Below are 65236 nucleotides of genomic sequence, written 5' to 3'. Positions count from 1 at the left end.
TGTTTAATTCTGACCAACCTGCCCCAGAGAAAGATATTTCTGCAAACACAATGCATAAATGTCTTTGACAAAAGGTCCACTCACTATTCACTATAATTCCTCCTGATCAGCAGGGAGACACAAGAAACACCTGTTTATACCGTTTTGCTCTCTCTTGCAGCACTGTGGGGGAATTTAATTATATTTAAACCACAAGGGGTTGTGACTAGTCATGCTCCGAAAAGGTTGAAGAACACTGTGACATGTTGGAGGTCAGTGACTTTGACAGTTGGATGGGGCGTCTATAATGACTAACAAATATTTCCTTATGTGACTGCTTTTTCTCTGTGCCTGCTATGGTTACACAGATGTTGTTGACACAAGGATGGACTGGGACTGAAGAACAGCCCAGGACTCTGACCCAGCCCACAACATTTGGTGCCATGCCATGCAGGAGTGAAGTGTTTTTGGTATACCAGAGTGAACCTATGATGCTCCCAAACATGCGCTGGCTTGTTTTGGATGACATGTAATTAACACTCACAAGCAGGAACTGACACAGCAGGAGGGTCAGTAAAGCATTCTGCATTGTTAAATGACTGAGTGGGGGTGATTCTCACAGTATCTGCGGCCAACACCTGCTTTATAGTAAAAGCTCCTTCAAATGAAATCCCCGCCTCAAGGGAGAAAGAATGATAAACATACAGCCCCTTTTTAATGATGGAGACGTCCGTTCACCAGGTTGTATCATAGCCTCTTTCGGACTTAAAAAAGTTACTCTTCACTCTAAGTTCACTAACTCTTTACTTGCGAGTATGAACCAACATTTTTTATTAGCCCTGTTGCCTCTGTGTCCAACCTAAATGTTGATGTTGAATTAAAGGAATAGAAAATATATAAATTAATGTGTGCCAACTACTGGCTGATCTGTGGTTCTCCAGACACACAGGTGGCAAGTCTGCCCCTGACTGAACATAATCTGGGACTTTGTAGAATCCAGTGCATTTCACACCTAGGCGTTCAGCAGTGTCCTACACTATAAATCCACCTCTTAATACCCTTATTATGACATCACCTATAGAAACCATTCACATTATATAGAAACGTGGCATAACAGGGTGTTGCATCACAGACAGGTATCCAATGTAGCGAGAATGAATGCCATTAATAAAGCAAGAAACCCAAATAACACAATTCAACAGGTCTCCTTTCACTGCAGCCACAGCTACACCACACACACCATCTTTAGCAGAAGTATCAATATGTCCTTCATAAAATGACAAGAAAATATCAAAACATTTCAATAAAATTCATTATAGCCTTCACTCACAAATGACTTTGATTATTTGTACATAAAAATCTCCTCCTTTCTTTCCTCAAGAAGAGTTCAGTAACTCTTAATTATGAGTTTTCAGTTCAAATTATATGCCCTGTTCTTTCGCCACGGAGGCGAATGCTGGAAGTCCAGTCTGTCCAGTTGAATTTCTGTTAAATACCATTGAGGAGCTCCAGTTCCCTGCACACCTGTTTGTTAAGCTGTAGATTCACTCGGTTCCCCAAAACGTTGTCAAAAGCACCATTACTTGTAAGTGTCCAGCAGTGCTTTGGTGTCTCGCCACCCTCTATGGCTTCAAACATCAAGTCGTTCAGTTGGGAATATCAGGCATTCCCAGCGCTACATTAAGCAGTGCTCCTCCACTGTCAGCCATTTTGGGTTCTGAAAAAAGCTTTAAAATCTAAACGCAATATTTTATCTTGTCCAGGTAGCTAAGGCCGCTACAGATACCTTTTGCCAGCAGGTAACTAACGCTAGCTACCGGTACACATGCTATTGTTTGCTAGTGCTGACAATCCAATCAAAGGACATGAAAATGCCGACGTCATCCTACGCCTGCTAGATTGCCCCAGTGCCAACTAGAAATCTGATTGGTCAATTCAACAGTTTCATTGGCACTTATTTTAATCTACAAGTGCCCGCACTGTTGATTCTGAAGGCCTCAGGCAGCACAACCGAGCGCAGAACTGAGAAAAGCTGTAAATGGAAGAGAATAGACTATAAGAAGTACACTGCCTGGACAAAAAAAGGGGTCACATACGCTAATATTCGTTGGGCCGCCTTTAGCTTTGATTACGGCCCGCATTCGCTGTGGCATCGTTTCCACAAGTTTATGCAATGTCACAACATTTATTTCTGTCCAGAGTTGCATACATTTTTCGTCAAGATCTTGTATTGATGACGGGAGGTTCACACCACTGCGCAAATTCTTCTCCAGCACATCCCAAAGATTCTCTATCGGTTCAGGTCTGGACTCTGTGGGGGCCAATCCATGTTGTCTCATGCTCCCTGAACCACTCTTTCACAATTTGAGCCCGATGGATCCTAGCATTGTCATCTTGGAACATGCCCGTGCCATCAGGGAAGAAGAAATCCATTGATGGAATAACCTGTCATTCAGCATATTCAGGTAGTCAGCTGACCTCATTCTTTGGGCACGTTGCTGAACCTAGATCAGACCAACTGCAGCAACCCCAGATCATAGCCCCGCCCCCCACAGGCTTGTACAGTAGGCACTATGCATGATAGGTGCATCATTTCAGCCGCCTCTCTTCTTACCCTGATGCGCCCACCACTCTGGAACAGGGTAAATCTGGACTCATCAGAACACATGACCTTCTTCCATTGCTCCAGAGTCCAATCTTTACGCTCCCTAGCAAATTGAAGCCGTTTTTTGTGATTAGCCTCACTGACAAGTGGTTTTCTTACGGCTACACAGCTGTTTAGTCCCAATCCCTTGAGTTCCCTTCCCATTGTGCATGTGGAAATGCTCTTACTTTCACTATTAAACATAGCCGTGAGTTCTACTGTTGTTTTTCTACCATTATATTTCACCAAACGTTTAAGTGATCGCCGTTCACGAGCATTCAAGACTTTTTTCTAACCACATTCCTTCCTGGAAGATGATGTTTCCCCCCTGTCCTTCCAGTTTTTAATAATGCGTTGGACAGTTCTTAACCTGATGTTAGTAGTTTCAGCAATTTCCTTAGATGTTTCTCTGCTTGATGCATGCCAATAATTTGACCCTTCTGAAACAGATTAACATCTTTTCCACGACCACAGGATATGTCTTTCCACATGACTGTTCAACAAATGAGAAACTACTCACTGCATCAGTTAGGGTTCAATAACTTGTTGCCAGCTGAAACATAATCACCCATGCAGTAATTATCCAATGGGAGGCTCTTATCTATTTCCTATATAGTTAAATCCAGGTGGTGACCTTTTTTTTGGCCAGGTAGTGTAATCTAATAAATCTTAAAGGTCCCCTATGTCTTTTATACATAAACATGTGTCTCCGGTGTGTAAGTAGACTCACAAAGTGTCAGAAAATACAACCCTTTCTCTTTTCCTCCTTACCCACATCTCTATAAACGGGGGTACAACTGAGCTGATCAGATTTGCTGTCTTTATGACGTAATGAGGGAAATGTGGGCTAGCTTTAACTCCCCAATATATAGTCGGCGAGGTGAATCCCCTCCGCACCTCTGTTTGTCTGTGTATTCAGCAGGATGTCTGCAGGAGGGACTTCGAGTTGTTGTTTATATAATACATATACTGTCTCTGTTCTAGTGGTAAACACTGAGAAGTGTTCAGAAATAATGCTGGATGTGGTTTGGAACATGATATGACGTTTAATCACGGCAGCGTTTAGAAAACTCTCTTCAGAGGAGAGATCATGACACTCCAAAGGGGCGTGGCCAGCAGCAGCTCCAAAGGGGCGTGGCCAGCAGCAGCTAGTTCATTTAAAACTACAGTCACAGAATCAGCACTTCAGGAACAGGGCTGAAATAGTGTCATGATAATGTGTAACTGACTGAATAACGTAAATGGAATTGAAGTTAATAGGATACATTCGCTGTTGGTTTGGTTCCGCACAATGGATTTGCTGACAAAAAGTGTGTCAGCAACATTTGTCCTTAGACGGAACAATACAGCTTGATATACTGGTAGCTGATCAATCCCTTACTGGTAATTCTGCTCATAAATTGACAGGTTTATTGTATTGCCTGTTTTTTGAAATTAAGTTTTATTCCTCTTCCTCTATCCTGCACAGTAAGCCAATGTGTCTGCGCTGTGCCGCTCTCATGTTGACGTGAGTGTGAATGAAAGAAAAGAGCCTTTGTGCTCCGATAGCCTTGCCAAAGTATGTGAAGAGTAATATACACAAAAGAAAATGGTTTGCCGTGCTTCTCTGGAGGCTCATCTGAGCAAACTCTTTCCTGGGTAAATAAAAGTGAAAATGAAATTTGAAGCGAGTGGGCTCGGCCCCATGGGTAATCCTTCACACAAGAGTGTTGGGGGTTTAAAGGGAACAAGCATACACAAACTGAGGGGTAAGGAAATCGAAGGGGGAATGATGGAGGAGTGCAAAGATAAAGAGAGCAGGGAGGTAAGGTACATTAGAAGAAAGGAAAGAGCAAGAGGGGGTGGAAGGAGGACGAGACTAACACAAGTTTAGGTGTAAAGAGGAAGGGAGAGGATAGAAGGCTGGAACAGATTGGATTGAGCGGCCTGAGCTTTATTGTTCCACAAGACTCGCTCTGATAGAAATAACGTTTCTTACATTTACTGAGTTGTTTGGCAATTATGTTGTGTAGTGGAATGCAATGGGTGCCTGGTTTAACTTTAGAGTCAATGTTTTTTTGGTAAATGTAAAATAACATTCACTCATCCTTTCAGATTCATCACGTGGTCTGGGGGGAGGGTACAGAGGGCCGGACACTGAAGAGAGGATAAAACATCCTGAGTACGGTCGGTGACTTTTACTGTATTAAACCAAGCCCCTATTTACCCTAACCTCAATCCAGTGATGTCAATAAAAAGATGAGTTCTTTAGTCACTCCAAGAGTACATACTGTTGCAACATCAGTTTTGTAGAAATGTATCATAAGTCTCATTTATATATATATATATATATATATATATATATATATATATATATGTATATATATATATATATATATATATGTATATATATATATATATACATATATATATATATATATATGTCATGGTAACTTCCTTCCCTGGTTTGATTTTCCTACAGTTTGAATTCACATCTAGCTACTTAAATATTCACTTCCTTAGAGAGACAAAAGGCTGCCTCTCTTTGACCTTTGTTAAAAGTCATGTTTAATTTCTAATGACTATTTACCCAAGTTTCTCCCGTCTGGCCAACATTACACCACCCTAATGTAAATTCGCTAGTTGTATGAAGTTTCGCCCGCCTGGCCAACATTTTCTATATCCTGTAATGTAAATTCCTTAGCTGAGACCTTACCCTTTTCCTTTGTTTAAAGTGTATAAAATGCTTTTACTTTCTGCTGTAACGTTATCAGATCTTGTACGAACTAGTTGGTGCAAGACTGTCAGCTGAAATAGATTAACTCTGTTAAATGCTGTGACTTTTTTTGACTTTATTAAATAACAAAACTTTGATTTAAACTCCTTTTATCTGTTCTTTTCCTACCAAAGAGGTTGATTAGAAAACAAATTTGGCCCGCGGGCCAAATGTGGCCCGCCACGACATTTTATGTGGCCCGCGAGAGCTTAAAAGGTCTGATTGTCTAAAAATAAATAAAATGCGTGCAGTGACCAAAAACTACATTCGCCACCAATGCATGCCGATTATGTTACCCGCGAAGTGACGGCATCCCGCCACTAAACTGCAGTGTTTCCACATCGATGCCATTTTCCCAACAAGTGGAATTGAGAAATACAAATAATGATCCCAAAATGTCCAGGAAGAGAAACATTGATGCAGGTGGAAGGGTGTTTGAAGAAAGATGGGAAGGCGAATACATGTTTGTGCTTCAAGGAGAAAAACCGGTATGTCTTTTGTGTTATGAGGCGGTGGCGGTTGTCAAAGCGTACAATCTACGTCGGCATTTTGAGACCAAACACGGAGCTAAGTATGCCAAAATTAGCCATCAAGAAAAACAACAAATTGCCCAATAATTAAAAGCCAAACTGCGATCGCAGCAGAATCTGTTCAAAAAAGCTGCAACCCACAACAATGCGGCAGTGAAAGCTAGCTTTGTTGTGGCAGAAGAAATCGAGCGCCTCAAAGTCTTTTTCAGAGGGAGCAGTGCATGCTGAAGGTCTGTGAGCAGGTGTGTCCCGATCAGATACAGACTTTTAAAAATGTCAGTTTATCAAGAAACACTATCGCGGACCGAGTTAAGGATGTAGCAGGAAACCTGGCAACACAGCTGGCCGAAGAGACACGCAGCAACATAGCTTTTTCATTAGCTGTTTATGAAAGCACAGAAAACAAGGATACAGCGCAGCTATCTATTTTTATTAGAGGCGTGAAGTCGGACCTCTCTGTCGCTAAGGAGCTGTTGGATGTGGCTGCCATGCATGGGACCACAACGGGACGGGACATTTTTGATGCGTTGGAGAAGTCCGTCAGTAAAAATGCATTGCCCTGGGAAAACTTGGTGGGATTAACTACAGATGGTGCACCTGCAATGTGTGGAGGAAAAGTGGGCTTGGTTGGACTAATGAAGGAGGAAATGCAAGAAAGTAACTGTCACACGCCTCTGATAACGTATCATTGCATTATCCATCAAGAAGCTTTGTGCGGGAAGGTGCTGGTGTTGGATGATATAGTGACCACGGTCATGAAGACAGTGAACTTCATTCGGGCGCGTGGCCTGGATCATCGTCAGTTCCAGCTGTTCTTGCAGGAGATGGGCTCGGAGCACGGAGACGTGCCGTACCATACAGAAGTAAGGTGGCTGAGTAGGAGCAAAGTCATTTTAGCTTAGGGAAGACATTGCTCTTTCCATGCAGAGTAAAGGAAAACCTTCAGATCCAAACTGACTGTGTGACTTTGCTATGTTGTGTGACATAACCGAGCATCTCGCCCAACTGAATCAGAAGCTGCAGGGACGCAAACAAGTCATCACGCAGATGTCCGACACAATCAAGGCTTTCCAGTGTAAACTTGACCTATGGATGTGCCAAGTGAAACAGGACAATCTTGCCCACTTTCCTGTTTGTCAGAGCATCTCAGCCTCATGTTCGGGTACTTTCTCATGTGCTCAGTTGGCTACCAAACTGAGCCTGTTGATGAATGAGTTTGATCGGCGCTTCTCTGACTTCAGAGCACAGCACTCTGGCTTTGCCATCTTTGCCAGTCCTTTCACCACCGACGTGTGCACCCCAACACCTTCAGATGGAGTTAATAGAGCTTCAAAGCGATAGTGGCCTGAGAGCAAAGTTCCAGGATGCTACAATCCAGGACTTTTACCATCTACTGCCCCCTGCTTTCATGCCACAGCTTCGACTTCATGCTGCCCGTGTTCTGTCTGTGTTTGGGAACACCGATATGTGTGAACAGATGTTTTCAATAATGAATCCAAACAAAAACAAGCACAGATCACGCATCACTGACGACAACCTCCACGCTGTTCTACGGATTGCTACAGCACAGGACCTAAAACCACACATTTACACACTGGCCACAGAAAAACGGTGTCAGACATCTGGTCAGAAAACACATTGGTAAGCATTTTTAAAATATAGTAAAATGTAATTCAACCAAGAAGAAGAATAGTTAAACTATGTGCAATTTAATGATTGTGCTTGCATTTTGTTTTGTGTTTGTTATTTTCAGAACATGATCAATGGATGAGGATGGTGGAGAGGGGATCCACATGGTGTGTTCAAGAACAGGCAGCATCTCCTCATCAAAAACTAACCTAAAAACTTGACCAATACAGTTGTGGACTGAGACAACCCTTATTTTGAGTTTATTACATATACTACTTTATATGTGTAGCAATGTATTTAGTGTTTGCAGGTGTTATGTGTTTATGCAGACAAATGTTTGCTGTAATCAAACCATCTCATTAGTTGGATTCGTCCCCCCTTCAAGGCTGTGTGCAGCCATTGGGTTTTGTAAAATCTACATCTGTCACACATGTTCGTAGCAGCTCACACTTGTTGGTTTTACGGTTATTTGTTATTTCAAATTTTGAACAAAGTTAATGTCATAGCTTGTGTTTGATGTTATTTTTCTTTATTCACTTGGATAGTTTGATCGTTGATTGATGGAGTAATTTGGGTTTCATAACCTGACAAATTAAAAGGATTTATGTTATAATAACAGAGCAACAAGCAAACATAATTTGTTACATCTATGCAAATATATATGTAATATTTGTAACTTGAATAAGTAATACATTCAGAGTTATTTAACATTAAGGAGTAGTTACATTTATTTTGCATTGCATTTAGTTACATTGCATGTAGTTACATTTATGAGCTACATCTGGCCCTTTGAGGGCAACGTTTATGCTGATGTGGCCCTTGGTGAAAATGAGTTTGACACCCCTGCTTTAATGTAAAGTATCAGCAGGAAATCTACCTGAATTTAATTTCTACTAGATTAAAATTGAAGTGGCAGAGTAAGGACTAGAACTAAATACGATGTGTTTTACAGATAAATGTGTTCTGCTTATTATGCTAAATTAATCATTAGCATTTATAATACATTATTAAAACAGTGTTTTATAAGGAATTTGCCCCAAATTAAGGTGGACAGGAGGGAGCTATGCCAGAAGGCTACGTGTTAGATATTTAGTGGAACAAGATTCCAACCCTCACTTAGGTAATCAGCTCTAGGTAGTGGCCAAAGGAATGAGATAAAAATGACCAAACTGAGTTTCCTATGCAGCTTGCCGGGGTTCACCCTTAGGACATTGTGAAGTGCTCAGATATATTGACAGCTCAGAGCCATGAAACAAACGGTAGATCAAGGGGCAGAGCCGGAACCCACCAGAGGGACTTTATTATCCATCTGGCTGGGGAATGTCTTGAGATCCCCCAAGAGGTGCTGGAGGACAAGGATATGGAAAAAAATGTAAGGGCTGCCTCGCCTTCAGACACGACAACACGGACTCAGAAAAGTCTAAAAGAACCTTGTTAAATGATGGCCTCTGGTTTCCATAAACTGTACTTCTTTAACTTACTCTGATCGATGACCTTTTTCTTCTTAACAATGGATGTGTTTGGAAAAGTTTTGTGTCGTTGTTCACTGACATTTTACATCCTTTTCTGGTGTTCATTGTACATGTTTGTAGGCTGACTTGAAAGTTAGCATCGCCACGAGTCCCTCGACAAAAAGCAATGGGTGCATCCATGGAATTTTTTGAATATTGCAAAAAATAAGATCTGTGAAATAAAAGTTTAGCTCAGCAGGATAATCTCCACATTCTAACGCTTGTTTAATATTTTTTAAATGTAAATGCAATCTCCAGAAGTAAAAAGCTGTAGTGCCGAGAGACGGGAGTCAGAGATGGTGTGTCAAAAGACAAAGCTAGATGTTTGATGAACCTTGAACAGAATGAATGAACTCTATTGCAACGGAAACTGACTGACTAAGGAAGTCCCGTGCACTAAAATGTCCGTGCGGAACAATACCCCACCCAAAGTTCCGTGGGTGAATTACGTCAATCCACCACCAAGCTATAAGCTTTTATAGCTAATAAGCTATAAACAAACTACGTCACAATCTCATGACTTAGGCTAAGCTAGAGGCTGCTATTGTTCATTGTATTTACTCACTTGTTAGCAACCACCTTATTTAAGACATGTAAAAGCTTCAGGGATTCACCAGTGAGCTATTTACTGGATATGTTATGGTGTAGAACAACACCATGGTTTTTAGTCCCTGTAAACCACAGAACTTATTTCAGGCATTAAACAATAACACGCTCAAAAACACTGTGACTCTGGACGGGGAAACGTGGAAGTTCTTACATGCCAATCACTTCTATCTGTACTCAGGCCTGCAGCACTCTTTTGTCCAGCGTCATTGCTGTTTTAGGCGTATCTCCTCAAAGCCCCCACACTCCATTTTAAGTCATTTTAGTGCTGATAATGATCAACGGTAAAATTGATTTATGTAGTGAAGGTTATTATTGAATTTTTATTGCTCACTCATAAAGACATGTTTATGTATAAATGCTACCAAAGAGGGTTTTAAAGTATGAAGAGTGAGCTTCGTGACAGAGTTAATGGTGGGCTAAACACATAAGAAAGGAACTGCATTCACAGTGAATGTAATTGCACATTCCTTTGTGAGAGAAGGCAGAGAGGCCAGAGAGAGGGAAAGTAGGAGATAGTGAAGAGAGGCCCCTGGGTACTTCACAAATGACAGGACAGTTATGATTGAGTAGAGAAGGATTAGATGATAGGCTACAGAACCGGAACTCGTGGATCCAAAAGGCGAGGACTCTGACTCTGCTCCAGCCAGAAACCAACACACACCACATTCAAAACTACACATTTAACTTGTCAAAAGGGGACTGCCCCTTTTCTCCAAAGAGTATAAATATGGTGTGATGTCATATGTCGGGGCTCTGGGTGGAAATAAAAAACAGTCCAGGACATGGTTAATCATACACTCCAGATCTATTACTGTTTAGTGAAACCTGCATTTACAGACAAAGAAGTCTCATTCAACCCTGCATATGAACATAAACAGCTCTGGAAAAAATAGGGTTAGGGTTTTTTTAAGAGACCACTTTAAATTAAGAGACCACTGCAGCATTATCAGTTTCTCTGGTTTTATTATTTATAGATATGTCTTTGAGTTAAATTATTATTATTATTATTATTTTTCATGTTATAAACTACTGACAACATTTCTCTGTGTTGGAATTTAACAGACACTGGATTTGTAGTGGTCTTTTATGTTTTTCCGGAGCTGTATGTTCATACCATACTCTTATTCCATCTAATATTGTGTCCCCTATAGCAGAAATGAACATATAAACTCCTGCCAGGAATAAAATATGTGTTTTCTGTGTGCTTCAGATTGCTTCCTGACAGCGAGAACACAAACCTCCTCCTCGGCTGTCGCCTCTCCCACTGCTCCTCTGTGCGTCGCATCTCTTCCTGCGCAGCAGATTGACAGCCGTATGTTGCTCTCTGATGGCCACCCACCAGCACTCGCTCCATTGGTAATACTGACTCATTATTTACTTTACTTTAAACCCAATTGTAGCAAAACATATTGCTGCAGCAAAACCACAGATCTGAAAAACCCTACATGAACAAAAGAGTGGCTCCTTCTTCGCTGCCATGTTTGGCAGTTATGCTGCCAGAGGAACAGGGGGCTTTGTTATAGCTAATGTAGTAAAATGCAGTGTAGACAATCAAAATGGCCCTTTAAGAATAGCTAATAGATTTATTAGAATTTAAGGAAGAATTTATGATCAAATGTTTGCCTACCGTTAATAGTTAAACAGCCTGATGGGAGGATTTTCAATAGTCTGGATGATTGGATGTGGCAAAACATTGTATTAAGTGCAAAAAGAGATTTCATGTTCTAAAAAATCCTATGCGACCCAAAACAAGGTTATTCACACTACAAACAACCCCGGCTACTTATAAATATATTCACATGTGCTCTTCATTTAGCTTGAAATGTAAAAATAGCAGAAGGACATGTTATGTGGTCGTGCCATAAATTGTAACGTCGGTTTGATCAAGATTAAGAACGTTTTTGGTATAGATATATCTCTCTAAATCCACTTTATTTGGTCCTTGGATTAGACTCGAATTATAAACGCAGACAGACATTATATACATCACATTATTATGAAGATATTTTAGCATGTGTCAAAAAACTGCATTGGAGAGTTTATCACATATTTTAAGAGTAAGTTTGCCAGGGATCAGTCTCAAACAGCATGACACATGAAGCAGAAATGGTTAAGTGTTTTACTATGGGGGTAACACATTTAACAGAATACATTCTCATGTTCGGCGAACTCAAAGTTGTGAATACTGCAGATTTTTTTCTCACTGTGTTGGTGTTTGTTTTTCTTTAGTGCCTTTTGAAATAAGTGAGGTAATGTATTTTATCATCGTAGGAAAATGGAAATACAAATGTTGAACAGAGGCCTTTAATCTTATTTTTGTCTGTTTCTTTGATAATCGTATTTTTGGGCAAGGTAATTGATGATATTTCAGAAGGCACCAGCATCATGCAAATCAAACAGATAGGAAACACTCTGGTCAACCAAAGTTTGAAGGTGAAACAAAGGGGATAATGGGATTACTTTTACATTTTGTTTTTCAACTTTGGATATGTGTACTTACAATAGTTGTGTGCCAAACACTGTTACTGTACAATAATGGATTGATGAATTAATCACATTTCAGGTGTGTTCACTGCTAGTTGGACCTCCAAACAGATAGTTAGCTATATGTAGTGAAAACATCATACCTGACTTATTTTTTGAAGTCTCTCTGATCGCCTGCTCCTGTTCCGTTGCCTTAGGTGCCTATACTTCATTCAGATTCAGTGATGCCGTGTTCTCAGTTATTCCTTTAATGACTACTCTGTTTTCATAAGATATACAGGTTAGCTACATCTATGAAAACAAGTTTCACTAAATCCTCCTATAAGTTATGGTAGATGCTTAAACACAGCGGGGGTGAGTGGTACAATCGTCATTTTACTCAGGAAACTAGGTTAAGCAACTAAATGTGTCCTATGATTGTTAATGTGTGTTTCCACAAAGCTATCTTTATAAAAAGGATGAGGTGAAAGTGGTCTTGTTAATACACAAAAAGCTAACAGTACAGGGGTCATTTCGGGGGGCGACGACAAACAATGTATTTTGTCATTTCTTTCTGAAAAGTTGTTTTGAAAAAAGGGGGGGGGGGGGCTCTAGCTCTGACATCAGGCTCATTTTGTCCCTGTTGACTATTCTTTTCACTCTTTCTCTTTTCTTTCCTCCTAGCCTGCAGCTCTGCATTGTGAGCCTGCAGCTCTGCATTGTGATCCTGCAGCTCTGCATTGTGATCCTGCAGGTCTGCATTGTGATCCTGCAGCTCTGCATTGTGATCCTGCAGCTCTGCATTGTGATATTCTTTCTGCAGCCCTCTTAACCAATAGTAAACAGGCTTACTGAGTTACTATTCTACCCGCACAATTATTTCTCTGGTGTCGGAATGTTTAGCGATGTTTGTGACCGTTTCCTCTTAATCCTTATCTGAAAATGAGTAAAAATATTACTTTGTAGTGAATGTAATATACAGAATTCACCTCCTTCTTAAGTGTGGTTCTACACACTGTTGTTTCATGCCTGTAAGTATGACCGTTGGTTTATGCTTGAAAGTACGACTGTAAAAAGGGATCGTGGTCCCTTTAATTAATCTGTGTTTACACTGTAAAAAAAAAAATGTTGAGAAAACTCAAATTATCAAGGCAACATGATGCAAACAGATTTTTAAGTTTTCTCAACTTTTGACTACTGTTGTTGACTTTACTAAGGTTTTTAAGTTTATACAAGAGTTCTGCCAACTTAGATGTTCTTGTTCACCTAACAATGAAATTCTTGTTTCAATGCCAGGTATTTATACCTTCAACAAACACAGATATTCTTGTTGAATAAACATATAATTATTGATTCAGTGAGATTACATTTTTCCTTTATAAATCAATGAAAATGTATGTTGCTGTAATTGTATTTCGAGTTCTGCCAACTTGGACCTTCTTGTTCACCTAAATATGATATTCTTGTGAGGCTAACAATGAAATTCTTGTTTCAATGCCAGGTATTTCTACTTTCAACAAACACAGATATTCTTGTTGAATAAACATATAATTATTGAATCAGTGAGATATAACTTTGCCTTTCTAAATCAAGGAAAATGTATGTTGCTGTAATTGTATTTAAGGAATGGTCAATAAATAAATGAATAGATAAAATAAAGGGCACACAGCTGAAAGTTATCTGAAATCTTATTTATTCTTCTTGTAAAGCATAGGTTCTGAACAGTTCTACAAACATTTTTTTATGCGCCTGTGAACTGGCACTGTATATTTTTTAAAGAATAAAACAAAACAAAAAATTAAAATCCAGTGCCTCTTGTCAACTGGCAACTCACAATTCAACATATTTGCAAATGGCAAATGGGACTTGCATGCTTAAAATGACTGCATGTGCAAACATGTACATACATTGAAGTTTTACCTGATCACAGCAATGAACTTGAACAGTTGAAACACTGGATATGCCCCTCTTGTGAACTGGCAACTTCCACTACCACAAATTCTGTGATTCTCTATTTCAGAACAGAAGGTGACTTATATGCTTAAAATGAAATGAATGTTGTGAAGTTTTACATGAGCACTAACCACAATGCACTGGAACAGGCGAAACATAGGTTAAAGTCATGTCTGGCTTCCCCATTAATTCACAGCAAAAGCTTTGTTTTCAGAGACCTTATGCGCTGCGAGCATCGAGAGCCAAGCTCGTAAAAGATAGTCTGAATTGCTTCAAAAGTATACCTCATCTCCTTTGGATAATCAATGTTCATGGCATACAGTAAGCCAAAGAGGTATGCAAAGGCAGTAGAGAGGTCTGGTAGGTCATGCAGTACAATGGTCCCTTCCAACACAACAGCCACGTCTCGCACATTTGGTGATATGGCGGCATTATCATCTTCAATGACGGTGAGGATGCCCACAGACACACCTCTGACCACTCTTTCTTCCTGGTCAGTGTCCTGAGGAAAAGTAAAATATGCATGGATGAGTGCTATGGAAAATAAAAGACAAAATACATTTCTACTGATTCTAAATGTAGCTTTAGTACCATGCTACTGATTCTTACCATTCAGCTTGTGGAAGTTAAAATTGCAACTCAACTGCACGGCTGCCATCACCCACCAACCTTGTTGTGCCAAGTTCTATAAAGAAGTATTTTCTGCCAAAGAACACCAGCCAACAATGGCCAGCTGTATCGGGTTGGCTTTTGCCCTATCAGCGGGCATATTTATTTTTTATTTTGGGTGAACTCATCCCACTTGGGTTCATGAGGTGAAAACATCTCTGGGCTCAAAATTAAATCTTCCATAAAGTGTATTATGCATAAAATGATTAGCATCAGTTATGAAATCATAAAATGTTTAAGCTACATTAAGCAATATTGATTGTACTGTGTAAGTTTATTTCCTACAGTTAGTATTACTTACCAAACACTCCAGAAGAAACTTGGTTGTGTCTTCCCGGACAAAAATGGGCAGGCCTCTCAGTGCTGCTGTCTTTCGGTGAGACACAATGTCCGATGTCTAAGGAGTATCCAGTGGAAAACACACAAACATATCAATTAGTTTAGTGCCGTAGTGAATTTATACAAAATCTGACTTTCTGTATAGTAATGAGGAGGATAATGCACAGGTCAGATCCCAGTAACATGCTTCAGTAAAAGACTAGCAAACAAAAACAAAAAGAAACTACAATCTTGCAGACAATTTTACTTTCTACTTTTACAAATTAACAATACTGTTATAGTTATCAAATTCCACCAACTAACACCAACTGAGTAGAATCATCATGGTGTTGTGGGTAATCCGGGACATGATTGACCTCTCCACGTTTGGGCTTTTTCAGGGTGAACGGACTGTCATCTTCATCTCCCCCTTTTCTTTTCTTGTTTACATCTACCTCATTGCAGCCCGCCTGACGAAGCTTTGACCTGTAGTTTCCAAGCTTGTATTTAATACTTGTTTTCCATCCATCGTATCCTGTGATGCTACCTGGCTCCTTCAGGCATGGATACATGGATGCAAGTTTGTCCAAAATTTCCATTTTAATGTCTCTTGTCACGTCAAGGCCCTTCTTTGTCTTTTCATATGTGCCATTGCCCTTACGCAATTTCAGTTCAACATCATATGAGAACTTAGGGATAGAGAATGGAGAGGGCCACTCTGCAACATGCCTTAAATTGCTCGGGATAGAATCGGTATAGCTAGACCTGAAATCTTCAGAGTTAACACTGGCTGTATCCAGAGAGGAGACTGAACCAATTGAACGGTCACTGGATTGGTTAAGTGGAGATGAATCAAAGTCCCACATAATATGCAGGACTGCACGTTCAGCTGGTAATTCAGACATTGCTGTCAAGTTACATAGTGCATCTCCAAACTCTGGATCCTCAAACTGTAGTGAGAAATCACCTTCAAGTTGAAGTTTCTCTTTAAGTTCATCAATCAGTTGGGCCACAGATCCTGGTACTTCAGGAAGCTGGATTCGCCGGGCATGTTTGGAGGAGACAACTACCCTAAGTAACAAAGTCTGAAAAGAGGAGAAAAAAAGAGGGGGAAAATAGTTAAACCTGGTTAGAAAACATTTGACACCTGTAACATAGGGCTGCGAGTGGTATTTTCACTTGATAAATCAATAATACAATCAATGATCAAATAATGAATCAATTTGTTCTCAATCAAATAATCCATTAATTGTTTCAGCACCACTATAATGTAATACTTTCAATTTCGCACAAGACAACATACCATTTTGTGTTTCTTTAATGGAGAATGAATGTTCTTGTGGTCACCATCACCTTTCCACCAACTGAGTATGCTTCTAGTGGGTGGTAATCCGTCAGCACATCTGGATCCAGGACGACAATTTCTGCACAGTTGCCTTCAACAAGCTCATAAGACCTGAAATGTTCAATGTACCAGGAAGAGAGTCTTTTACAAATGAATGTCACTTCCTCTGCATTGACAAGAATAGTCACAATGGTATGGAATTCTGGGAGGCCACTGCACATGCACATGCTCTTTCTACTTACTTTTAAGTATATTTGCATCTGCCTGAAAACTAATTCTAACAGCCACAATGGGGTATAACCCTAAATAAAACACATACAAGGAATCAATAAATATGGGAGCTGAATACATCAACAACACAAAAACAAGATAAAAAGTATGTTGGAAATCTGTTTATAGTATCATTTTTATTAACACTCTCCCACTATCAGGCCTGTAATTGGTAAAATTCATAAAAAGGTTTCATCTAATCTATATGCATAATTACATATGACAAGTAACATAAATGCAAACATGAATTGAAATTTGTCTTTGTTTAGATATTATAAAAAAACAATATGAAACCAGTACATTTGCTTTTTAATCCAACTGTTTATCATTTTTGCAAATTCCTAAAATGAAACTTTACCTTATTTCTAATCGATATTAACCTATATTACAATACTCTAGTCAAGTTGAGCAGCAAAAGACTCAAACAATATTTGAAACATAAAATGATCGACTTATGTTACCTAATTATTAGTCTATACCCCTTAAATGTACTTATGTTTTACTTTTCCTATGTATTATTTTGTTTTTATTGAATGTAAAAAGCTTCTTGCACAATCCCCTTTCCCAGATGTTTTTGTCAAATTATTTTTTTAATGTCAGAACTGAATTCCCTGGCACTTTGTTTCCTACTTTTGTTATTCAAACTTATTTGTGTTGCTGTTGGAATTTGACCGTTATCAATAAAGTTGAAAAAAAAGCCCGCCGAGCATGACGTCAGCTCATATGCGCTAGCCTCACAGTCACAAGCCCTTTTAGACTGATATTCTGCAATACTGCGGTTAAGAAGATGCACGTCGGCTTTGTGTTTTTACCCTTAACCACAACGTGACGTGTAACACACCGGCGGCCGGCTCCCCATTACACGTAACATTACCTCCTCAACCAGCTTAACAGCGGAACAATAATGCCCCCCCCCCCCCCATTCCGTGTTCGTACGTCTTATACAGAGCATACACACATACATACATACATATCCGCCATGAACATGCTGTATAACAGGGACTACATGCGCTTGTACGTCAAGGTCGCCGCCAGTTTTTCGACGGGGAAACAGTATTCACAACACCAGACAAGACTGGCTGTAAAAATACAAGTCAAGGCTAAGTTCCAACACAGCGGCAACGTTGGCATATCCCAATCCCAATGCTGTGTGTAATGTTATATGTCTGGCTGAGGTTACTTGTATAACACCTGTCAACCTCACCATCAAAATGCATTATAAACGCCTTCGGGTGCTTGAACAAAATTGCATGTTTGTGGACAAATTATTTTGGGGGGTAACAGTCAGCCTAACTGTGTGTAGTAGAACGACATTTGTAGCTAAGCTAGCAAAGCTAACTGTGGTGGTTAGTTGAACTCATTGAATCTATATTTTGGTTGAAATAGTACAGTGCACTTTACTGTTAATATTCCTTGTTAAGTAAAAACACACTTACCTGTTTAGGCAAACACGGTAGACAAATATCCCAAGAATCCCCAACTTAGCATCCAAATTCGGCCACACGTCGATGACTTCTGTCCACAAAATGTCCGACAAATTCGCTCAGCGCCGCTCAGAGTGAGGGCTCGGATGAGGAAACCCCGCAGAAGACAGCAATGCGCAGGCGCGTAGTCGTCTACGGAGTTTCCGTCGAGGAAAATATGCGTGTACTCAAAAATCCTTGTTATACTGTGTTTTAAATACTTGTTAGGGCAACTATAGAGAGAAGTTTGCTGGACCGACACGTTTTTGTTAGTTACATATGGCAAACCTTTATTTCTGAGTCAGATTAATTTAAAAACTCTAATGAGATCAACAATTTCAAGTTCTTTTTTTTACAGTGTACGATGACGTGGAGCCCCATGCTTGTTGGTTTACAGGACAGCGCCATCTTGTTTTGTTTTAACTTTGACTGTGTGATTAAATGAGACACACATTCGTGTGCTCAACTGTAATGAACGTCTCCTGCGTTTCAATACGATCTCCACACTGGTGACCCCGACGTTTGTTTGCTGAACGTATCCAGAGACACAACACGACACGACACGAAAATGACGGTGAACGCTGTTACCCTCAAACTCCCCGAATTCTGGGAATCATCTGCGTCAGCATGGTTTGCCCAGACTGAAGCGCAGTTCGCGTTGCGTGAAATCACCGTTGATACTACACGTTACTACTACGTTGTATCAGCTCTTGGAAATTCAACAGCATCCAGAGTGGTGAGCCTCCTTAAAAATCCTCCCGCAGCTGAAAAGTATGCAACACTTAAAGCCCACCTGTTGAAAACTTTTGAACTGTCAGATGCTGAGAGAGCCAGCAGGCTTTTCTCCCTTCAGGGACTGGGTGACAGCAAACCGTCTGAGCTCATGGACCGTATGCTGGATCTCCTAGGTGAGCACAGAGCCGATTTTCTTTCCATGCAACTCTTTCTGCGTCAGCTGCCTTCCCAAGTCAGAGCTGCATTAGCAAACACCACAATCACTGATTGTCGGAGACTGGCTGAAGAGGCTGATCAATTTTTCCTGGCGAGTCAAGGGCACTGTGTCATGGCGGCGCTCCTTCCCGCGCACGTCGTTCCTGTGCCACAGGACGATTCCGCACTCATTGCTGCAACATCTTCTCGTTGGCGGGTCGGGAAACGCCAGGGCCGGCGCTCAGTAGTGGCCATGAGCGTTGGCCGCGTAGGCAGGCTGCTTTTCATCCGTGACAGCATCTCCGGACGACGTTTCCTGTGCGACACGGGAGCACAGAGGAGCGTCCTGCCTGCATCCCGTTTGGACATTGCGACCGACAGCCATGGCCCCCCTATGGAAGCTGCTAATGGGACCCCCATCCGCACATATGGAAAGAGGTATGTTGAGTTGTGTTTTGGAGGGCATTGGTTTGGCTGGGATTTTGTTACAGCCAACATTGCTTTTCCCCTCCTTGGTGCCGATTTTTTGTGTGCACACGGACTGTTAGTGGATGTCAAGAACCGCCGTTTGATTGACGCTGTCACGTTTTGTTCATATACGTGCACGCTCAGCGGGGCTGACTCCATACAACTGTCTAGCATGCTCTCATCCTCAGATGACTTCCAACTTCTACTGGCTGGTTTCCCGGCCCTCACTCAGCCCACTTTCTCGGCGTCTGCCGTGAAGCATGGTGTGGAGCACCATCTCGCCACTACTGGTCCACCCGTTTACGCCCGTGCCCGGCGCCTCGACCCGACCAAGCTTGCCGTTGCAAAGGCTGAGTTTGCTAACATGGAGCGCCTGGGCATAGTCCGCCGATCCGACAGCCCGTGGGCGTCACCCCTCCACATCGTCCCCAAAACCCGGTGGCGGCTGGCGCCCATGTGGCGACTACCGGCGGCATAAAGAGGCAACGACACCTGACCGATACCCAGTCCCGAACATACAGGATTTTTCATCACACCTGGCTGGTATGGTGATTTTTCCAAGGTTGACCTCGTCCGGGGTTATCATCAGGTGCCGGTACACTCACTGGACATTCCCAAAACAGCAGTTATCACGCCATTTGGCCTGTTTGAGTTTTTGAGAATGCCGTTCGGCCTTAAAAATGCTGCTCAATCTTTTCAACGCCTCATGGACTCTGTCCTACGAGACCTGCCTTTTCTTTTTGTGTACTTGGACGACATCCTGGTAGCAAGCACGTCCAGAGCTCAGCATCTGGCGCACCTCAGAACACTTTTTGAGTGCCTCAGCCAACATGGGCTAATTGTTAACCCCGCCAAGTGCCAATTCGGTCTCTCCACCATCGATTTCCTGGGACACAGAGTCACCAAGGATGGTGCAGTCCCTCTCCCATCAAAGGTGGAGGCGGTGACACAGTTTCCACGCCCGCTCACTGTCAAGGCCCTGCAGGAGTTCCTGGGCATGGTGAATTTTTCCCACCGGTTCATTCCTCGAGCCGCCCAGTTCATGCGGCCCTTGCACGAGGCCTTGAAAGGTAAGCCCAAGCACGGTGTAGACTGGACTGAAAGCAGGGTCAAAGCTTTTGCTGACACAAAGACAGCCCTGGCGAACGCCGCCATGCTGGCACATCCTTCTCCCTCAGCCTCCATCGCCATCACCTCGACGCCTCAGACTACGCTGTCGGTGCCGTCTACGAGCAGTGGGTAGGCGGGGCCTGGCAGCCGCTTGCTTTCTTCAGCCGTCAGAAGGGCGACACTTCACCGCTTTTGTCGACCACAAGCCGCTGACTTTTGCCATGGCCAAGGTGGCTGAGCCGTGGTCCGCCCGCCAGCAACGTCATCTGTGCTACATTTCCGAGTTCACCACGGATTTACAGCACGTTGCAGGTAAGGACAACCAGGTGGCTGACTGCCTGTCACGGGCTGTGGCAGGGGCAGTCCATCTTGGTTTGGATTACAGCCGAATGGCAGCGGACCAGACCACAGACCCAGACGTGCAACACCTTAAGAGCTCAACTACTGGGCTGATGATGGAGGATGTGGTTTTTGGCGATACCAGCACCACGCTCCTGTGTGACGTCTCCACAGGCTCCCCTCGGCCAATCATTCCCATGGCTTGGCGACGACAAGTTTTTGATGCCGTCCATGGTCTCTCCCACCCTGGTTCTAAAGCGTCACAGAGGCTGGTTGCGGCAAAATTTGTTTGGCACGGCCTCAAGAAGGACGTTCGGGACTGGGCTAACACCTGTGTTGAGTGCCAACGGGCCAAAGTACACCGCCACACTAAAGCCTCGTTAGAGTTGTTCCCAGTGCCAGAGAGACGGTTTGACCATGTTAACATTGATCTGGTCGGCCCTCTGCCCTCCTCTCAGGGTTTCACCTACCTGTTGACCATGGTTGACAGGACCACCCGTTGGCCTGAGGCTGTGCCACTGACATCGCTGGCATCTGTTGAGATAACACGTGCATTTATCGGCACCTGGGTTGCCCGTTTCGGCACTCCATCAGACATATCCTCTGACCGGGGCGCGCAGTTTACGTCTGAGCTGTAGAACGCTGTTGCCCAGAGCCTAGGAGTGAAACTCCACCGCACTACTGCATATCACCCGCAGGCGAACGGACTCTGTGAGCAATTTCATAGGTTGATGAAGGCTGCTCTTCGTGCCAGCCTCAAAGACTGCAACTGGGTCGACAAGCTCCCGTGGGTAATGCTGGGCATCAGAACTGCACCAAAGGAGGACCTACAGTCCTCATCCGCAGAGCTTGTTTATGGCCAGCCACTGCGGGTTCCAGGGGATTTTGTCCCTAGCACCACTGCCCCTTGGTCTGCAACTCTCCAGCGAGCCACGCTACTGGACAATGCGAGGCTTTTCGCTCCTATCCCTACTTCCCGTCACGGCCTCCCTCAGTCGCACAACCCCGCTGGGCTTCAGACGGCTGATTATGTTTTCATTCGCCACGATGCCCACAGGGGACCGCTACGCTCGCCCTACGAAGGTCCATTCCGTGTGTTGGAGACAGGGGATAAACATTTTGTGGTGGACATGGGTGGCAAACCGGAGCGACTCTCTGTTGACCGCCTCAAACCCGCTCATTTGGATGTGGCTAGGCCCATTGAATTGGCCCAGCCCCCAAGACGCGGGCGACCTCCAGGTCTGCCCCCACCCCCTGCTCCCCTCCCTCCCAAAACCCCCACACTGCATGCCCCACACCTGTGTCATGGTGAGACACCTGCCGCAGTAGTGCCTCCTCTGCCTCCTGTACGGCACAGCCGTTGTGGCCGTTTAATACGACCACCTCACCGATGACTGTTTTTTTTGTTTTTCTTCTTATATGGTGAATTCTGGGGGGACGTGTGTAGTGAATGTAATATACATAATTCACCTCCTTCTTAAGTGTGGTTCTACACACGGTTGTTTCATGCCTGTAAGTATGACCGTTGGTTTATGCTTGAAAGTAAAAAAGGGATCGTGGTCCCTTTAATTAATCTGTGTTTACGATGACGTGGAGCCCCATGCTTGTTGGTTTACAGGACAGCGCCATCTTGTTTTGTTATAACTTTTACTGTGTGATTAAACGAGACACGCATTCGTGTGCTCAACTGTAATGAACGTCTCCTGCGTTTCAATACGATCTCCACAACTTTAACAAAACACCACATCATTTCAGGTTAAAATGTGTTGTAACTGCGTTACTGAGAATTGTAACGGGTATTATATTACCCACATTTCAGAAGTAATGCGTTATATTACTGCGTTACAGCAAAAAGTAATACATTACTGTAACTCCGTTACTTTTGCAACGCGTTACACCTAACACTGCCCGTCTTATACCAGGGAAACTTTCAGGTAACAGTGTTATGATGCCAAACAGCGTCAATTCAGACTGAACCACATACACTATGGGGGGCCGCTGCCGTGAGCCAACGGCAGAGTAAACGCCGGTGGACGAGCAGCACTGCAGTGGGCGGTACATGCCGCTGAACCACATTCATAAACAATGAACCACGGCACTCTGGAGAAAAGGATAAGGTCGGAGAAGCAGTTCTTTAATTCAATCTGGCTTGGGATGGGACAAAAGCAACACGATCACCGACCCGACGCAGTCCCCAACTGTTGTTGTGAGCGGCGTTGGGGAGAAAATCAGCGACGTAAACGATGATGTCATGGCACAGCACCAGGAATGTAGCTGTCAAAACACAAATGTCTAGCTAAAAACCGATAATTATACCGGCTAACGGAAACCCTGACACACCTGTATAATGTACATCCATTATTATTATTTTAACTTCAAAGCCATCCAATTTCCTCCCCCCTAAGTTATTGCAGAGAGATGCTTTTGTACAGATGTGATGAATCGCAGGTTTTTAGTTTTAGTGTAATATTTGTACAACTATAGAACGAATGGCCATGAAATGTGATACATTTTAGTTTTAATATTTGGATATTTGTTTTACATTTACAGATTTACATTACACCCATATTGTTGATCTGTTCACACAAAACATATGACTCCTAACATTCTCATTCCACTGGCTGTGGAGACGTTTACTCGGTGCCTGAGGTGTGTGAGGTGTGTGTCAGGCCTCTCTCTCTGCTGTGAGTGGAGTTAAACCCTGTTTGAAGTGAGACTCTTTCTCCAGCAGAATTATTTTTAACTGTAATCAGTGAGCTCTCGCCTCCGTCTGGAATGCCTGGATGCCTGGATGCCTGGATGCCTGCTGTATTATTGGTGCTGATAATGCTCTAAATGCAGGCAGTGTTTTCATGACAAGCAGTGGTCATGTGCGGTATGAAAGGCCAAATTTAGAAAAATATAGTTCCACAAAAATAACATTTATGAACCTCGATGAGAGGAGTTAAAAGCAGAACTGTGCTAGTCATGGATTGGCCATAACAAACACCATGTTCGAACATAAGGATGCTCATAAGTGTACGTGGTACCAGAGCACCCTAGGCAGAAGGTCCATGATCGATTTTGTTATCGTATCATCGGACCTGAGGCCACATGTTTTGGACACTCGGGTGAAGAGAGGGGCGAAGTTGTCAACTGATTACCATCTGGTGGTGAGTTGGGTCGAGTGGCAGGGGAAGCCTCTGAACAGACCTGGTAAGCCCAAACGTGTAGTGCGGGTGAACTGGGAACGTCTGGAGGTATCCCATGTCCAGGAGGCCTTCAACTCACACCTCCGGCGGAGCTTTTCAGGCATCCCTGTGGAGGCTGGGGACATTGAACCAGAGTGGGCGGTGTTCAATGCCTCTATTGCTGAAGCGGCGGCGGGGAGCTGCGGTCTCAAGGTCTTAGGTTCCTCAAGGGGTGGTAACCCTCGAACCTCCTGGTGGACACCGGTGGTCAGGGAAGCCGCCCGACTGAAGAAGGAGGCTTTACCGCACCGTTGTGACGGAAAGAGAGCTGAGCCAGAAGGCAAAGCTCTCTGTCTACCGGGCCATCTTCGTTCCTACCCTCATCTAAGGTCATGAAGGATGGGTCATGACCGAAAGAACGAGATCGCGGATACAAGCGGCCGAAATGGGATTTCTCCGCAGGGTGGCTGGCATCTCCCTTAGGGATAAGGTGAGAAGTTCAGTCATCCGGGAGGGACTCGGAGTAGAACCGCTGCTCCTTCGCGTTGAAAGGAGCCAGTTGAGGTGGTTCGGGCACCTAGTGAGGATGCCACCTGGGCGCCTCCCTAGGGAGGTGTTCCAGGCACGTCCAGCTGGAAAGAGACCGAGGGGTAGACCTAGGACCAGGTAGAGGGATTATATCTCTTTGCTGGCCTGGGAGCACCTTGGAATACCCCAGTCAGAGCTGGTTGATGTGGCCAGGGAAAGAGAAGTTTGGGGTTCTCTGCTGGAGCTGTTACCTCCATGGCTCTGACGGATAAGCGGGAGAAGATGGATGGATGGATGGACTCTTCGAATAAATATGATGAAATTGAATGTATATCTTACTGTTTGTGTGTGGATCTTGTTATGATGATGTGGATCTTTCCACAAATTGACTATGGTATCTTCCACATTCTATTGTAAGTATATTATTATCTGGTTCCAGTCTTGTTTCAGTCTCGCCATTCCTTGGTCTTGGTCCCAATCTCTTAAAGCCTTGGTTTTGGTACACTCCGGTCTTGGTCATGACTCGGACTCAGTTAAGCTAGTCTTGACTACAACAGTAAATAAATGGTAAATGGTAAAAAAATGAGAACAGGATCCAAGTCAGTGTCGAGCTTATTACAAGGAGAACAACATAGCGACTACTTTCCCTGCACTAACCCAGCAGAAGGAAGGACTGCAACAACTGACTCTGGAACTGTACTTCTCCCCCGGTTCTCTGACAATAGACGCAATCAGAGGAACGATAAGTAAGCTCTCCGTTCATGGACTGACTGTTAACTGTGCTGCACTCACAAGGAAGAAAGAAAGTTATCAAAGCTTTTGAAATGCATGCTTAGAACGACTGTCAATAAAATCTTACCATTTCCACTACACATTACACCTATTAGTATGAACGAATAGAGGAAAGAGCAAAGACACAAAGAAACCGCAAGGAAGACATGTGAGCAGTGAGGGATATTGTATTATCATGGAAAACTCACACACACACACACACACACACACACACACACACACACACACACACACACACACTCTCTTCCCTACTTGCTCAGACTGTAGTAATTGCGGCCAATCAGGCTGAGAGCAGCAGCTCATGATTACAGCGCTCTGTGGACGGTCTGTCACTGTAATACAGGAGACGTGCTTTGTCTGCCTCAAACCTTTTCTCACAAAGAACATATTCTTTAGGTATAACTCTCTACACAATGACACACACACACACACACACACACACACAGAAAGACATGAATACTTGGACATCCTGTTCCTGAGTTTAGTTATTCTAAATGTCTACTTCAACGTCATTAGGAAATGGGGTAAAGTGTTTTGTGATGCACAGGCTGACATGATGAACAGACCCACGGGTCCTGAAGGATTCCAGTTGAGCAGAAGGACAGATACAGCATGTCTATCTAACTCTGACAACATCTGTTATTTTATAAACAACATCTGTTTAAGAAGGGGGTCATTGTGACATTTTAACTGATATGAATCAGGCGATCCAATCAAATAGTAACCTCACATGATGAAAGGCGGTATGCTAACAGCTCCGGAAAAAATGAAAAGACCACTCCACATGTTTCTTAAATCTTTATCTCTACATATGGCAGCCATTCCAGTGTCTGTTGAATTCCAACACAGAGAAATGTTGTCAGTAGTTTATAGAATACAATAAAAAATAAAAAAAACATTTCACTCAAAGACACAACTATAAATAGTAAAACCAGAGAAACTTATAATGCTGCAGTGGTCTCCTAATTTTTTCCAGAGCTATATGTTTGCTTGCTCAAATAATTTGGTCCTTAACTCTTTTCAGACAGGCATCTCTCTCTCGTATCCATATCAAATCGATCTTACGGGGGCAAATGTGTATTATTTCTGTGGTGGGTTCAAGTTTAACACAAAGTAAGGCATTTCCTGGCATTACTTGCAGTAGTTGAACTGCACCATCATGTGTGTTTACTTTTGGCCCCCCCAAACTAGATGTGCCGGGTTTATCTCTACATAGATAACTAAATACTAATGTTTCGATAACCATGGCTAAATAAGCACTCTTGCTGCTTTGTACTGTTTAGTACACACAACAGCTTTATCCAGAGACACAAACAGCTCAGTCTAAAGCAGGTCACACTGCTGAGTGTCTTTGCTCTGAGTTTAGTCGTGTCACCTCCTGGAAGAGTCTATCTATTGAAGAGACTTTTCCTCTTTGAAATATCAGTAGGAACATGGGGCATCAGTAGCTCATTCTATAGGGACTTGTTTGTGGAGCCAAAGGGTTGCCGGTTCAAGTCCCGATCGGACCAAAAATACAGTTTGAACTTGTAGCTGGAGAGGTTTTCCTAGGCACTGCCAAAGTTTCCTTGAGCAAGGCACCCCAAACCCCCAACTGCTCCACTGGAACACTGGCAGCCCCTTGGCTTTGACGCTTCTCTTTTTGTGCATGTCACACAATAACACCGGAGTGAAGGAATGTATTTCAGAATCAGAATCAGAAACAGGTTTATTGCCAAGTAGGTTAACACATATGATGAATTCGACTTGGTGTTAGGTGCATAGATATACATACATACAAATGAAGCAAAGATTGGGACTGTGATAAAAAACTATTATAAGATAACTGTAATAACATTAAAAATATAGCAATATTTACATTGAATTATAGGTGTAACCATAGAAATTAAATTAAAATTAGAATAAATGTCTCCTCTGGATTGATAAAGGTGATCTTGACCCAATCTTTGCTATTGTCTCAACAACAACAACAACAACAACAAAAGATTGTCCTGCATAATAGGTTGACATGTACTATTGCATAAGTAATATTAAACTGTGTTGTGAAAATCCCCTAATAGACCAAACTGAGCGAACTCACAGGACAGTTTGTAAATCATGGGGCTCACCTGGCAGAGATGGTGGAGCGTGTGTATTTAATTTGTAAGTCAATAACATTTTTGGTTTATCAACTTTATACTGCTTAAGTTTGTACAGTATCATAATTCTCTTGTTTCATTTCATTATTATAATATATTTTTGTATTTTACAGGTTCAAAAAAAAATCAAATCAACTCAAATACAGAAGCACATGAGTCCCAAAGATATCTTAAATAAAATACATTAATGTGTACTGTAAACAAATGCAGCAACATTCTTTATCTGGTAAATATTGAAAATGATAAGACAATCTATGATGAACTGTTTTTGTCTTCTCCTCCTGACATCCTAGCATTAGAGGAATGGTTGCACATCATAAAGCACTCTGGATAAAAGCTTATCAACACCTGCAATGCTAATGTAAATGTAAGTATGCTTGTCATGTTTCAACCTTTTAACATGACAGCTGCTCTTTCTGGATGCTTGTATCTATGAGTGCACATTAGTGGAAATCAAATCTCTAATCAAACAAATAAAAGTGTGTCTTCATCCAAACACTGAGGCAACAAGTGGGGTTTATAAATGATTCATCCAGTATTGCTATAATTACTGTATAACAAACAAGAGTCAGGGAGAAGCTGCCAGGCGATAGTCGACATCGTTGCACGTCTCTAATAATATTTTGTTTAGCAATGTCAATCAGCACTTTGGACTAAAACTGCTTAAAAGAAAGAATTAGCATGACATTTTGATTTGCATATAAAAATATCACTCTGCATGCGGCATTACTTTCATGGTTTTGCATTAATTTTAAATAATTGGATAATTAACAATCATTAAAAATGATTTGCAGTAATGTCAGAGTGCTTTTGACAGAAGAAAGTAGACCTATTTTTTTCAAGCAGCCATAGCAACCACACAGGTGAAGAGGAGTAGAATGAGTGAGGGGGGGCCCATGGCCAGGTAGTTATCATCAGTCTGAAGAGGGGGGTTTTGGTCAGTGTGGGGATAGACACGAGGAGGGCTTCTGATGAGTGAAGGCAGTGGGAAGGGTTGTGGTGGTCTAGCAGGTCTGTGAGGTGGTGGTGGTGGGGGGCTGGTTGTTGAGGGGTTTGTGGTGAGGATTTAAAAATGTATTTGTTGTGTTGGATGTTGGATAATGAGCCATAGAGAAGGATGTCACAGAAGTCCAGTCTTGAAGTGATGAATGCGGGGGTGAGGGTTTCTGCAGCAGAGAAGGAGAGTGATGGTTGGAGGCGGGCAGTGATTTTGGGGTGGAGGTGGTCCAGTTTACTGGTCGGGTCATCAATGTGGATAGTAAAAACTAATAAAGAGGAGCACAGATGGACATATAGCACAAAGCTGAGTTACAAAGTCAGAGAGGTCCGAGACAAGAGGGGAGGGGTTTGGTTTTGGAAGGATGGGAAGACCCCGATGACACGAGCAGAGACGAGAGTATCCAATGTATTATCTTTGGCCAGCTGACGGCAGGGAACTTGCCAGTTTGTTGGTGGCTGATGGCTAGCTATGGGGCTGCTCGCTAGCAGGCTAGGGAGCGGTGGGCAGGAGAGAGCCAGCAGGTAGGGCAAAACAGCATGAAGAAAACCAAAGTAGCCCTTCAGTAGAAATAATTGAGATGCATATTTGACAGTTGAACTGACATATGGAGAAAGCTAGGCAAAAGAGGTCCTTCACATAGAGGGGGACTCAGTCTACTGAGGCACATTCAACGTGTGTTTAACCCACTCACAAATGAGCAAGCTTCATCTGTGGTCTCAATTATCACACACTCCATCTGCTGGTTCAACAAAAAGGATCTCTCAATTGTCTGGACCGACAGATATACCACGTCTGTCGAGCTCATGTTACTCACTCGCAAATCACTCACACAAAGTCAATTTCAAATTGCTCCTGTACATATTGTTTTATTCATCAGCAGTTATCAGTGCCAGATCTGTACTGAGTATATGCAACTCTAACAGAGATGACAAGGAAGTAAGATGACTCACTTATCTGCAACCTGTGAGCGCTGAGAAAACAAACAAAACGATATTTCACATTTCATTTTGCACCTGGTGCTGATCGCCTCCATTCTCAAACCGGAAGTCAGATTAAACTGTTAACATTTCTAATGGTTACCCTTTGTTATTCTCGCCCATAGTTTAACCCTTTGTGTAGTTCAAATAACTTTACTGATGAATTTTTTTTTGTGTTTTTCTCTATTATTGTTCCTGTTCTCTCAAATTTGCACTCACCATTGGAGAAGGGGGAGGTTGTGGATGGGGGTGGACATTTTCCCACTGCATTGTATGGCTCTACTCAACTTGTTGTTTTTTGGTTTTCTATAAGTTGTGGATATCCGAAATATAAAGCGAGCTGAGTTAAACACAGCACACCACAGATCTTTCAGAGAATCATCACAGTGCATCACCTGATATCCTCCACAAATACTTTGTTTTAAAAAGCAACTACTACCAATTAATACCGCAGTTTATATACATATTTTATCCTTCTATGTATTTGTTTTGTTTGTATTGGTTTCTTCTTTAATCCATTACAGCTTCACTTGACATGCTTTCTATGTTCAGCTGAAACAATGACTCAATTTATTCAAAGGTAATTCACCAAAAAGGACAACAAGCTGTTAACAATGTTGACTGTACTTGATTACATTTGTGTAAATCTGTCACGATTCTGTTTGGTTTAATGTTATATTTTGACATTTATTTTCTCCTTGTGGTCTTACTTCCTGTGTTTGCCCTCCTGTCTGATTGTGATCACCTGTTGCCCTCGTGTTTCTGCCTCCCCTCCCCAGCTGTGTGTTGTCTTGTGATTAGTTCCTTGTGTATTTAGTCTTGCGTTCCCATGTTTGTCCCTGTGCGTTGTCCAGTCTGTTTGGCCCACCTGTTGGATTCCCCTCTGCTGCCCGGTTTGTGTTTATTTTTTTATTTTATTTTTTTAACCTTGCCTGCCAGTTTTTTTGTTTGTTAGTAACACCTACATTTGAATAAAGCTGGCTTTTTGTTAGACCCCTTTGCCTCCCCTGTTTGTTCAGCTCTTGGGTCCTTACCCAAACTGTAACAGGGTCCAGTTGAAGATTTTCTCTCTCATCTAGATATACAGGGATTCTTCTCACAGTTTTATTACCTGATGTGATGTACTATTTATATTTTTAGTTTGCATATTTTGTTTTTCATGATTTTCTTTTCACTGCATCTGCCTTCAGTAGTACTCCCTGCCTGCACGCTGTGTTCTTGTGTAACAGTTCTTGGTTTCACATTTTTTCTGCTTGCACAACTGGAAGTATGATGGCAGCCTGCTTCGCTGCGAGAACATTAAATTAATACCAGATAGTCACAGAGACTTCCCACATCCTTTTCAATCACTTGGCAATAATTGCAGCAGTGTTTCTGCTCGCTCTTCCACACTCTCTACCCTCAGGGTGGAGGATGCTGCCACCAGAGATGCTCTATGCTTGAGAAGAGCACTCACTCAGTGAGGCTGGGGATGCTGTACAGCCTGGATGCTATAGGAGAGAACTAAGGACGTAGAAAATATCTCAAAGGGAAATTATAACTAAATACCATCAATTTTAAAAGGCCCATTACTGTAAACCTTTGGTAGTAGAGCCCAAAATAACAGAGATGCAGGGTTAATCAGAGAGTACCAGGCGTAACAGATTCCATACTGAGGCCTCGTCCATACTACTGCGTTTTCGTTTTAGGGTGGCTTTACACGGAAACGAAAACGGCTTAAAAACGCAAAACATTTTTGCGGATGCACTATATCGTTTAGATCAGGGGTGCCCAAATACTTCCCGATGGAGGGCCAAAATTGAACGTGAGGGGAGGGCCGAGGGCCAAAATGATAATTTTGCAGTACATTAAGTGTGCGGTAAATATATGAGTGCAGTACATTACGTGTGTAAGTTAAGCATACGTGTGCAAAATAAACACTATATCACAAAGTCATTTTGAAAATGAATTGCACTGTTTATTGTGCTTCACATTTAGGTCAATAACATTTCATAACATCGATCTGGCTTCTTTAAACTAAAAAAATAACTGAAGCACTATGAAATATTTGTGGACAGGTGTGGAACATTACCAGTCCTTGGGCCTACCATACTCCCAGGTGACACAATGGGGGCCTAGGGCAGGCCTACATATTCTGCCTGTAGTAGTCCAATCAGTGGGAAACATGAAGCCTGTTCTTGGTTTTTAAAAGCCTCTCAATATCAGGTTCAAGCTGACTAACTGACAAAGTGAGAATGTCATGTAGGTGAGAGTCAGATAAAGCATTCCTCAGTTTGGACTTGTTAAGATTCATAAGGCTGAAAGCCTGCTCACAGACATAAGTACTTCCAAAGAGGGATAACATAACCTGGGCATGTTTGCGGATCTTGCCATATCTGTGTGCGGGAATAGACCTGTAAAAGTCTTGCAAGGAAAGCTCTCTAAACCTGCTATGGAGGTCTGAATCAGACTGAAGTTCCAAAAGTTCCATTTGAAGCTCCTCACTGACTGCATCCACATTCACAGAAAAAGGTTGAGCAAACAGCTCAAATGCTGTTGTATTTCCACGAAAATCTTCAAAGCGATGGTCGAACTCCACCTCAAGATTGTTGAGAATGTCGAGGTATTTTGGTGTGTCTTCCTCCATCAACCCAACTTCTCTGAGGCTGGGGAAATGTGCCAAATTTCCTGAAAATACAGACACAAAGACAAAAGCAGCAATGTAAGATGCAAGGTTGTTCATGAAATGAAATTAAATACAAATCATCAATCAAATGGTGGGCAGGGGATATATTTTGTTTTGTTTATGGCTGCAGTAGACTATGAAAAGCAATACAACTACTGTTTTGGATTTAATGCCTGGTTTAGTGGTTTTAAAAAGAACATCTATTTTCCACCAACACAAAGTATACATGCATCACAAACAATATATCTATAATAGCATGGTTGTGACAACAAGCGTAATACATTGTTTTATGTTCAATAAAATATTAAAGTTAGATCTCACCTGTTGAAAGATGTCTGCTAAGCAGCTGGAGCTTTTGCTTGAAGGCTTTGACATGGTCATACATCTGCGTGATCATCTGGTCTCTCCCTTGGAGCTGAAGATTGAGGATATTCAGCAGCTCTGTGATGTCTACAAGAAAAGCCATGTCTGCAAGCCAGTGACTGTCCGTGGGCACTTGGATGTTGTTCGTCTTCGTGGCTTGAAACTCTCTTATTTCCTCGCGCAGATCAAAGAAACACCGCAAAACTTTCCCACGGCTCAACCACCGCACCTCCTGGTGGTACAATACATCACCATACTGGGCATCCATCTCATCAAGCAGAGCTTTGAATTGACGGTGTGAGTGAGAGGGCCTTTGAGCGAATATTGTTGACAATGGCGACGACATCCTGCATTACGTTTTTCAAGCCCATGTTTTTAGCGCACAGTTGCTCCTGATGCAAAATACAATGGTACTTTAAAATTGAGCCACCAAACTCGGAGACCTTGTCTGACACAAGTGCAGTTAGCCCTGCTCGCTTACCGACCATGGTGGGGGCTCCATCAGTCGTGATGCCAGATAGGGTTTCCCACTTCAAACTGTTCTTGTCCAGAACTCGCTCCACTGCCATAAAAATATCCACACCTTTTGTTGTCCCTTTCAATGTTTCAAGGCCCGCTAGTTCTTGACACACTTCAAAGTCCTCATTGACGCCTCGCAAAAACACCAGCAACTGTGCTGAGTCGGACATGTCGGTGCTTTCATCGCACGCAATGGAGAAGGCAGAAAAGTGACTTGCTCTTTGGGCTATCTGACCTCGAACGTCTTCGGCCATGTCCTCAACGCGGCGGGTGACAGTGTTCCGTGACAGGCTAATTTGAGAAAATACACGCATCTGATTTGGACACACATCTTGGGCAGCAATTGTCAAACACTCCTTGACGAAATCACCCGCTGCAAAAGCTCTCCCACTTCTCACGATTGCATTGCTAATGCGATAACTAGCCCGAGTGGCATTTTCTTGTGCAGTCGACGGCTGAAGTAGAGTTCGCTGCTGGGTGGTTAGCTTTGTTAGCAAGTCTGCTAACTTGACCTTGCGATGTTCTCCAGTGTACTTTGCGAACTCAGCCGCATGCTTAGTTAGATAGTGACGGCGAATGTTGTATTCCTTTGAAACAGCGACCCTCTGCTTACATACCAGACACACTGCATTGGAATCTACCTCGGTAAAAAAATAGTCCTGTTCCCAAGTTTTTTTAAATTTTCGTTTGTCTGTGTGCCACAGCCTACTACGCTCCATCCTTGAATCCTCTCACTCACTGGTCTTGGGCGTTATCGGGTAGCTAGGAGCTGACTTGAGCTCAACAGCGCCATCCTATGGCATTATTTGGTAGTGCGCCAATAAATAATTTTCAACGAGAGCTTCCGATCGTTTATGGTGGGACAGTGCGGGAAGGCACGGGCCAAATATAATCGGTCGCGGGCCAAGTTTGGCCCGCGGGCCCCAATTTGGGCAGCCATGGTTTAGATGGAAACGGCGTTTTGGGGGGATGAAAACGCAAGAAAGTGAAACCACCCTCCAGAGTGGAATTCTTGAAAACGCTCCACTGTCGCGCCACCAGTGTAAAGGATGAAAAACGCAAAACTTCGTTTCTCGTCACATAGAAATGACGTGACAAGCATAATAAAGCGCCAGAAAACCGAGGGAAACACATTAGAAGGCTATCAACATGTCCGTCCCTGCGGACTTTCAACTCGCCTTAGGCGCTGTAATTGACGTTCAAGAGCCATTTCATCAGATAACAGCAATGATGAGCGAGAGTAGTAAAGAACAGACCAAAAATATGAACTACGTTCTCGAAATTCTTGAAGTTCATAGAGAGAGCAGGCGACCTAGACAGCTGTGGGTGAGACCTGGGAGGACTTCTCAGTGGTGGGATAACTTCATGAATGAGGTGGTAGACGACCAAGCGTGGCATGAAAATTTTCGCATGTCGAAGGAGTCTCTGTTTGCCCTGAGTGAGGAACTCCGTCCTCACATTGAGGGACAAGTAACAAACATGAGGGCGCCTGTCCCCGTCTTTTGCGTTTCCGTATGCACGCAGATTTTCACCCTAAAACGCTCGTCTAAATGCAGATTTAAAAGTGAAAACGAAACGCCACTTTTGCGTTTTTGTTTCAGATCGTTTCCGTGTAAAGGTATGCCTTAATCCGGAGTTTTAAAACGAAAACGATCTCCGTCCACACGAGCGTTTTAGCTCCGTATCAGAAGTAATATCCGTCCACATTACACACCTGAAAATTAATATCACGTGACCATTCACGTATACTGGGCATGCGCGTGCCAGTGTAAACAGGAAGTCTAGAATTCACCTGCACAACAACTGCTACCAAAGACAACAAGGTAAACAGCGCTTTTACTTCATTATCCATGTTTACCACTGGTAGTCAAGGATGATCTGACCCGATACCAGCTGATTTGAATCTTTCCAGGTAAGAAAGGGTCACGTGGTAGGAGCGTGACGAATCAGAGAAGGATGCTCGTGATCGATAAGACCCAATCAGAAAGCGCTCATGGGGGCCTACGTCAGCGTTTCCAAAAGTCTGCGTTTCTACCTGTCCACACTAATCAGCAGCGCCGGGGTTTTAAAACTGAAACGGGGCCAGCAGCGTTTCCAAAAGCCTCCGTTTTAGGGGCTCGAAAACACCGGAGTAGTGTGGACGCAAGAGGACATGTAGTGTGTGTCAATTATTTTGTTACTAGCATGTGTCAGACAAAAAGACAAGACAATAATCACATCTGAATGTGTGGATTAGGATCAGAATTCCTATATTTGTCCTGCATCAGGATTAGGGGAGAGCATTACTTTCCTATTTTGTCATCTAATCATAAAAGTTGGTGATTTATTTCATTTTCTGAACAAAAATTGAGGACAAGATAATAACATGACACTACATTTTATAAAGTTTTTATTTTAAGCAACTTACAATAAGTGCCCGGAGAGCAAGCTGGTGTGTTTCTTTTGAGGGGGACCTGGGTCCATCCTGCCGTGAGGGAGAGGCGAGATGGTTTGACCGGGTCCTGGATGGAGGAAGGATCTGACCCTGGTAACCAGGGAAGGGAACGGCAGAGCGGTGTAGTGTGGGAATCAATAGTAATACAAAACTTCCAGCTGTCCAACTATAAGAAATCATGCAGTGGTCAGGTGTTAATTGTCCTTGTTCATTCTGGTGTCTAAGTCAGCTAGGGAATATGAGCAGCATCTGAGTTTTCTGCCCGCTAATTCTGAAAAATTCTGATATGTGACAGCCAATACAGGAACGTACAGTTGAGATTCATCATGGTAGCTTCAGAAATTAATTCAATAGTTAATACTTCAAAACTAAAAAGAGGGAAGAAATTGTTCAGATAAATAAGACTGACCTCAAATATATGACAACAGCTATAACAAGATGTTTCTATTGATTATTCAGCCTTGCTTTAAGGGCTTCTTAGTTATTCTGTCTTTGTCTTTATGGTACCAACAGTACATTCTATGCATCATGAGTGCAAAGCTTCCATGAAAATGTTATGGCCTCATAAAACTCAAAGCCCCTTTAAACCAGTACGTCCAGCTTAAACATACTGTACCTCAGTACTGTGACTTGTAGTTGTGTTGTTACTTGATGCAAGAAGACACAGGTTAAAAGGTCGCCAGCATGCTTTTTCTTAGTGACTTACCTGATTCTGATCAGCTGTTTGGCCTCTGGCTGAGCTGCCCCCATCCCTCCAGCAGACGGCACTAACCACGACCCACTGCCAATTACCAATTAAACATCATGCTACTATGATGGCAACATAACTATAACACTTCAAACTTCATTTACCTCAGATGTTATAACATGTATGTGTCAAATTTACACTACATTAAACTTTTACACGTGCCATGTTCCTGTAATTGGTGCAACATTTGGCAGTGAATGTGTGGTGCTGCTGCTCACTGAAGCCTGTCACAGGACATTTAAGGGCTTGTTGTACACCAAGCCATACTTTACAATTGCAACTGCTTGGATAAACATACAATGGGTAGATCTCATGTCTCTTATTTGTAATTTCCTCGGTCCTCTCTCTCACCGGAAGTTGATTTTTTTTGCGCCATCTTAAGGAGCGTCCCATGACGCTTATTTTTGTCACAGAACCAAGGATCGAGGAGCGATAACGGAGAAACCACCAGACCATCCTCCAGTGAAATACTCAGCCAAGTCCCATTGCTCTTAAAACTAATTTCCTTGCTTCCTCTCTCTTCACGTGGTTTGCTTGCATCTCTCCATGCATCCCTATTGGGAGGGACTAGTGCACAAGGAAAAGACGCAATTGAGGGAAGTAGGGATACAAGTTAAAATACATGGGATGTACCCAATGTCTTCAAAACACAAACACACAAATCGTCTTTGCTATCACTGGTAATGCACTGGCACAGACTAGCGTGCTATTTTGTGAGCAAACCGAGTAGCCTCATAGTGACTGTTTGTGTAAGTTGTTTTAATGCACATAGGTTTCACGTCAACGGCTTAGCACTGGGGCTAACTAAATTCCAGCTGAGTGGACCGGGTTTCCGATGTTTCCTACGATCCCGCAACTGCTGTTCCTAAATAACATGCGTCATATGTGAAGTAAATTGATCCTGAGTGTAAACAAGGCTAAGATATACACTTACACAAACAGAGACGTCTGTGATTTTAGTATGATAAAGAGAACAGCATGCATGCCAATCTTTGTCACCATCAAAGCTTGGAGGCACAATTTAAACATCTTCCCAATTTGGGATAGAGTATCTATCCATCTGTCTGTCTGTCCATCGCCAAAGAGCCGAAGGGGAGGCGCGACGCGCGAAGAAAAAAATAACGTACACATCCGTATGCAGCTCTATTGAGATCGGTAATTGTTTGTGTATTAGCTGTAAAATATATCGTTTCCTTGTCCCAAGTCAACAGAAGTCAGCAGTAAGGGAGGAGACAGGACCCAGCAAAAAACGTAGGAAATATGATCCTGAGTACTTAAAGTTAGGTTTCACCTGGTCGGGGTCCGAGGCTGCACCTCTGCCGCAGTGTGTGGTCTGCAAGGAGGTGCTAGCCAATGACAGCATGACACCATGCAAACTTCGGCATCACATTGAAACTAAGCACACACATTTAGTGAACAAGCCAGTTGAGTTATTTAAGAGGAAGCGAGATGATTTTCAGTCACAAAAAAAGCATAATACAGTCGTTTGGCACGATTAACATGAAGGCGACAGAAGCATCTTATCGTGTCGCGCTACGTATAGCGAAGGCAGGCAAACCCCATAACGTCGGCGAAACATTGCTACTCCCTGCAGCTACAGTGATGCTGGGAGAAGCAGCTGCTGCTACACTTGACATGATCCTTATCTCAGACAATACCATCCAGGGACGAATATGATGGGGCAAGATCAATGACTGGCCGTCACAGCGGTCTCGTTAAACAGGTACAGGCAGTTACCCCTGCTGCTGTCTGGAAGCACTGCATCATCCATCGCCAGGCATTAGCAACAAAACGGATGCCCCAAGAATTGCGTGCAGTTCTTGATGAGGCCATCAGGATTGTGAACTTGATTTAATCGCGTGCCTTAAACGCCCGTCTGTTCTCGATCCTCTGCAATGAGATGAGCACTCACTTCCAGCAGCTGCTCCTGCACTCTGAGGTCAGGTGGCTGTCTCGGGGCAAAGTCCTCACCAGGCTGTGCGATTTGCACAAGGAAGTCCTCCTCTTCCTCACCGAGATTAACTCCCCATTCGTAACACATCTGGCAGACTTGAACTGGCTTGCTATGTTGGGCTATCTCTCCGACATCTTCGATAGGATCAACTCCCTCAACACCTCTCTCCAGGGCAAAGAGTACCACGTCTTTTCGGCACACGACCAAGTGTCTGGGTTCAGGAAAAAGCTGGACTTGTGGTGTGCTCGTGTTGAACGAGGTTTGGTGGAAATGTTCCCAACCCTGGAGGATGTTGCGGAGAAGACAGGGCTGCCTCTCAACTCTGTCCAACCGGTCATCACTGCGCATTTGAATGGGTTGCGTGACCAGTTTGGCGAGTATTTTGGAGAGGACGCAATGGGAAATCAGTGGGTGAGAAATCCGTTCTCTTCCCCGCCACACCCCGTGATGGACTGAGCCTGCAGGAGGAGGAGGCCCTGGTCGAGCTCAGCTCGAATATGGACTTGAAGCAGAGACTGGGAGAAATGTCGATCACGCGTTTGGAGAGCGAGTTTCCCCAGATCTCCACAAAGGCTATGAAAGTCCTAATCCCCTTCACCTCCACCTGTTTGTGTGAATGTGGGTTTTCCGCACTGACCCTGATTAAAAACAAATACATATCAAGGCTGCAGGTGGAGGACGACTTGCGTTTATTCCTCTCAGCAGTGCAGCCCCACATCGAAAACCTCTGCGCATCAAAAGCGCGGCCTCATTTTTCCCGCTGATATGGACGATTAAACTCAAAGTTGTGTTGTCTTGAATGCATAAATTGGTTGGGCCATTGGGCCTTGTAGCACAAATGAACCAATCTTAGTCTGGCCCCTTACCTGAGACCAATTTGCCATGGGAGACCCTACCAGGAACACAAGGTTCCAGACAACACAGCCCCCAGGTTCATCGGGGCACACAAACCTCTCCACCACGTCAGGTAGGAAGCGTAAAGAGAAAAGTGGCTGGGAGAAGATGAAGGAGAAGAAGGCCAAATCATTGGAGTCGGACGCATCAAAATGTCAAAAGCTTACTGAGCTATTAGGTAGGCCTATTGAGCCACGCAAGACTGCGGAGGACGGCCAAGAGAAGGAGGTTGAGATGGAGCATCCCCCGGTAGTGCAGGGACAGACGAGCGCAGAAGAGCTAGAGGCGCTGGTAAGTTGCAGAAGCACCTAGTACATCAGTAGGCTAGGCTATAATAGGCTCACCTATTTATTTGGGTTATGTTGCTATAAACATCGAGTTTTCAGCACGATTCAGGGCAGTCCATCCTGACGTGTTTGTGGCTGACAACGTTAATGCGTGAAATATCACGAACAAACTGCAATATGGAACATAATAAAATACCACCGTCATTTCGGGTAGAGCGTGATTACTTCAATCATTTTCAGTGTCACGTTTGATGTGCAAGAAAAAGGGGAAGATGACAAAAAATACTTTTGCGTTTTGGAGATGGAACGTAGTAGTAGTCTCTCTCGCCTCTCCCTCCCTCTCCCTCTCACACACACAAACGCAAACACTATTCTGTCCTCTTTTTTTCCAAATTGGCAGAGCCTAACTAAAAGTATCCTAGGAACAGCCATTGTCTTCTTCATACTTGGACAGTATAGTTTATTAAAAGTTATGATATAGAAGAAATATTGAATAGGTTTTTTAAGGATAAGCATCTGATGTTATACAATCAACTGGCTATGTACATTGCCTAACAACATATATATATATGCATTTATTTATTTATTTATCATTTGTTAATTCAGGTTGAAGAAGATAGTTGCAGCTCAAAAAATGACAGGGAGAGTGCAGGGAAGCGCCAGGAGGCTCAGCCTCAAAGCATTTCAAACGCCCAAAGTCAGACAGTAACAGCCTGGAACAATTTTTTGTAATCACCCCCAGCAAAAGCCCAAAAATCTGTCTCTGCAGAGAGTGTTCATTTGTAAAGATGGCACAAATCGCAAATTGCTCACATACTGTGAGGAGAGTCACACGTTATATTGTACAGTGTGTTTGGCATTTTCCAAGCCATATGAAACAAATCCCTTCATAAGTGGAATGCAGGACTGGAAGCATGTCAATCAAAGAGTAGAGGAGCATGAAAGGGGGGCCATGCATAGGGTGTGTGCTGAAGCATATTTCTTACGTGCATCAAAAGCTGATATAGCCAGTCTGCCACATGGTCCCCAAATAGTGTCCCGCAGAGACCAAATAAGGAAAAGACGGCAAGTGTTGGAACGAGTTGTTGAAATAGTTAAAGTCATTGGTAAGAGAGGACTTAGCTATAGAGAGACACAATCTGAAGCAGCTTACACATTGGATGACCTGAGTATTGACCATGGGAACTTTTTGAGCTTGTAATTCTTCTTGGGAAATATGATGTACAGTGGGGCAAAGAAGTATTTAGTCAGCCACCAATTGTGCAAGTTCTCCCATTTAAAAAGATGAGAGAGGCCTGTCATTTTTATCATATGTATACCTCAACTATGAGAGACAGAATGGGGGAAACAATCCAGGAAATCACATTGTCTGATTTTTAAAGAATTAATTGGTAAATTCCTCGGTAAAATAAGTATTTGGTCACCTACAAACAAGCAAGATTTCTGGCTCTCACAGACCTGTAACTTCTTCTTTAAGAGGCTCCTCTGTCCTCCACTCGTTACCTGTATTAATGGCACCTTTTTGAACTCGTTATCAGTATAAAAGACACCTGTCCACAACCTCAACAGTCATACTCCAAACTCCACTATGGCCAAGACCAAAGAGCTGTCAAAGGAGACCAGAGACAAAATTGTAGACCTGCACCAGGCTGGGAAAACTGAATCTGCAATAGGTAAGCAGCTTGGTGTGAAGAAATCAACTGTGGGAGCAATTATTAGAAAATGGAAGACATACAAGACCACTGCTAATCTCCCTCGATCTGGGGCTCCACGCAAGATCTCACCCCGTGGGGTCAAAATGATCACAAGAACGGTGAGCAAAAATCCCAGAACCACACGGGGGGACCTAGTGAATGACCTGCAGAGAGCTGGGACCAAAGTAACAGAGGCTACCATCAGTAACACACTACGCCGCCAGGGACTTAAATCCTGCAGTTCCAGATGTGTCCCCCTGCTTAAGCCAGTACATGTCCAGGCCCATCTGAAGTTTGCTAGAGGGCATTTGGATGATCCAGAAGAGGATTGGGAGAATGTCATATGGTCAGATGAAACCAAAATAGAACTTTTTGGTAAAAACTCAACTCGTCGTGTTTGGAGGAGAAAGAATGCAGAGTTGCTTCCAAAGAACACCATACCTACTGTGAAGCATGGGGATGGAAACATCATGCTTTGGGGCTGTTTTTCTGCAAAGGGACCAGGACGACTGATCCGTGTAAAGGAAAGAATGAATGGGGCCATGTATCGTGAGATTTTCAGTGAAAACCTCCTTCCATCAGCAAGGGCACTGAAGATGAAGCGTGGCTGGGTCTTTCAGCATGACAATGATCCCAAACACACCGCCAGGGCAACGAAGGAGTGGCTTCGTAAGAAGCATTTCAAGGTCCTGGAGCGGCCTAGCCAGTCTCCAGATCTCAACCCCATAGAAAATCTTTGGAGGGAGTTGAAAATCTGTGTTGCCCAGTGACAGCCCCAAAACATCACTGCTTTAGAGGAGATCTGCATGGAGCAATGTGCCAAAATACCAGCAACAGTGTGTGAAAACCTTGTGAAGACTTACAGAAAACGTTTGACCTCTGTCATTGCCAACAAAGGGTATATAACAAAGTATTGAGATGAACTTTTGTTATTGACCAAATACTTATTTTCCACAATAATTTGAAAATAAATTCTTTAAAAATCCTACAATGTGATTTCCTGGATTTTTTTTTCTCATTTTGTCTAAAAATTACAGGCCTCTCTCATCTTTTTAAATGGGAGAACTTGCACAATTGGTGGCTGACTAAATACTTTTTTGCCCCACTGTATGTCTGAAGGAACATCTCACTGAGTGCATTGAGAAAAGTAAGAAGGTGCATCAAACAGGAGATCAGGGTCGAGACTCTCGTGACATTCTTGTCCAAAACCACTGTGAATGTGTATTCATCCAATATGCAAGGCCAATACAAAGGTTTTTCCGCCAAACCAAGTGCATGTGTGGTGTTATGCACATGTGTTAAACCTGGTTCTGGCTGACACAACTGAAGTGGCTATTGCCAGTGGGTCCTTGTTCTCACTAATGAACAATATTGCTGTCTTCTTTCATGAGTCATACCAGAAGATGAATGTGTGGGAGCAGGAAAGTCAAGACAGTCGACATAAGCGTCTTTCCATGATTGGAGATACAAGGTGGTGGGCCAAGGATGTTGCCTTGAGGAAGATGTGTGGGTCCTTTGGGAAGCCAGGCCAGTGTGTCTACACCAGTGTTTCTCAAACTTTTTCAGACCAAGGACCACTTAACCTAACCAATAAAAAAATACTCACGGACCACCTAACTCCCCCAATATCCCAAAACAAGATTCAAGATTCAAGAAGCTTTATTAATCCCGAGGAAAATTGAGGTGCAACAGTTCAATACAAAGAAGGAAGGAGAAATATACACCAAATATAACTAAATATAACTAAATATAAACTAGAATACATACAATAGGCCTGCTTACTACTCCAACAGTATATTACAAATTACAGCCTAATAATAACAGCTTTATGTGACCTTCTCTATATCGCTCGTTCACACATTAAATCAACAATACAAATACAACTACGGATTCTACAAGCATTTCGTTCACATGCGATTTAAACGGTAAATGCTGATAGATTTTACACATCATATGAAACATAGACTACATTTATTACTGAGTTTATGTCCGAGCGAACAGAGAGATACGCAAAATGCACCGCATTTAGTACGACACAAACTTCTGCTGTGTATTTTCAAAAATAAAGTACAGTAAAACTATGGTTGCAGGCCCAAGTTTAACAAGACTTTAACAATAAACACAAGGTAATTATTTACACTGTTACATTTACAAATAGCATTGTTTACTCACTCATACACTGCGTGTCTCTGTTGCTACCTAATGGGAGGAATGGTGCTGCTTGTGCTGAGACATCAGTGAAACAATGTCTGGATCCAAACTGGAGAGTTTTAGTCTCATATCACAGTCCACATTGATCCTGTTACGCTGCTTTGTTTTCAGACCAACAAGTGTAGAAAAACCAACTTCACAGTTGTAGGTGGTTGGAAACGGCATCAACAGTTTCAGAGCAGCGTCAGCCAGCTCTGGGTGCTCAGGCTGGACGTGGACCCAAAAGTCCGTCAAGCTTTTCTCTCTGATAGTCGTCCTCAGTGTCCCATCAGATGCGATGTCCACAAGGCTGTCATTGTCAACCTGTCTTGATGGGAGCTTGGAACTGAAGTGTTTGATGTGCGTTTTGTCCCCAAATGGATTCCTGATCCACTCATAGCCTGCATCTAGTTCTGGGAAATATCTTCCCAGCTGAAAGTGAAGGCCTTGCAGATGTTCCTTGAAGGCTGCAACTGTGCCGCCGTCCAGGTCTTCATCTGCAGCGAGGAGAAAATCCACAAGCGTCGGAAAACAGTCAAACTCCTGGCGGTCCAGACGGACACACCACAATTCCATCTTGAGGCGTGCAGCTTTAATTTTGTCCTGCACATTGAAGGCGGTGACGGCTTTTCCCTGCAGCGCTAAGTTCAAAGCATTGAGTGCGCTAAAGACATCGGCCAGGTATGCTAATTTTGAGAGCCACTGGAAATCATGCAGTCTGTCATACAGTTCATCAGTATGATGCAAGAATAACATCACCTCATCGCGCAGTTCAAATAGACGGGTGAGAACTTTCCCACGCGACAGCCAGCGAACTTCAGCATGGAAAAGCAGTTTTGTGTGTTCACTTCCCATTTCATCAAACAGAGCTTTAAAAAGACGTGTGTTCAGTGCTTTGGTTTTTATTGTATTAACAATTTTCACAGACTCGTCCAGTACTGATTTGAGGCATGGTGGCATTTTTTTCACAGCCAGCTGTTCTCTGTGAATGCAACAGTGTGTTGCTGTGGCGCAAGGTGCAACTGCGCGTACGCGCGCTGCCAGTCCCTTGTGTTTCCCAGTCATTGCAGTTGCACCATCTGTGCAAATACCAACACATCATGTCCAGTCGATATTATTCTGCAGGATGAAATCGTTGACTGAGTCAAAAATGGCTTCCCCTGTGGTGTTGGTCGGCAGGGAACGACAAAACAGAAATTCATCCTGCACACCGCCATCATAAATGTACCTTACAAAACACAGCAGATTTGCCTCATTCACGATATCAGTTGACTCGTCCAGTTGCAGTGTGAAAAACTGGCTTTGGCATAAACGTGTGATCAGCTGATCTTTCACATTTTCGGCCATGGCTGTTATTCGCCGCTGGACAGTATCATTGGAGAGGGGGACCCTGTTAATTTCGTCGCTTGCTTTCTCCCCAAACAATACATTAGCCATAACCTTGGCAGCTGGTTTGACTAAATTCTCACCTATCGAATGAGGTTTCCCTGTTTTTGCGATGAGAAGGGATACCCTGTATGATGCCTCTGTAGCCTTCGCATTTTCCCCCGTCGCAAAAAAATGTGAGGGCGCCTTCGTCATGTGTTTCTTAAGTTCATCACGTTTTCTCTCTAACAATGCTAAAGGTTTCCCGATGTAATCCTTGTGTTTGCTCTCAAAATGACGCTTGAGCTTGGCGGGTTTCATAGCCTCGTTAGCCAACGACTCGTAGCACAAAACACAGTGTGGATTGGGATCCTCTTCATCTCCAGTCCAGAAAAATCCGAATTTTATGTAGTCGCTGTGATATTTTCTCTTCACTTTAGCGCTGGACTTTCCGCGATCCCCCTAGTTTCACAGCTTTCAGCTGGGTGGTGGTTAGACGGCGAACCGCTCTCCTGGGACTCAGTAACGCACACAAAATCACTTGTTGCTGCGGCTGAACCACTTGTAGTTGCTGGATCTCCTGCATCAGGGCGATACACCTTGACTGTCACGTCAGATTTGTCATTTAATTTTCTTTTAACTGACCCTGTCTTTAGCCATCGATCCATCTTGTCAGTTGACAGCTCAAATTGACCGCGCAAATCATTTATGACGTAAGATCGTAACCTACGTAGCTACGTAGCTTCGTAGCTACGCTACATCTATGCTACACTCTATACTAGTCATTTTAAGACAGTTTGAGAAACACTTTAAACTTATAATATATTAATTTCAAATGTGACATTTTACCAAAATACTCCAGTGGTCCGCGGACCACTCTTTGAGAAAGACTGGCTACACTGATGTCATCAGGGCACTGAAAAATATTGAAGGCCAGTTTAACCTGAAGACATCAGCGCGTGTCAAAGCAAAAGGGTGTTTGGAGGGTTTAATGAGGTTTGAGACAGTTCTGACTGCTCAGCTTTTCCTCAGGATCTTTGAAGTCACAACACCACGCTCTAAGTCCTTGCAGACGCATGGTTTGACATCTTGACTGCTCACCGAATGGTTCTGACCACTGAAAATGCCCTCAAGAACATGTCACCAGATTTTGAGTCAGTGAAGAAAGCTGCTGATGTTTTTGTTCAGTGGGCAAATACAAAATTGTCTGAGGAGGAATGTGATAGGGAAGTGGAAGAAGCTCTCCCAGAGAAAAGGATGAGGAGAACAAATATGGTGGATGGTGAAAGGGCAAGAGATGAAAGTTTTGGAAATGCTAACAGTGCCTGTGAAGCAGAGGTCCATAACCAGGTGAAGTTACAGGGAGCCTCCAAAGGCGTTTTCTATCTCATGGTTCCCTCTATGCAGACATGGCTCTGCTTGACCCAAGAAACTTTACCCACGTTTGTTTATCAAGTCTGCCTGATACTGCTTTTCAAGGGTTGAGCAAATGCTTACTCAAGTTTGACAGCAATGCAACTGCTGCTAATTTGCAAAGTAAGCTTAAGTGTTTGGCAGCACAATGGCCATGTCTGAAACAGTCTGTATTGGATGAATACAAAGTTAGGACAGTGGTGGAAGAAGAGGCAGAAGAGAACAAAGACACAGAAGAGGAAGAGGAGGAACTTAAACTGAGTACCTGCAAAGCTTGTAAAAACTGCCCAGCATGTTGTTACCAGATTCTGACAAGGTACAACCTGTTAACAGATGCCTATCACATCGTTGGCCGAGGCTACACATTTCTCCTCACTCTTCCTGTGACCCAAGTAGCCTGTGAGAGAAGTTTCTCTGTCCTCAAATATATAAAGAATAGATTGAGGAGCACTAATTCCCAGGAACATCTCGAAGCATTTCTGCTTATGGCCATAGAGAAGGACATCGTAATGTCCTTGGGCAGTGAGCTCATTATAGATAGAGTTGCAGTAACCAGTGCCCTGTTGAGTAAGCTTTTACTGCCACAGTATTCAGTACATTTTCATTATCAACCTATAAATAAAGTTTCTATCCTCCAAGTTCAAGTTAATATAGGTTAGGGCTACCTTCTTTGTGAGTGTTCTGAAATACTTTTGTTTTATTGTGGTTTTATTGATGTTTTGTTATAAATAAACACCTCAGAAATTATCATTGATTGTGTAATGTTATTATCTGTGAATATCTTCAGTCTATAAGGCTTTTGGTATAGTATCTTGAAACGCTGGCAAGTGGTATGGTTATTTAAACACAAAATCGCGTATGGGCTGGGGGCCAAAGTTGTTGAAAAAGTCCAGGGCCTTTTTTGAGCCCCAGTCCGTCCATGGATGTGGGTAAGGAGGAAAAGAGAGAGGTTGTATTTTCTGACACTTTGTGAGTCTGCTTACACACCGGGGACACATATTTATGTAGGCCTATAGAAGACTTCAAACGTGCATTTTGCATAATAGGGGACCTTTGAATAAAAAGTATTATTATTAAAAATATGGATTTTACCCAACATAGTTATTGTATTCATAATCGAACCCAATGGAACAAAATGTTGATAGGTGTTCATTTAAAATCATATTGAGTAGCTTTAGTTCATTTTAAGTACTACTGCAAAATGCTCTTACTGAGCGTGTAAGAGCAGAGCGCCTCTCCTCTAGCAGAGTGAGACCTCTTCTCTTGCTCTCCTCTCTGTGACGCTGTAGCACGCGCGCCGCTGCCGGTTCTCCCTCACTCCGCGCGCTGCCTGCGGTCTGTACACCGTGCTTCACCGGGAAACACAGCGACACAGGGAGGGCACACCGGAGAGACTCCACTGCACCTGACCGGCACGTAGTGTGGATTTACGGAGCGGAGACCCGGACGCTGCTGCGCCAGACAGCCGCTCACTTCTGTCCGAGATCAAGGTAAGCTCCGCCAGCTGTCCGGTGTTCACTGCATGGTGACAGAGAGCCAGAAACTGACGGTGAGACTGAGCAGTGACCTCCAGCTGCCGGTCCATACACAGCACCATCACACACATCTGCACCCACTGTGCTCCTGAAACTTCATCAGTCTGATGCGTCTCAGGGCAGGGCTGCACATCTGACACACACACACACACACACACACACACACACACACACACACACACACACACACACACACACACACACACACACACACACACACACACTGCTGAACACTGAGCTGATGTGCTGTCAGCATTAACTCATCCTGAGGGATTATTATTTTAGGGTGCTGGAGATGAAGATGTTTTAAAAATATAAATATGAATAATGAGATCCTGCAGGGCTTCTCTGCTTCTTCTTCTTCTTTGTGTGTGTGTGTGTGTGTGTGTGTGTGTGTGTGTGTGTGTGTGTGTGTGTGTGTGTGTGTGTGTGTGTGTGGTTTGTGGGTCCCTCCAGTTTGGCTAAACATGTCGCCTTGTGTCTGTCTGTGCAGTCTGCCCTGCCTGACATCTCTGTCTCTCTCTCAGATGCATATGCACGTGTGTGTGTGTGTGTGTGTGTGTGTGTGTGTGTGTGTGTGTGTGTGTGTGTGTGTGTACACACTTACCGCTGGTGACAATAACATAGATCCTTAAGGGCTATTTCTATCTCCAAATGCATTTCAAAGCTATAGCCTCAACATCTGTTCAGAGGCTTCTGCTGCCCAGCCACACACACACACACACACACACACACACACCCCCCCCCCCACACACACACACACACACACACACACACACACACACACACACACACACACACAAACACACACACACTTAGACACTCTCCATATTTCTGCTTTGACTTCACATTCTTTGGCTGTGACAGGCGGGTGTAGCAGCCAGAGAGCTAGCCAAGTGTGTGTGTGTGTGTGTGTGTGTGTGTGTGTGTGTGTGTGTGTGTGTGTGTGTGTGTGTGTGTGTGTGTGTGTGTGTGTGAGAGAGCATCGCTGCATGTCACTGGGTTGGTGCAATCTTTTGCTCTTCTTGCTCAACAATATTTATTTCTGTGTTTTTCTCTGTGTATTTAAACATATGTATCTTGGCTCACTGGAACCTGTGTGTGTGTGTGTGTGTGTGTGTGTGTGTGTGTGTGTGTGTGTGTGTGTGTGTGTGTGTGTGTGTGTGTGTGTGTGTGTGTGTGTGTGTGTGTGTGTGTGTGTGTGTGTGTGTGGGGGGGTGTGCGTGTGACCAATACGAGTGATTGACCACTTCACCTGTAAAGATCCCATTATCAAAGTAAGTAATAATAAAATAAAATAAGCAAGACCTCCCATATCTATTTTTATTGCTGTTGAATAATTCAAACCATCTCAGCAGTGTCACCTGTTTGTCCGACAGCCTCCCTCACACCGGTCCTCCTGCAGGCTCTGGTATTGTGTGTGTGTGTGTGTGTGTGTGTGTGTGTGTGTGTGTGTGTGTGTGTGACGTGTGTGTGTGTGTGTGTGTGTGTGTGTGTGTGTGTGAGAGAGAGAGAGAGAGAGAGAGAGAGAGAGAGAGAGAGAGAGGGAGTAGATTTATCACCTTTCTAACCATTTTATCAGGTGAAGCCTGTTTTTCCTCTGGGGGAGCCTTCAGCCCTCAGTTTGAAACTGCTGACTTGATAAAGGTTCAGAGCTGCTATGAATTAAACACAACAGATCCATCCCATGATATGCTGAATGTATAACACAACAGACATCTAATATATACTCATTGTTATTTATTTTCTGTGAAGACCCTGATTTCAAGAATAAGGCAACTCCCTACATATTATTTCAAATGTAATATTGAATGCTATTATGAACGTGTGGATCAAATGTCCTGATGGGGCAATTACAACTGCAAACATTGAATGAATTATTGATTAGTTAAATTAATCGCAAACTTTATCATTTTCATGAATCAGTTTGTTTATTAAATTGAATATGTTGCGGATAATTGAGGAAGTCATCTTGGACTAATCAACATGTTCCCTCATTACTGGGAGCATAAAAATGGATTTAATGAGAAAAAAAACGTGAAAAAATAACAATGAACAAGGAAATGTGTTCATTGCAAATTTTATAGTAATTAACATCAGCGTGATCCTTATTTTATGAGCTCCTTTATTAGAATTGGGATTTTCAACTTCAGATGGAAGGAAGACTTCTGTCAGGAGTCTGAGAAGGCAGTCAGCTTAAAATGGTTTCAGCTGCTAATGATGAATTGGGTTTTTGTGCCATTTGGTCACACCGTTTCAGCCAAAGCTTCTGCCTTCCAGTGAATCTGCATTTTCTCTTCTCCAGTCCTTCGAGAGATTTAAAGAGAGACGAAAATGTTTCCAGTGTGACCCAACTTTAAGAGTATGATGGGGGGATATGCAGGTAAAACCAAATGTTGTTATTGCAGCTTCCAAAAGGAGCCGAGGGGCGCTGAAGAAAACACTTTGATGCGCTCCAAAGATCTGCTCCACTGCTTGCGTTCAAGTATCAATCTTTCCAAACACAGGCAAAAAAAACTTTCCATTACCAGACTGGAGTCAGATTTTGATGGATATTGTGGTGGAAATGGTGATGGAATGAGCGGTAAAACTGTGGTAACAGAACATTTCTCTTCCCGACTCTCTCTCTCTCCAACCTCTTCTCTCAGTCAGGTTAAACTACCACTAACTCCGCCTAAAGCTCCCGATCTACCCATCACCCGTTATACGTGAAAAATACCTCATAATAATGAATCAACACGGAGACCTGCTGCAGTCGTTTCACTTCTTCCAAACCAAAGTCTATTCTGTAAACAAGTCCACAGACAGGGGTATGTTATCAGAGGCATACACATGTTGTGTTCCTGCACTCATTACCTTTATATTTCAGCTTCAAACGTATAACAGCGCAGTGCTCATAGGAAAATTGACAGAATCATGTTAAAGACAATGTTGGCCAGCTGCCTTGTCTGCTTTTCATTTACACCAGTTTGTCACTGGGCACACATTACGAGGGGCTCCGAGGGACTTTATTCAAATACACCATTCACATCTCATATTCAGACACTCATGAAACATTCGTGCAAACACATGTGAATTTCACTGTGTCATGTGAGAGGAATTTCATCAGAGTAGTTCCAATTTACCCGAAATAATTTGAGAGGAAACAGAAAATGCGGGTTTTATAATAAAGGGGAAATACTTTTCTTCGTTCTTTCTCCACATGGACCTCTCAAACACAGGTAGTAACAGTAACACTCTACTTCAAGTGTCCAACAGCCAGACCATGTGATTAATCCGTCACATCATTTTGTCTGTGATCAGGGATATAAACTCACAGGGCATGGTGAGGATCCTAAGAGGAATGTTTCTTTGGCCAAAATGTCATTAAATGATGCATTCAGAAACTCATTGGTTTGACAATGAACGGAAATGGCTTTAACCTTCCTGTGGTCCTTGGGTCAAATTTGACCTGTTCCCAAATGTTGTTATGTTGAGATAAAGGTTTATTTAATGTTAGGGCTAAAAAAATAACATGTTTGTCTACAGCTCCAGAAAAAATGAAGAGACCACTCCAAATGTTTCTTAAATCTTTGTCTCTATATGTATGGCAGCCATTCCAGTGTCTGTTGAATTCCAACACAGAGAAATGTTGTCAGCAGTTTGTAGAATACAAAAAAAAACCCTCAAAGACATACCTATAAATAATAAAACAAGAGAAAATGATAATGCTGAAGTGGTCTCTTCATTTGTTTCTGGTGCTGTATACTACGTTTTTCCACCAGAAAATCATTATGATCACTTTCATTAGATCTTTGGTTTTATTCAAATATATAGCATCTGTGTTTTTCTGGGGGTCAATTTTGTGAAATCATTCAACATTTTTTACTTTTTTGTCTCTGAAGTTAGGTTTGATTTCATGTAAATGAGGTCTATTGACCATCATTTTAAGAAAGAAGAGTAACATTTCTGCTGATAAATAGGAATACACTTGCGATTAAAAAGTGTAACAAGGATTTGGGTGATTATTTATATTATAAGTAGTGAAACTTGGAGGAAAAAAGTTGATAGGAACACAACACAAGGGTTAAAGCCTGTCATGTTATTTGGATCCAGTTCCAATCAGACTGGTAGCTGGAGACCATTAGTGCATGTCTATAGGTCCTGTTTGTGTGTTTTAGGCCTATGTGTGTAATTGTAAAATACAGAGGGGACATCATTTCTCCTCTGGGATTAATAAAGGTGATCTTAAAGTTATTCTGGGGAGTTGGTTTGCTTTGGTTTGGTGCATGTTGAAGCAGAGAGGGGAGCTGTGTTAATAACAGAGGAAAATTATCCCGAGTGTCCTTCTGGAGTGAGGCCACACATCTTAATGGATGGTCATGTCCTTTTGGCCCATTCGGTTGGATAAGGAATGTCCATACCGGTCAAAACAAATAACAAACCAAACAAATGGACTGCATTCGTGTCATATAAATATACAGCTGCTCCCAAATTTACTTATCTTTTACACATTTACTCCCCTAATCGTCAAAGCCTCATATCGTCTTCTGTATTTACACATACTCATAAATCAAATGACCTCTAACCCCTGTTAGCTGCTCTTTTACAGGCACTGAGCTTTATTCAGAACTAATGGACTTCTGGAGTCTTATTGGAAACTTAGCGTACAAAGATATTTACTTCTAAGTCCTCACAGAGAGTTCTGTAACCTATTTGTTCATGGGCTGCAGCATGAGGAAAACAAACTGCATGTTATTTGGCCCAAATAATATTCCTATTAGGTTGTCTAACATAACCCTTATTCATCCAGACAAGCTGTCTAAGAACACTTCCTTATTTATTTATCTCCTGTTTGTAGTAACTGCCGCAGGGAGCGGGTGTTAAGGGACAGGAAGATGGTACACGCACGCACGCACGCACGCACACACACACACACACACACACACACACACACACACACACACACACACACACACAGAACAGAGCATTTTCTGCACTGGTAATGCTGCAGCTCTGGGGCTTGCAGCAGTCCTCTCAGAAGGTTATGAAACAGGTTTCCTTTTGGTTGCATACAACATGAGGTGTGTTCTCATGTTTATGAAATGTATGATCAAAACTATTTGTGTGCCTGACTTTGAAAACCCCTAAAATTATGCTCATAAGACTGAATTGATGTTAATACAGTGAACAATTATGTCCAGCTGTTTTAGCAGCCGTCCGGACCCAAAACACAAAAACAAACATGTCTTTAGAAGTCAGTAATTTAGCTATGAATCCATGAGTTTGACTTTTTTTGCCTAATTTGCAGAGAACAACTGACTATAAGCCTCTGGATTCGGACAAACCCCACCACACCGCTTTGTCCATGCTCTGATGATTCCGGCAGAAATTAAACCAACTTTTCTGAACTTAATTCTTCCAGCAGCTCATGAGGCTGATGCTACACATCAGCTCCTAATCTCCAGCTGAATGAGTGGCGCTTAAATAAAGATTAGGAGTGTAGCTCATTTGCACCCTCTGCATTTTACTGTTGGACACCATGGAGCGGTACACTCACATTTACATTTAGGTATCTGACTTCTCTCTGAAACTAGAACTTAAGATGGAATGGTCAACATCAAAACATACTTGTGCTGTTAGAAGAGTTAGCTGTCAGTCCATTCTTATGACTTTTTAATACTTAAATATTCATAACCGGACGCTGGTATGGTTTGTGTCATCTTGGCAACATTTGGTCCTGAAGACACCTGGTCTAGTTACTCACTTACTTCTAGTTACCATAGATGATGTTTGTGTACATCGCCTGGTGTTAATATTTATGTCTGTTTGTCTGTGGACAGATTTTCTCACCATAGCATCTGTGCAGTCAAAGAAACACATCTGGGTGCGGTCTCTCATCTAGTTTCTGCGTGTTGCTTTATCCCAGTGACGCGCACACGTGAAAATGATCTGTTTAGGGCTGGCACTAGCAGTGTAGCGGAGAGTCAAAAGGTGATTGTACCATAAACAGTATGTGGGTGTTACAGAGTTCATTTAGTGTTGATCCTCCTCCTGTGTGTGCTACAACCAAATCAAGTGCGTGTTTATCACAATAACGTTGTTGCAAGTCTTGGCAGAACATGACGAAACTGGTGTACCGCCCACCCTCGTTTTAAGTACAAGGCTTATTCCAGCAGCCAGGAACTTCAGATTTAAGACTTGTTCACAGTCAGGGTGCCGTTGTCTAGCCTGTAGAGGTCTATGCGTCCCTCCATGGATATGCCTCCCCAGACCCTCACTGACCCACCACCAAACCGGTCATGCTGAACAATGTTACAGGCAGCAGAACGTTCTCCAGACCCTCTCACACCAAATGCAAAACCAGTGAAAAACAGTCAGAAAAGATGAGGGAGAGGGAAAATGTCAGTGCCCTCCACCTGGAAAACCCTTCCTGTTTGGGGGTCGACTCATTGTTGCCCCTCTAGTGACCCTGTTGTTAATTTCAATAACACCAAAGCAGCTGAAACTGATAACCCCCCTCTACTTAACTGACCAGATCAGTATCCCAGAAGTTTAATTGACTTGATGCTACACTCTGAATAAAGTTTATTTTTGTATGCTTACCTCACAAACAGACATGTCAGCAAATGATAATTATTGGAGGAACTACAGGATGTGATGGAAACAGCTCGATCTCTTACTACAGACCAATATAGACCAAGTATTCTTATCATAAAACGGCTTAATTGATGGTTGACAGCTTCTGAATTCACAATCTCGCTCTACCTGTGGTTTGTCTGATTAGGAGTGGCTGTGTTGAATACATTTTATGAAACGCAACATTCACACCTAATTAATGCCATGACTGGCTACGGTTTAAACTGGGGGAGAAAGCAGCCGTTCACAATTGTGTGAATTATTAAATGAGAATTGTTTATTTGAGAAATTCCAGTCAGGTTTTAGAAAACATCATAGCACAGAGACAGCACTGGTTAAAGTAACAAATGACCTTCTTTCTGCATCTGATAATGGACTCTCCTCTATCCTGGTTCTGTTGCATCTGAGTGCTGCCTTCGACACTATTGACCATACAATACTACTACAAAGATTAGGACTTTTCATAGGTATAAGGCATGGCACTAAGCTGGTTCAGGTCATATCTATCAAAACGGTGTTAGTATGTGTCTGTCAACAATGAATCCTCTACACAGACTACAGTCAGTCATGGTATACCGCAAGGGTCCGTACTTGGACCTATTATGTTCATCTTATACAGGATATGCTGCCATTGGGCAATATCATAAGGAAATAACTCGATCAACTTTCATTGTTATGCTGACGATACACAATTGTATCTATCAATTAAACCAGATGCACAATTTCCATTAATTAAACTGCAAGAATGCCTCACGGACATAAAGACATGGATGACCTGCAACTTTTTATTATTAAACTCAGACCAAACGGAAGTCATTATACTTGGCCCCGAGCACCTTCGGAAAAAACTGTGCGACAATATCATTTCTTTGGATGGTATTACCATGACCTCCAGCACCACTGCAAAGGCTCTTGGAGTTATCTTTGACAAGGATTTGTCTTTTAGATACACATAAAGCTAATTTCAAGGACTGCCTACTTCCATCAACGGAATATTTAAAAAATCAGGCACATTCTAAATCATAACTATGCAGAAATACTCATCCATGCTTTTATCTCCTCCAGAGCTTTTGGCTACCAAGCTCCGTTCCTCTGGAACAAACTTCCAGTGTTGATGAGAGCCTGACAGTGTGCACACATTTAAGAGCAGGCTGAAGACTTTCCTCTTTGGTGCAGCGTACAGTTAGGACTGGTTTTAAACTCCTTTTTTAAACATCCTCATGGACCCTTCATTTTATGGAATTTTAATTATTGTATTGTAACTGTATGTGTGTCATTGTGTTATGTAACCATTCATTGGTATTTTCATTCTTATCTTGTCATTTTACTATATTGTTTTATATTGTCATTCGTGTTTGCTGATTAAAGCCTTCCGAGACAAATGTGATTTGTGATATTGGGCTATATAAATAAATTTGAATTGAATCAGCTCTTTCAAGTCAATGATTGGAAAGCGAAAACAACTCAACCAATTTCAGGACATAATGCTTTAAAAAGGGACTATTCAAGTGTCCTGTGAGGTTGTTTTGACTCATCAAAATGTACACTGATTTACAGTCGTCTCTCCCCAATGTAAGTCAATGGGGGAAAAAAGTCTCTGGGCCTAGTGACAATGTATAATTGACACTGAAGTTGTAGTATCACCGTATGGCCGCTACGAAATTTTGCATCAATGACTCCCTCACTTACTGGAAGCTTGGTAATGCTCCTCAGCACTGTGGAAACTAGCTGCAATGCCATCTATCCACCAGCAGGAGCAATGATTTGGAAACGATTTACTATCATTGCATTTTCATCAGGGGTGGGAGAAATACTTGATACAGCATAGTATCGCCATACTTTGCGTGCCGATATTGTATTGATACTTGGACGCCAGCTGAGCTTTTTCTTGTGTGGTCATGGCCATGGGTAAAGTCAGTGGAATTGGCAGGAAGTTAGTCAAAACAAAGATGGAGTCAGCGGAGAAAGAAATCAGAAATGCCCCGGTCACGTCAAAGGTGTGGAGTTATTTTGAATTTTTAACCAGGAAGGGAAGACGGACATGGATATGACGCATGTGCTTTGTAAGGAGTGTCGTATGAAAATGAAATACTCTGGGAACACTACTAACATGAGGTCTCACCTCACACGCCACCATCCAGTGATAGCATTAACCGTTGATTGCCGAGCCAATGTTACATTGGCTCCACCGAAAAAATCCGCCAACACCTAACACACTTAGCTTGGCAAAGCTACCACCGAATTCTGAGCAAGCTAAGAAAATAACTCAATCGATCACCTACTGCATGTGCAGCTGCGTTCATACAGCGGTGGAGAAAACGAAGGAAAACGAAAGACACTGGAAATAAGTATTCCAATACATTGTATCGCAATACTTAGCATATCGTAGAATAGCAATACTATCGTATTGTGGCTTAAGTATCGCGATAGTATCGTATCGTGGGGACCCTGGTGATTCCCACCCCTAATTTTCTTTTACATTCTCTCTCCTGAAATCAGCTGTACTTATCATATCCAAGCCGTCAGGAGTGTTCTTCCTGTCATTATCACATCAGGAGGTCAAAGTCACATTCAGACAAACAACAGCATACAACTGAAAGGCATATACATATTTAAACATCATATTTTTGGAGACAGTATCAGTCATTACAAAACTTTCATATTCAGAGGCAACTTAAGAAGCGCTCCAAGTATTCTGAATTGAGAGATTCATTTCTTGGCACAGCCAGCATCATATGTCAGTGGAAAAGGGTTTCTTGGCTGCGAGAGCCAGGCATCATGTAAATGTATTTTTGACGGACAGTTACACAATTTAATAACACTACTATCAAGCCTGAAATAGGACAACCCTTTGAGAGTCTATGAATAAAACTACCATGCTAATATAAGTCTCTGACCCCAACCAGTAAATATGAACTATTAACGTCAAATTGGAGATATAATCCAACAGTTATTTATAACATTTTAATGAATCCCAAATTAAATGTTCATGAAAGGGTTTGAACATGTTGTGATGGTTTTTTGTATTACATGTTTGATCACTTATTCAAGTCTGACCTGACACTAAAGTATCATCATATCCCAGGCAACATAACGTGTGATCTGATACCATCCCCAGTCAAATAATGCCTATGAATGAAAGAGAGAACAAGCTCACTTACACCATGCAGGTCTAACAATAATCTGTTGCAAATATATATATATATATATATATATAGGCTTTTATCCCTGTCCCCACGCTGGTTTTCTTTGCTTGTGTTCTAAATGGTGGTTGTTCACCGTTGAAACATTCATTAGCTAACAACGACATTATTACAAGTTGAAATAGAAGATCTTTGAGGTTCTATTAATATAAAGTGAGGGCCATGTACCAGGTACTCTATAAACAGTTGGTAGTTATCTGTACTTTTTACTTACATTTAGAAGCCCATACTTCTTTACTTTTACCAGATTATTTTTAAACATGAGTAAAGGATGTGTGTACTTTTACCATCTCTGTCTATACTACAGAGACTTAACTCAGTTTCAGTGCCTCAGGGGGGGTTAAGTAAACCCACTGTCTTTTTTTGCCTCTAGCAGGGTAGTGCAGGGATGACAAGCAGCAAAGGGTCAGAGGTCAGGGTCACCTGCTCTACCAGAGGACCGACAACAACAGTACTTATTTACAACGAATCCTTTGGGAAACACTTTGAATTCATTCTGGCTTAGGCAAATGAGCCTCTGCTCCGGGGCAGAAGAGTGGAGCAGAGAGGGCTGACTGTGGAGGGTGGAAACACCTACAGTCTGAACACTCATGAGCAAATATTTCCAAATCAAAAATAGTCTGGATCATTTTGTATTTGAAAGGTGTCAGATGAGTAAACTGGGCATGACACCAACAGCAGTGACAAAGCGGCACATTTCTCAGATAGGACATGAGCGACGAACAGACGCTGCAGGATATTTAACCGGCTGACATGAAAATCAATGTAGTGGTTGTAGAGATGCCACTCCTAAATCTCCACTGTCAGGGATCTGTGTGTGTGTGTGTGTGTGTGTGTGTGTGTGTGTGTGTGTGTGTGTGTGTGTGTGTGTGTGTGTGTGTGTGTGTGTGTGTGTGTGTGTGTGTGGTAATAATAATTTACAAGATATTTTTGTGTCTAATGTTATTTTTTATTAATTATTCATGGTTGCTTTTTTCCACTGAATGAGCCACACAGTGTATTCACATTTTTTAATTACCAGCTGCTTGTTTGGCGGCGATAAGAATGCTTTTAATCTCCATTAAAACTGATAATATTCGACTGGAATTTCTCCCATTTGTGTTGGACGTTGAAATCTTCCAGAAAACTTGGACTGGCACCAGCTTCTAACAGAGACGTTCTGTTAGACTCTCAGAGAGACCCTAACTGCTCTTCTGTGGAGAAGTGTAACGCATCCAGATTGGATGCATTTTTGGATCAAACACTATTAACTACATTTCTTTCATGAGGAACCTCCTTTACACAAAGCTTTTTGACTGATATTGGGATTGGGCTTTCTTTTGATGCCAAATCATGTCGAAGAGAGAAAGATAACCAGAAGACACCACGGCCAGCAAGCCTCCACTTATTTTCCTGGAGGGATAAATATTTTATTCACACAAGACAGTGACAGTCGCCACAAAAAAAGAGCATTTCCTACTATTCTGGAGACAACAAAGAGTGGTAAAGCCGCTGATAGTGTTTAATGGAAGGCACCATTCAGTAAGCACACCCTCTTTGTTTTGCGACTGGTTTTCTGATAATCGGATATTGCTGTATGTTTGTTATTTTACAGTACCTGTTATGTAATTACCCTCCAATGTTACTTTAATACTTACCTCCAGACTTTCCTTTCTCATAAAGCTTATGGCTGGCTCAGGCTTACCTTGAACCACCTTTTATTTATGCTGCTTAGCTTTCCACTTCAGTCTCTTCTCCTACTTCTCTTTCACGTTACCTCACAACATTTAATAGAAAAATATGAAGCAACGGATCGAGTGTCTTCGAACACCAGCTGTTTGTCACACAGTCCAGGTGCCAATAATCCAAACGAACTGTGCAGCTATGGACATCCCGACCCTGGGTGTAGCTGCAATTGCATTTAATAATAACAATAATGCATTTATTTATCAGGGTGCTGGAAGGTGTTTTACAGAGGTAAGATAAAAAGTCTAATGAAATTCCCAGCTAAAGCTCCTGGATTAATCTGAAGGGGGGAGGTCAGTGCAGTCTCTGATGTGTTGTGGGGGGGAGTTCCAGAGAGATGGAGAAAAAACACGAGGTAGTGCCATGGATCATGTAGCTATAATAAGAACTGCATACAGCGTTAGAGGCGGGGCCTCGTTCATTCCTATGAGAGCTGCTCATTGGCGTATGAAGACAAAATGGACTGAGATTCTCAAGGGCAAAACGTCACAAATTACCCATCATGCCTGGCTTTCGAGAGCATAGATCATGTGCAGTTGAGTTTCCCCTTAAGCCCCGCCCCTGATCTCCCGCTCTCGGCTCAGTAGAATAAATGGAAAGAGGAAATAAATCTGGATTCAGGTTTTAGTGAATTTTACAACTTTAAGGACCTTATGTTTTTAATAAGGGCTATAAAAAGGTTCATACTGGGTACTTTATTTAGTTAAAAAAAAAAAAAACATCCATCGATTTACAGACGTCTCTTTCCCAATGTAAATCAATGGGAAAAAGTCTTTCTGGGCCGGGTGACGTCACAGACTGATACGGAAGTTGTAGTAGCCGGAGTTTGGCCACTACAAATATTTTCTCAAAGTCCGGAGCACTTCCTGGGGGCTGGTTATCTACCAGCAAAAGAGCCATGCAGAGACCCTTACTCCACCTCAACATCAGACACTACCGTAGGGAGAGGTTTGTATGGGTTTTAAATCTTACGTAGGAATAGGTAAAAAAACGTCTTTGTTTTGGCGTAAAGTCTTCTCCCATTGGTTGGCGGCGGGGGCCGGATAGGGGCCCCTTGTCGGCACATGGGCATATCCCCCGCCGCCGAAGGAAGAATGGAGAGAAACGTGAAATAATACCATACATCTAAATATTACCTCTCATGGATCATATATGAAGATTCATTTGCAAAAATGGACAAACGCTTATATGAGACTCCTGAGTGCACACAAAAACACAACTTTGAGAAATAAATAAATATGGATATTGAACCCCCCCTCAAATATGTTCTCTTAGATGTTATGAAATGTATTCTCATAAATGATGCGGTAACAGAAAGAAAGAATTACGTTTAAACTGACCCCGTTTTGGTTACGATGCATGGTTTTACTATATACAGTAATTATGTTTGAAAATGTGTTTAAATTGTTAAGCATTTTAGAACTGTATTTCCTTTAACTGGTGGATAGAGTTGCTGCTGGGGGGCCACCGACCGGTTCAAACAATGCCCTGCTTGAACTGTGTACATCTTGTCAGTTCTTGTCAGCTGTTTACAAATCACCGTTTAACATGATGAAATAAACCCCACCATGTTAACTGGTGATATTCACAATATAACACAGGCAGACGCTGCCAACGCAAGCCTCAAAAACGAATGCAAAAGCCATGTGTTACGGACCAAACACAAGCATGGCCATCTGAAAGGATATTGCTTTGTTTTTTTGCCTAAAAAGTGCATATAGTGACCATTACAAAGCACATATCCAATGCTATGAAAATAGCGCTGTGAGATACGAACCCAGTCCTGCTTTCAAAAGGTATTAATCCGCTGTCTTACCGCTAATGGCCTGAGGTACCGTTCAGACTTTGAAAAAGCAAGTCGAATATTTGATATTGACAAATTGCTTGTAGCTGTTCCCAACAATTGGGAAAAACAGTAACAATGACATTGAAATTGATCACTGGATGAAGTCAATTAGCAAATTAGGTGGCAAAGGATATATATATATATATATATATAGCTGTTTAGACGGGCCATTTATAATCGTCAGCATGGATGGAAAAAGTGCTGACATAATGTCAAAGAAGGGCAAGACCTTGCATAAAGTAAAACACCAACTGGGCCATAGAGCCAACACCACGTGTGCCGCAGAAATGGCAAACTGGTTCCCCATCCGCAATTACTCACCCATCCCCACCTCAGTCCAACCCTACATTTCCACAAGTACAAGAAATACAAGCAGACACTCTGGAAACTGGTAATGATGGACTTATTTTGTCGATTGTTGATGAAACTGGTGGCTGGTCCCTTTGATGAGCAGGGGATCAGCCATCTGCGAACGGACATAGCCCAAAAACTCATCAAGGAAACGGGTTGGGTTCTACTTTGTTTTCAGTTGTTATTGTCATGCAGGTGCTATTTATTCAGCCAATAACATGGCTATCTGTAATCAGATGATTTGTCGGAGCTATGTCGGGTGCGTGGCGAACATGACACCCATGACGAATGGGTCAGGCAAGTTTGGAGCACTTGAAGTTGATTACTGTAATGTTTTTATTTTACAACTGTCCTAAAGCATATCTTTTTTTTTTGCCCTTTTCTTCCAAACGTAGTGCACGCTTTGTAAAAGTTGGTATCACAGCCTTTGTGTGGGGGAACCACCTGTGGACAAAGATTACTACTGTCCTGCATGTATTTGACGGCCAAAAAATAAATAAAGTCTCTTGCCAAACCATGCCTCTATTTGAATGCATCCAGTGATGAAGTTGTAGCCAATTATGACAGTTTTTCTCAATTGGGAACAGCTACAAGCAAATAGTCAATAATAAATATTCACCTTGTTGTTTCAACATCTGAACGGTATATTATAAGCAGTAGAGCAGTGGATTGATACCTTTTGAAAGCATGACTGGGTTCGTATCTCACAGCGGCTACTTTCATAGCATATGATATGTGCTTTGTAATGGTCACTATATGCACTTTTTTCAGGCTAAAAAACAAAGCAATATCCTTTCAGATGACCATGTTTGTCTGTTGTCCGTAACACATGGCTTTTGCATTTGTTTTTGAGGCTTGCGTTGGCAGCGTCTGCCTGTGTCATATTGTGGATATCACCAGATAACATGGTGGGGTTTATTTCATCCATGTTAAACGGTGATTTGTAAACAGCTGACAAGAGCTGACAAGATGTATATGGCTCAAGCATGGTGTTGTTTGAGCCGTTTTTTTTAAAATATTGTCTGGTCACACTTCAGACACACAAGTAAGGTGAAAATGACGAACCTGGCAACCACATATGATTCGGCCTGTACCGCGTCATATGACGCTCAAGGAGTGGAAAACGTAAACAAACGCCACCAGTTCAACCGGAATCCAGTTAAACTAGAACACCGGAACACAGATCACTGAATAAACTGATATATAAATATAAATAAATAAACTCTTTTGTAAACAAAGTCCCAGCTGTTTGTACATGTGCAAACCCAGCTAGATTGCACTTGGTTTAATATCATTTCTAAAAAGGAAAGAAGAGTACTTTACATTTGAGTGCCAGACGCACAGGTGTAACCCCCCTCTCCCTCCCAGTCATGACTCCGGAGGGATTCCCCGATAATTTCTGACAGCTTCTTATCCAGGGGGTGCGTCCCTGTCCCCGGCCCGAGGCACACACACTCTGCCTATGTGAGGCTGTGTGTAGTGTCATTAACTTTTTGGACTGCAAAAAGTGCTCCACATGGTGCAGCTCTTTGTTAACTTCAATGATGAACTTGAACATGAACTTGTCTGCACCTCCCCAACAAGAACCAAAATCTAACTCGGTGTGACATTTTTAGCTGTCTGTCCGCATTTCCTGCGATCGTCATCAGGCAGTCAGTGTAAATGAATATTCATACGGGGCGTTTCTTTTACTATAGGCAAATATGGGCATTACCTGAAGTCAGCAAAAGCTGCGCCGCATTTCGAGTTGATGGTGATTTATAAAGGGAAACTGGCGTAGGGCGTGCATTCGCAGTGTTTTATAAAAAGGGAATATTTTGGTGCGTATTTCTTTGCTTTGTCCTTCGTACGCCACCTTCACACGTCATTCCTACGCAAAGCTTTATAAATGAGGCCCCAGATTTTCTGTCGCCTTGTAGTGACGTCCTCAAATAACGTACTTTCATCACACATTATATGGCTGGACAAATTACATAATAGAACACAGTAACAGTTGATACTGTAGCGTTGATGAGTGAGAGTTGGAGGCCGTGTGTTTAGTATGGAACGCCACGCGTTATTCTCCTTATCCTCACAAACATGATATCCTATTAGCTACATGCTACTGTGAAGCTAAAAACAATAACAACCCAAAACCGGAAACTCAAGGTGTCACCTACCAACCGGTCCGTGAAGCAACACTGCAGAAGTGAATTACGTCCCTCCGGCACAATATATTGATTATTTTCACAGTTTGTCTTCACACAAACACATGGACCAGCTCCTCAGGGGTCTGAAGTTTCTGAAGGTGTGTTCTTAAAGTCTCTGTGAGCGAATGAGACAGAGGTCAGCTGATACCTGCTGCTGGTGTTGGAGTGTGTTTGGAGGTAACTGAGTACCAGCTGAAGGAGAGGAAAAAGGAACTGTTACCACGAAGAGAAACATTAGAATGCATTTTAGGTGAGGTTTATGCCAATTTTTAGCTTGGCAATATAACAGAATACACCACAGAGCCAGATACTGTGGGCAGCCTTGCCAAGGCTGCGACGACACACACTGATTCACAGGCTGCCTCCGACATGATAACAACACTGTGTGTGTGTGTGTGTGTGTGTGTGTTTTTCTCATGGCAAAACACTGTGAGCACTGGTGGTATCACTATGTTAAGTTTGTGCATGCATAGGGTTTAAATGACAGCTTTAGTAATTGGAAAAGAGGCATTATGTTTCTGCACCTTATCAAGTGTGTGTGTGTGCGTGCGTGCGTGCGTGTGTGTGTGAGGGAAAGAAAGAGATAGAGAGAACTAAGTGACAGCTGCATTGCGTTGCATCAAGATAGTGTTTGTTGTTTTCCCAGAAAGAGTGTGATAATGAGATGTTTTTAGTTTCAGTCCTGCCTACCAAAGTTTTCCTGGAAACACGAGAGAACAAACGATAAAGAGATGCTTTTGTCCAAAAAACATAGCATAAAGGACTGCATGATTGGAAACAAAACCGTTTGACTAGTGTTTGAATTGCAATTTTACGTCACAAAAGTGCAGTGATTGATTACTTTGCATCATTATTCTCATTACCATTTAATTACATATTTAAATGACTATAGTGTGATATTAAAGAGGATCTGTCACTAACAATAAGTCTGTATGAAACTTCTAGTCATCCTGCAGCTCTTTAAGAAATATTGTGCTTCCTGTGATTTGAACATGTAGCATTGCAATGGCCCCCAGGTCCAACCCCCCGACCCCCTGCAGCCTGCTCGGACCACGCCCGGTTTAGAATTCAACCTTCATGCTGATCCCAAATGATTATCTGTGACTCCCTCTTAGAAACACACGGCAGGCTCGATACAGCTTCTTTGGTCATTTATCCAGAACCTGATTTAGCAATGTTAACGCACATGAATCTGAGAAACAATTCCAGTACAACACTTTTCAGTGGCAGTTCTAGATCAATTTTACCGGGGGGGTCAGTTATCTTATGAAAGGGTCACAATAAATCCTTATTTTATTAAGTTACAATTGTATTAAATTACATAAACAGTATTTGCTGTAACACTGAATATAAGGCAATACAAAGTTCAGTCTCTGCTGTGCTTTAGGCTCTCTGCATCCCAGGCTGACGTTTACTCTTCTAGAAGTTCACATTACAACAACAATATCCTGCATATTTGGTGATTTTGGGTCTCTTAACGGCTAGGTTTTAATTTAAAGATCAGCCTCTGGTCCAAAATGAAAAGTGTTGTTTTTTTCCTGCGTGAGCTTCAGCCGGCCAGTGGCGGTGTACCTCTCTAAGGGGTCCAACTACAATGCAGAGTTACATTAGTTCTGTCTATCGCGCCACTGCTAAAGCAATAAATAGTAATAT

At 42.6% G+C, this 65236-nt stretch overlaps 1 protein-coding gene, 1 long non-coding RNA gene and 1 pseudogene across 6 annotated transcripts in view; 2 read left to right on the top strand and 1 right to left on the bottom strand.

Annotated features, from left to right (window-relative positions):
* Nucleotides 1-5773: 5773 nt before the first annotated feature.
* Nucleotides 5774-12952, top strand: LOC134877974 (general transcription factor II-I repeat domain-containing protein 2-like; annotated as a pseudogene).
* An 844-nt stretch (nt 12953-13796) lies between these two features.
* On the bottom strand, nt 13797-18204 carry LOC134877690 (uncharacterized). 2 transcript variants are annotated; one of them, XR_010167607.1, is made up of 6 exons: nt 18112-18170; nt 16648-16707; nt 16364-16516; nt 16028-16145; nt 15044-15139; nt 13797-14575 (listed from the first exon to the last, which is right to left on the bottom strand). It is a non-coding gene; the product is annotated as an uncharacterized LOC134877690 (long non-coding RNA). The 2 variants fall into 2 exon arrangements; XR_010167606.1 differs by lacking the exon at nt 16648-16707 and having other exon boundaries at nt 18112-18204.
* Nucleotides 18205-47428: 29224 nt separating this feature from the next.
* Nucleotides 47429-65236, top strand: part of LOC134878525 (junction plakoglobin-like) — a 135594-nt gene continuing 117786 nt past the window's right edge. Inside the window, exon 1 of one of the 4 annotated variants that reach the window (XM_063904611.1) lies at nt 47429-47606. The gene's annotated coding sequence lies outside the window, so the exon portion shown is untranslated. The remainder of the gene's footprint in view (nt 47607-65236) is intronic. The other 3 variants (XM_063904612.1, XM_063904614.1, XM_063904613.1) reach the window with 3 other exon arrangements.

Source organism: Eleginops maclovinus, chromosome 16 (genome assembly GCF_036324505.1).
Source record: "Eleginops maclovinus isolate JMC-PN-2008 ecotype Puerto Natales chromosome 16, JC_Emac_rtc_rv5, whole genome shotgun sequence".
NCBI lineage: Eukaryota > Metazoa > Chordata > Actinopteri > Perciformes > Eleginopidae > Eleginops > Eleginops maclovinus.
The sequence above is the reverse complement of the archived record's forward strand: the minus strand, read 5'-3'. Positions and strand labels throughout refer to the sequence as shown.